General features: G+C 31.6%; 3 protein-coding genes across 7 annotated transcripts; 2 read left to right on the top strand and 1 right to left on the bottom strand.

Annotated features, from left to right (window-relative positions):
• Positions 1-4,934: 4,934 nt before the first annotated feature.
• On the top strand, positions 4,935-9,471 carry LOC107950609 (pentatricopeptide repeat-containing protein At1g63330). Of its 2 annotated transcripts, XM_016885491.2 has the most exons (6): positions 4,956-5,217; positions 5,362-7,707; positions 7,951-8,019; positions 8,116-8,228; positions 8,523-9,021; positions 9,140-9,471. In XM_016885491.2, the coding sequence occupies exon 2, from the start codon at positions 5,456-5,458 to the stop codon at positions 7,670-7,672; it is 2,217 nt and encodes a 738-aa protein (XP_016740980.1). In that variant the 5' UTR covers positions 4,956-5,217; positions 5,362-5,455; the 3' UTR covers positions 7,673-7,707; positions 7,951-8,019; positions 8,116-8,228; positions 8,523-9,021; positions 9,140-9,471. The 2 variants fall into 2 exon arrangements, with proteins under 2 accessions (XP_016740987.1, XP_016740980.1); XM_016885498.2 differs by lacking the exon at positions 9,140-9,471 and having other exon boundaries at positions 4,935-7,707; positions 8,523-8,793; positions 8,912-9,021.
• A 19,591-nt stretch (positions 9,472-29,062) lies between these two features.
• Positions 29,063-29,983, top strand: LOC107950598 (uncharacterized). The gene is made up of 3 exons (XM_016885480.2): positions 29,063-29,217; positions 29,307-29,573; positions 29,651-29,983. Exons 1-3 carry the CDS (start codon positions 29,161-29,163, stop codon positions 29,852-29,854), a joined length of 528 nt encoding a protein of 175 aa, XP_016740969.1. The 5' UTR covers positions 29,063-29,160; the 3' UTR covers positions 29,855-29,983.
• Positions 29,984-32,931: 2,948 nt separating this feature from the next.
• LOC107950589 (ADP,ATP carrier protein 1, mitochondrial-like) lies at positions 32,932-36,662 on the bottom strand. Of its 4 annotated transcripts, none has more exons than XM_041075796.1 (5): positions 36,490-36,613; positions 34,946-35,074; positions 34,220-34,688; positions 33,744-34,115; positions 32,932-33,480 (listed from the first exon to the last, which is right to left on the bottom strand). In XM_041075796.1, the coding sequence occupies exons 3-5, from the start codon at positions 34,685-34,687 to the stop codon at positions 33,184-33,186; spliced, it is 1,137 nt and encodes a 378-aa protein (XP_040931730.1). In that variant the 5' UTR covers position 34,688; positions 34,946-35,074; positions 36,490-36,613; the 3' UTR covers positions 32,932-33,183. The 4 variants fall into 4 exon arrangements, with proteins under 4 accessions (XP_040931730.1, XP_040931729.1, XP_016740959.1 ...); XM_041075795.1 differs by lacking the exon at positions 36,490-36,613 and adding an exon at positions 35,181-35,968; XM_016885470.2 differs by lacking the exon at positions 34,946-35,074 and having other exon boundaries at positions 36,490-36,662.
• Between the last annotated feature and the right edge of the window lie 28,442 nt (positions 36,663-65,104).

Below are 65,104 nucleotides of genomic sequence, written 5' to 3'. Positions count from 1 at the left end.
TCCAAAAATTCCATCCATGTCCAATTTTTGTCCATAACTTAGAAATTGGTCAAATTTCTATTTAAGACCTCCTAATTAATATTTCAAATCAATTTCATACTAGAAACTTTTAGAATGCAAGTTTTGCAACTTATTCAATTTAGTCCCTAACTTCGAATTAAGCACTTTATGCATAGAATTTCTTCACGAAATTTTCACACAATCATGAAATCATATCATAGACCTCAAAATAATCATAAAATAATTATATATATCTCAGATTTTGTGGTCTCAAAACCTCTGTTCCAACTAGACCCAATTTTGGGCTATTACATCGACCTTTACCCTAGTCGGTCAGATGTCTCCTAAGGGTATCTCGAGCATGATCCACGTGAGGATGATCAAGCGGCGACGTGAAGTGAACCCTCCTCAGTACAGACTAGTCCAGTCTGGCATTCAGTATGACCCAGGATTTCACCGATGATGTTCTTCCTTATCACGAGGACCCACCACAACCTCCACCATCGAGTCACTGAGATGCTCCCTCTGCTGCTAGCTCCCTAGGAGTATTCTCCGAGGAGTTCGCTAGTTTTCGTCAGTACTGTACTCAGAGGTTCGACAATATTGATGCGACTTTACAGCAGATCTGTCAGTATTTTCATATCGCTCCTCCAGCACCACCAGCTCGTGACACTGATCAGTCTGATGATGAAGACAATTGAGTCCGATTATTTTTATGTTTATGTTTATCTTTACTTTTATCTTTTATTTTATTTTTATTTTTATTTCTATTTTGCTTTTTATGACATTTTGTTTTCCTATTTTAAACTTTATATTAGTTATTATGGTTGTTTCTTAACGAGTAACCCTTTAATCTCCTTCAGTATTGTATTTATTTTCTTATCAGTTGTTCAGAATTTTGCACTACCCCTACATTTATCTACAATTTCGCTTTTCACTATTCTGGGAAATTCATCCACAATTCAGGCAGTTTCAATTCTCCCCCTATCTTATGATATTTTGTTGCTATTATGATTTATATTTCTTTGTACATTGAGGACAATATACATCTTAAGTGTGGGGAGGTTATTTATATGATTATCAGAAAATCTCTTAATTATATCTTGTTCTCAAATAATATTCTCATACTACTATTAGAATGAATTTTGATTGATTTATGATTTTGATTGATATGTTTTGGATTAAAACATAAGTAATTGTGCATTGATTATTTAAACTTTAGGACAATAGATAATCAAGCATGATAAGTTGAATTTTTTAGAATTAAAATTGTTAGGTTGTTTCCCTGAAATGAGGTATTATCTTGAAGTTTAAATTTACAAGATTGACATAAAAAACCCATAATTTTTGTGAGATTTTGAGCCTTTTAAAGCATATATCTTTCTTGCTCACTTTTATTAATGGTTATGAGTGAGTCAATACTGATTTTTTATTCTAGAACTTGCATCAATTATACATGTCGAGACCACACATTTGATTTGATATACTAAGATGATGAAGGCACTTAGGTTTTAACCCACTTACTCCATAAAAAGCCTACCCACATAATTAAGCTTTAGTGAACCCCTTTGAGCCTTGAACATCATTTCTTGATTTCCCTTTAATGGTAACCCATAACTTAACCCTTTTTGATTCGTTAAGAATTTCTCCCTTTTTGTTGACTCCCTTTTTATCGAGATTTGATTTGATTAGTTACCTAACTATGTTCGTTCATTTCAGTTGCTGAATTATTTCTTATTATGTATTTTATGTTCTTGTTCTTAAAAAAAACATATATTTATATATTCATGTAATTACATATTGTTATTCTTTCAAAATGAGCTTGGATAAGTTAAAGTTACTATTTTGAGAAAAAGCTCACTTTATTAGTTTTAGATAGTTTTAATTTTGGCACTTGTTTGTAATTCAGTAATTAGCTTTATTTTTCTAAGTTTGGTAATTTATTAAATTGATCTCGATTCTAACCCTCGTTGTCAGCCTTTATCCACACCTTTAATCCAAGCCCCATTACAACCTTGCTAAAGATCTTTTGATTTGTGTATCATCTCATTTATAGTGGTGGAGATTTGATTTTCATGCAAGCCTCTACTAATAACTTTTCATGTTTGACTATTGAGTACTTAATTGTTGAACCTTAAACACTTTGAGTGGTTTGAGTGAATTTTTAATGAGGATGTCAACTCTTGTCGAGTTGGAATTAAAGGTAATTATTTAGATAAAGGAAAATACCTATGATTTTATGATTAAAATACTCAACTTGGATTGTTTGAAACTTTGATATTCTTTTAGTTGAATTCTCAATGTATGATTATTTGTGGATTATTTCGAAACATTATTTGATAAGAATTATAAGTTGAGAAGAATTAATTTTAATTGTGAGTTGAGGATTTTGCTTGAGGACAAACAAATGCTTAAGTGTGGGGATATTTAATAAACCTCAAAAGTAACATATTTTAATCCCATGCTTGGCATATTTTTGGATTATTTATCATAAGATTTAGTGGATTTGATGCTCTTAATCCTTTAATTTCATGTTTTATATCCAGATGAGCATATGAAAGCGAAAAGTGTAAGAAAAAGGCCAAAAACGGACAAAATGGGTTTATTTTAGTGCTTCACATGGCCTAGACACTTCCACATGGGTAATCCATACACCCGTATGAGACACACGGGTAGGCCACACGCCCGTGTTTCATGGCCGTGTTGACCTAAAACCATGTCAAAATTACATAAAGCCCGAGCACTATCACACGGGCGTGCCACACGGCCGTGTCCCTGTCGAAACCTATTCTACTCGGAAAAGGCTAATTTTGGAGCTATTTTGGGTATTCCAAAGTCTATTTAAACACAGGAGAAGAGGATCAAAAGGGGGACACAGAGTAAAAAGTAGGAATTACTCGAAGAAGGCCAACAGATTCAGCTCAGAAGTAAGATCTCCTTCAAGACTGAAGATCTCCCTTCAATTTCTCTCGAAATTTTTGGGTTTCTTTATGTTTTGTTATTTTCCTATTTTTGAGATGTTTTCCTACTACATTATGAACTAAACTCCCTAATTACTTAGGGAGGATGAAAACCTAAGATGGATCTTATTATTTAATTATCTGAATTACACGATAAATACTTGTTCTTGTTCTTAATTATGTGTTCTTAATCATTGTTTTAATATTTTTAGGATATTATTCCAAATTTGATATGCTTATTCAGTGGAGCAAAAGTCACTGTTTAAGAGTAGATCTAGCATAATTAAGCGTAGTTACATGCAATCCTAGAAATAGGACGACATAAATATGCCAGATCAGAGTCAAATCTAATAGGGGAATCCATAAATAGAGTTAATGCGGCGATAGGGGTTTTAATTAGAAAGAGATTTCAATTAATCAACCTAGAGTCAATTGTTCTTAGTCTCGAAAGAGATATTAACATAATTTAGGGATTTCTACAGATCAAGACAAGTGAATAAATCATTTGATTTAGAGACAGAATAATAAGTGAAGTCCAGGTGGATTCTTTCTTGGGTATTGTCCTCTTTATAAGTTTTCTTCAAGTATTTTTCCCAATTCGCTCTCTGTCGCGTTCATTAGTTAATTAGTTTAGTTAATTTTAAATTAAAACAAATCTTTTATATTTTAGGCTAAATAATAGAAAGATAGTTAATACTAGTACTTTTAGTCCTTGTGGATACGATATTATGGACTCACCATAGCTATACTACCATTCGATAGGTGAGCTTGCCTTTGTCGTGATCGTAGTCTAGTTTAGTGATTCATAAAATGATCATCACGCATTCAGTAGCGTGGCCCGACACATCTCCCGATATAACACGAACAATACGGCAGATCCTCAACTTAGTTTCCCACACTCATTGAAGTCTACTAGATGTAGTAGCCACCTTACATGCACCAAATTTCAAGATTTTTCAGGCATTAAATGCCCCCGATTAACATCATGATGTATGTTCAAGCGTATTGTTGTATCACCTTCTCCATTCGGTCTTCAGGGTCTTTACGGAGCTCATTGAAATTATCTTTAAACCAGTTCATTAATATCCGACCACCTTCGAACTTGTCCGGGACCTTCCCCAATAGTGATTGATAGAGGATCACTTTTCTCAGAACGATTGTAGATCCCATTATGAATGGCTTATCTATTGTCAAACTGAGCTATAGTGTTACGTCTTCGAGTGTGATTGTACACTCGCCGCATAAAAGGTGGAAAATGTGTGTTTCGGGCCTCTATCTTTCCACCAATGTGCTAATTAGATGCAAATTGAGTTTGTAGCCCCCGAACAGATGAGACGCATGTAAGAACCTAGTTGCTTGCAAGTATCCACGAATTTCAAGGATCACATGCTTTCACCATATTATGGATGAAACCCTTTAAAATACGATTATCCGCCTATTTAAACAATAAAAAATTATATTTATAATAAAAAATTAAATTTAACATTATTGAAATTAACAAAATTTAAATTTTGGTCTTACCATTGCTAAATTGGCGGCAGAAATACGCTTGTCATTGAAGTGGATTACGGAGGCAGTCATTTGTAAGAAGTCGATTTAAACGAATAAAAACGAGATAATTAAAAAATAATATTTTTAAATAAAAATATTAAAAAATATTAAAAACGAGAGATTTGATAGAGTTTGAGAGAATTTGGGAAAATTGAGAAAGTTGAGAGAATGAGGTGAATGAAAAAAAAAATTTGAAGGATATTTATAGGGTAAAAAAAAGTTACCGTTAGGTGTATTTAATTTTTTTTTTTTACCATTGACAGTAACATTCAGAAAACCATTCAGAAAACCATTAGAATCGAACTTAGCTGGAAAGCACGTCCAATTTGTAGCTAAATTGACTTAAATGCCTAATTAACTTAAAATCCGACATTAAAGCCCTAATTAAAAAAAATCGGCCAATAGGCCTTATTTTGCCATATTTAGCGGATATCTGCATTTCTTGATATATTCCCCACCTTCTTTCCTAATAGTTTCACAGACAGGTATTAGACGCCCAACAATGCAGCACTAAGGTTATAACAGGCGCGCAAACAAAAGAAAACCCAAACAGAAGCTGTTTCAGCTCAAGTGTACTCTTTGAACTCGCTCAAAAGCGGTGCCTCCCTACTCGTAAGGGTTATTTAAGAAAAAAAAACACCCTTTGTGAAACCCCTTCTTCAATTCTTATTCTATATTGGCTTAAAATAACCCGTCCTGTATTGAGGTGAGGTATTTTCAGCCCCCCCCGGCCCCCCTCATATTCTTATTTCGATTCTTTAAAAGCAAGTCAATTTTTAATTTGAATTCTCTCAAGCATGATATTTTCCCCGCCGATAGCATATTAATGGGTGTTTAAAGTTTTTGCTAGTTTTCTCCTCTAAAGCATGGTGCTGAAGACGTTTGAATAGTGGTCCATCATATGGGAAAAAGCAGTTTGTTGGTGACTTTCTGTCGGAGTATTAATGGGTATTTGGTCTTACTCAAAATTATGTTTCCTTCAATCTGGTTTGCTTCGACAAATTGTTGTTCACCATAAGAAACGTCTTTTAAGGGTGTATTATGCTTCCTCATCTGCATTGTTAATGGAAGACTATGACTTTGATTGCATTGCCAAGGTTGAAAGTGATAATAATGAAGTTGGGGAATTCCAAGTTCCTGAGAAGAGGTTCAAATTTTGTAGAAACCCCAGTCTTTTTCCCATAGTTGTTAGGGTATTTAAATCATTGAATTGGTGTGCTGCAAGGAAAATTAGCTTTCATAATGCTGTAAAGATGTATGGATTTGATCATTCAATATATGCTTTTCGGATCATTATTCATATATTTGCTATGACAGGGATGCAGATGGAAGCACATGCGTTGCTTAGAGATATTGTTTGTTACTATAAAGGAGTTAAGAATGATGTGTTTGAATTATTACCATATCTGTTAGATTCACCTGAGCATGTCCATAGATCAACTAGTGTCTTTAATGTGCTCATTAAGGTGTTTGCATCCAATTTGATGGTTGAGAATGCTGTAGATGTTTTCGTGGAGGCTAAAACAATTGGGATTGAACTAAGTATTATGTCATGCAACTTCTTGCTAAAGTGTTTACTAGAAGCAAATAGAGGGGAATTTATGAGAAGTCTGTTTGAAGAAATGAAGAACTCTGGGCCATCACCTAATGTTTACACCTATACAATTATGATGAACTTTTATTGCAAAGGATATTATGGGAGGGGAGCAGACATCGAACAGGCAACTAAACTTATGGAGGAGATGGAAAGAGATGGAATAAATCCATCTGTTGTAACATACAGAACATATATTTGCGGGATATGTAGAGTTGGTCATGTTGAATCTGCTCTAGATTTCATTCGGGATTTGAGATCTGGAAACCAGCCTATCAATAGCTTCTGTTATAATGCTGTTATTTACGGGTTTTGCCAAAAAGGTGAACCATATGAAGCTTCAAAGGTTTTGGAAGAAATGAGGAGTTGTGGAATTTTACCGGATGTTCATAGCTATAGCATTTTGATTGATGGGTTTTGTAAAAGAGGTGATTTTGTGAAAGTTTTTAATTTTATTGATGAGATGAAACACAATGACATGAAGCCTTCAATTGTTACTTATACCTCACTGTTTGATGGGCTGTGTAAGAGCGGACTGGCAGATGTTTCACTGAACTTGTTCCGTAATTTTTGTACTTCTGGATATGAGTTTGACCTAGTTGCTTACAGTGTCTTGCTCAAGGGCCTTTGTCTTCAAGGTGATCTGGATTCTGCCATGGAACTTTTTAATGAGATGATCAACAATGGCTTAATTCCTACTGCAAACAGTTTCAACAGGTTGATTCACGGATTCTGTAAGATGGGGCCCTTAGATAAAGCCTTGGAACTTTTTAATATTATGCTGCAAAGTGGTGTCTTACCTACTGTCTTCACTTTCAATGTAATTATTGACGGGTATTGCAGTGCAGGCCATTTGGAGGAAGCTTTGAAACTTATAAATGAAATGCATGAGCTTGGCTTTTTTCCTAACTCCTATACGTATAACGGAATTATTAAGAGGCTATGTAAGCAAAGCAGTGTAGAAAAAGCTTGGGAACTTCTTCCCCAAATGCTTAAGAAGGATATTCTTCATGATGCTCCTTATGACATCATATTAGATGGATTTGCTAAACAGTTGAACCCTAAGAAGGCCATGATGCTGTACACTAGAATGTTAAAGCTTGGGGTCACACCAACTATTTTTACATATACAATTCTTATCAACTTATTCTGCCAGAGTGGAAATATGTATGAAGCATGGAACTTGTTTATGGACTTGCTAGGAAGGGGTTTGATTCCTGATACAATTTTTTATACTACTATTATAGATGGATTTTGTAGAGTTGGAGATATGAGGAAGGCTTGTGCTTTATTTAGAGAAATGCCTCAAAAAGGTTGTTCACCCAATGTTGTTACCTACACCTGTCTAATCAACGGATTTTGCAATGTACATTGTATGGATGTGGTCAACTTGTTAATTTCTGAAATGAAAAAACAAGATATCAACCCTGATGTGGTGACTTATACTGCTTTAATTGCTGGGTTCCGAAGACTTGGCAATGCTGATAGAGCCCTTGAGTTGTTCACTGAAATGATAAGGAATGATATTTTGCCCGATTATGCTGCTTATAGGCATGCCTTCACATGATTAGAAAACTGAGGAAATGATTAAAGAACGGAATGGTAAGTCACTGGCTTCTTTTCAGTATTGATATTATCTGAAAATTTTAATTATATATTATTTTAATGTTCTATGTTAGTTTGATAGAATATCTTTCATAAGAAGTGTGTAATGACTTGTTATGATACAAATCAAAATAGAACTTGAAGTAATATTTCAGTTACTTTTTTTTAATAATGTGTTCTGTTATATATTTACTTAGAGTCACTTTTGATTTTATTTTATTTTTTATAATATTTATGCAGGTTAATTGCTTTTTCATGGTCGTGGCACATGAAAGATTTCTTTGGCTCACTTAAGTTTCTATGATTCTGGTATAAGCTTTTCTATGTGAATAGATTTATATTGCTAGTCGATGTTCTAGGCTAATTTAACAAGTTTTGCATGAAATTTCTGTTTTTGCTACACAGTCCGCAGCTTCCTTGGCTAAATGCTCGTTGAGAGTGGCATTTGAAGATTATGAAAAGACCAGTATGAAAATGATCTCATACCGTGAGAGGCATGACTAAATCAATTTGCTTTGGTAAATTTATTGCTAATTATCTCATATATGACTGAGAGTTTGAGGCTTTCCCAATCAGAAGAAATTAAATGTTCTAGTTTGTGTTTTTGGAATACTTTTTTTCCTGTTGAAAAGGTTAGGAGAAGAGATTTTCTTTTGGTTGATTTATTTACTTTGTGCTTATTATCATTATTATCTTTTTCTCTATACTTCTTGGTAAAAGTATTTGGGAAGATGTTGGAAGTCAAAACTCAGTAATTAGACCCGAAAGATTTATTTGTATGGTTATATACATGTGCCTTATTGCTTTTGCAGAAAAGGTATTCCATACAGAACCTAATCTGATGACTCAAGAAGGCTTCCACACCATCCCATGGGATATGCGTCAATGCTTTTCAAGCCCTTGTCTGAGCCTTCATCTCAAAAACAGCATCCCAATGCCCAAGGCTAGGTTCTATAGTCAAACCAGTCAGAACTTTCTACAGACGATCAGGGGTGAATTGGACCTTCTGTAGTTAACCGGTCTTATGATTGGCTTGAGGGACACTTTGTCTTTGGGCAGGAGATTGAGAATTGGCAATCAGCAGTAAGAGAGACACTAATGGAAGACAATGTTGTCTCTGTATTGGGTTTGTTTTGGATCATTCTGCATTTTCTTGCACTATTGAATAATAAACCCTGTTCCAAATCCCTATGCTTTGCAGTTGATATCTGTGATATGTGAGATTTGGTTTGCAATATCTTGGATATTGGATCAGTACCCCAAATGGCTTCCTGTTAACCCAGAAACCTATCTTGCTAGGCTTGCATTAAGGTGGAATGTTTCTTCCTGCCGATCTCATGAATTCCCGCTAATATTTTAAGCTGTTGTGTCAACTCAGTACCTGTGATTTTTCTTGTTTTGTGATTTAAGTTCCTTGGATTTATTACAGATACGATCGTGAAGGAGAACTGTCACAATTAGCTGCTGTTGACATTTTTTTGATTACTGTCGACCCATTAAAGGAGCCTCCACTTGTGACAGCCAACACTGTACTATCCATTCTTGCTGTTGACTACCCAGTTGACAAGGTCTCTTGCTATGTTTCTGATGATGGTGCTGCCATGTCAAGCACTGTCTGAGACATCAGAGTTTGCCAGGAAATGGGTACCTTTCTGCAAGAAGTATAACATTGAGCCTCGGGCTCCAGAATGGTATTTTGCACAGAAGATTGACTACCTGAAGGATAAAGTTCAACCATCATTTCTTAAAGATCATAGAGCTTTGAAGGTAAGCGTCAGTTTGGTTGTGCTATATTACTACATATTAAAATTTTCATCATGTTGGCTTCTTTGTTCCTGTTACAGAGACAAGATGAATTTGAAGTTGCAAAGACACAGAAAGTTCCTTGAAGAAGAATGGATTATGCAGGATGGCACGCCATGGCCTGGTAATAAACACCAGAGACTGTCCAGGAATGATCCGGGTGGACATATTTGCATCCATAGATACACCAAACTTGCATCAATCTGTTATGCACCTTGGCGTAGGATCTAGTCACAGGTCTAGACGAGAAAGAATTCTTGCTTCGACCTATGGTTACTCAAAAAGGCAGATTCGTCCTTGACTGAACCCCCTCTCAAAATAACGTTTCTTTTGATAGAATAATTGCTTACCTTTTTATTTCATATTGGCAGCCTTTTATAGACTGTTAATAACAAATGAAAGAGTCCTAATTGACATAAAATAGAATTCCTAACTTAGAGTTTATGAAGGAAACAAAAACTTAATATAGTAAAACTAAAACTCTTAGTAAAACTTGATATAATAAATAAATAAATAAAACTAAAAACTCCTATTGCAATTAAAGTGTCCATATTATTACTCCCTTTCTCGGAATTGAGCTTGTCCTCAAGCTCAAATTCAAAATAAACTTCAGAACTTATCCAAAATCATCTATCTCATCATCATCTTGCTTGCCTTCAACATCTAGTACTTTTATCCAAAATAACTTTTTACATTTGTGTCCCATGGAATAAGACTCGTCACAATTATAACATAGCCCTTTAGTTCTTCTTTCTGCCATTTCTATCCGTGTCAATCTCTTAATAAATGGTGCAAAAGAACCTATTTTGCCGTTGTTCCCTGTTGGTTCTATTGTTTGTCCCCCTCCCTTTGCAATGTTCTGAGTTGTTGGAATGATTGAATTGCTGTCAGTGTTTTGGGAAGTTGACCAGTTTAGATTGGTTTGAGATAACATCTTGGAAGAGATTTTTTGTTTACGTTCCAAAGCTCGAGCCATATTCATTGCAACTCCAATGTTTCTCGCTTGTTGCATCTTAATATCAATTCTAAGTTCATCTACCAATCCAGCAGTAAAAAGGTTTACTTGTTGTTGAGGTTTAAGATCAGTAGTCCTAGCAAGTAGTGATTGAAATTGGCGTTGATATTCTTCTACCGTCCCAGTTTGTCTCAAGTTTGCAAGTTCCCCCAAGGGGTTATTACTCATAGGTGGCCCAAACCTGATATGACAACACTCTCTGAAGCGTTCCCAATCCAGATTTGCCTCCTATTCTTTGATTTGATCAAACTATAATTGTGCCTCTCCTAAAATATGGAATGAAGTTAGGCCGACTTTGTCTTCTTCGTTGGTCCGTTGATTGCCAAAAAAATTTTCACATCTTTTTAACCATCCTAAAGAATCTCCAACCCTATCATAAGTGGGAAATTCCATCTTAGAGTATCGTGGCACCATGGCCCCACCGTGTTGCGAATCTGAATTTCTTTTCTTACCTCCATTGCTGCCTTGTTCTTCATTATTTTTTTCTGAATCCCCTTTCGTTGTCTTTTGGACCGAAAGAGATAACATCGCCACCTGCTCCTCTAATGCTTGTTGCCTTGTAGCCATTTGTTCCATGAATGCCTCCAGCTTGGCTGTCAAAGGTTTTTCGTCACCCATGACAGCTGGCTCCGATACCAAGTTGTTATGCGTCTTGGCGTAGGATCTAGTCACAGGTCTAGACGAGAAAGAATTCTTGCTTCGACCTATGGTTACTCAAAAAGGCAGATTCGTCCTTGACTGAACCCCTTCTCAAAATAACGTTTCTTTTGATAGAATAATTGCTTACCTCTTTATTTCATATTGGTAGCCTTTTATAGACTGTTAATAACAAATGAAAGAGTCCTAATTGACATAAAATAGAATTCCTAATTTAGAGCTTATGAAGGAAACAAAAACCTAATATAGTAAAACTAAAATTCTTAGTAAAACCTGATATAATAAATAAATAAATAAAACTAAAAAATCCTATTGCAATTAAAGTGTCCATATTACAATCCTGATCAGCATGGCAATGATTTGATAGCATTGATCAATATGCCAACAAAAATACTGTTTTCTTTGATGTAAGTGCCATATCTTTGACGTAAGTAAAATGTTTCACTTTCGTAGATGATGTTGCTGCGTTTATGTAGAATGATTGGTGCGTGTCAATGTATTATAGAACATACTGGCAATAGAAATCTCTTTGAGACATATTACATATAGATAAGGTTGAGGGGTCAATTCTGCTTGCTACCATTTTCTGTTGTGTAGTGGGCGCGGATGATGCCTCCACCGCTAGAGTTAACGGGCTACATGTACACAAGTGTGGAATCAAACTGCTATGTTCACAAAAGACTGCAAATAGGAAATGTGGGAATGAGTTATAATATTGCTCTGTCTTTAATTGTACCTGAATTCACATCATGTGCAGAATATGGTCGTATGCTGTCTTGTTTTTATCAAGAGTGTGATGTAACAATTTGGACAAGCCCTATATGTGTATATATGGTTTCCGAGTGCAGAAGTAAAATTGAGTTGATCAAAATCTATTTCTACATAGGGCCGTATTTAAGCCAACCTGAGCCTGAAGAATAACAAGCTCGGGATTCATACCCGGCTTAATAGATATTGATTGAATATTGTCTTTTAAGTTTGCTCGAAATATAATTAAAATATTCAAAATTCGTTGTTAGAGCTTGATTCCAATACAGCAGATTTAGTACCAGTGCCAAAAGTCAAAACAAGCTTTAATGTTCAACTTGTTTGGTTGTTCCAGCCAAACGAATATGTTTGAATTATTTACTTCTATTCTCTCTCTCTCTCGCTTGTGCATGCAACTAATTTGGTGAAATTATTGTTGGAAATATAATTTACTGTAAAACAATTATGTTAGTACTTATTGTCGATATTCTTACACTTGAATATGGAAAATGGAATTCGATTGGTACTTCTCTTCTCGGGAAATCACAGTAGGAATAATTCCCAAAAAAGTTTGAAGGGGTTATAGTCGGTCTTACTTAAAACCCAAACTTTTAGACAAAATTTTCTCTAAAGTGTTTAGGGAACAAAAACTAGTTTATAAAGAAAAAAGAGAAAATGGATGAGAGGAATGTTTTCAGAGAGAGTTTTTTTTTTGTTTAGTGTGTAAAAAAAGAGGAAACTAGTCCTCTACTTCTACTAGTAACAGAAAGGCAATATGGTAAAAAGGCATGGGCAATTTTGTAAAAAAACTCATAACCACATCTCCACAAAATCTTCAACAACTCCCACTAAATCCTCAACAATTTTGCATTATCAACAATCCCCCACTAATGTAAAGTAGTTTGAATTTTTTTTTTTTGTAAACACAAGGAATTTATTTAAAAAGTGAGAAGAGCAATAGTGAAATTAGTTGCTTAAGCACTAGCATCTTGTGGATTTGAATTAGTACATAGTGAAATAAGTGATTCTTCTTTTTAACAAGTGAACGAATCTTGAACTTGTTAAGATAAGAGTTAACTCATGACACACAACTAATCTAAGATCCAATTTAAAGTTCTCTCATAAATTAACAACTTTTAGCCAACGTACCTCGGATGCCAGTAAGTGCTCTAAAAAATTAGCCCAAAATGTTTTCCATAGAAGGTGGCTAGTCCTTCACACTTATGTAGGTGATTTCATCAGGTATATCTGAATATAGACCACCTGTATCAGGACTATGAAATCATTAAGAGCTTCCATTAAGCTTATCCTCTCAAATTTAAGTCGGTGAATTCATCAAGTTCGTCTCAATAGGACCACCCAAAAGCTGGGATATGAACTCATTAAGAGTAATAAACTCAACCTCTCAAATCGGTGAATTCATCAAGTCCGTCTCAATAAGACCACCCAAAAATTTGGGCTATGAATTCATTAAGAGTAAAAACTCATCATTATACATGTACATCGTTTACCATAGGGATAGGTAAAATGTACACTATGAGCCTTTCTATGGCTTCGTTTGACCACATTAAACTTAGAAACTAAGTTGGGTAACCACCATGAATTCCTTAACCACTGGGTTTAAGACTCATCCCCCTCGACGAATCAAGAACTATTTTCCTACTTAACCTTTGGTTAGCAGATCAACTAGGTTCCTTTCAGACCTCACGTACTCCAAGGCGAATACTTCATTTTCTATTAAATGTCTTAAAGATTCATGTCTTATTTGGATGTCTCTTCTTAACATTGAAAGCTTGACTCTTGGCAACACAAATTGCGACTTGTGAGTCACATAATAAAGATATGGGAGGTAGTGGTTTTTCCCATGAAGGAATATCTACAAGTAGATTCCTAAGCCACTCGGCCTCTTGCCCAACTAAGTCAAGGGCTATAAACTTTGACTCCATCGTGGAGCAAACAATACAAGTCTATTTAGTAGACTTCCACGAAATGGTTGCTCCACCTAAAGTAAAGACATACCCACTTGTAGAGCTTACCTCATCATTATCAGTTACCCAATTAGCATCACAATATCCTTCAAGGATTGCAGGGTAACCGAAAAATTTTAATTCCCAAGATAAAGTACATTTAAGGTATTTAAGCAAACGCTTTAAAGCATTTCGATGCTCATTACTTGGGTTATGGGTATACCTACTTAGTATTCTAACCGCATAAGCAATGTTTGGTTGAGTTTAGTTCATCAAGAACATAAGGCTTCCAATAATCTTTGCATGCTCTAATTAAGAAATATTGTTTCTTCTATATTTTAACAATTGTATGCTAGAATCATAAGGAGTTCTCATAGGGATTACATCAAAGCTATTAAACTTTTTTAACACTTTCTCTATATACCGAGATTGATTTAATGAAAAACTCTTTTCTAATTTTGTAACTTTAACTCCTAAGATTATATCTACCTCTCCTAAATCAGTCATTTCAAATCTTATAAATAAGAAATTCTTAGTTTTATTAATGACTTCTATATTAGAATTGAAAATTAACATGTCATCTACATATAAACTTATGATGATACAATCAGATCCAAACATTTTGGAATATACACATGCATCTGAACCATTAACCATAAAACTGAAACTGAGAATAGTTTTATGCAATTTCTCATATAATTATTTTAGGGTTTGTTTAAGACCATACAGAAAATTTTTAAGTCTACAAACTTTATCTTCCATACCAGATGTCACAAATCTTGGAGGTTAATCCATATAGATCTCCTCATCCAAATCATTATTCAAGAAAGCCGTCTTTACATGCAACTGATATACCAACAGATTATGAATGAAAGCTAAAGGAAACAAAACATGAATGGTAGAGATTTTAGTCACATGAAATTATGTATCAAAATTCTTTAACGACTAGTCTTGTCTTATTCTTTTGTATTGACCTATTAGATTTAAGTTTCTTTCAAAAGACTCATTTATTACTAATAGGTTTAAAACCTTTAGGAAAATCTACTAATTCCCAAGTGTGATTAGACTTAGATTCAAGCTCATTATTAATAGCATCTCTCTAAAAACTAGCATCTATTGAATTTAGGGCTTCATCGCAAGTTTTTGGATCCTCATATATCAAAAAGGCATGAAAAATAGAATCATTTATTAAGTCTAAATCATTAACTTCAGTTATGTAAGAAGTAAGAAAATCAGGTCTGAAACTAGTGGTATTTCTTTGTCTTTTACTGCTTTTAGGTTCCACATCATCATTAAAAATATTTCTATTATGTGTACTAGAAGAAGAAACATGATCATCTAATTGTGCCTCAGGATTTGCAATAAATTTCTTTAGAGGAAAAAATTTTCAAAGAAAACATCTCTAGATTCACATATGGAAAAATCATGCAAAGACATAAATCTATACGCAGCACTGTTCAGAGCATAACCAACAAAAACAACATCAATAGTTTTAGACCCAATAAAGTTCTGTTTAAAAATAGGTTTGCCTACTTTTGCCAAACACCCCCACACTTTCAAGTATTTTAGATTAGGGGCATAACCTTTCCACAATTCGTATGGGATACAATCTAATTTTTTTATGAGGCACTCTATTAAGGATGTGATTCATAGAAAGCACAACCTCCCCACATGTGATCAAGTAAACCAGAACTAAGTAGTAAAACATTCATCATTTCTTTTAAAGTTAAATTTTTCCTTTCAGCTATACCATTTTGTTGTGGAAAATAGGGGCCGAAAAATTCATGTATAATTCTGTTTTTCTCACAAACTTATTTATGGAAGTTAATGCCATATTCGCCCTATCAAGTTAGTTTTCTACTTTTTCTTTATAAAGGAGAAACGTTTGCTCAACTTCATCTTTTGTTCTTAAAAGATAGACCTTTGTATACCTAAAGTAGTCATCTACAGAGTTAATATAGTAGCATTTCCCATTTTTACTTTCTATGTTTCTAAAGTCTGCTAGATCAGTATAAACTAACTCTAAAAGTTTAGCTTTTCTATCAGTGATAGGATTTTAGGAAGGTCTAATACTCTTGGCTTCAACACAGATTTCACATTTATTAAGGCTACTATTATCTAGATTAGGCAATAGATTCATTTTTACAAGTTTCTTCAAAGAGTGTATATTCACATGTCTTAATCTAGCATGCCATGTAACACCCCTAACCCATATCCATCACCAGAACAGGGTTTCGGGCATTACTAGGATTTACATATCATTTAACAAAAATTTCAATTAAATACTTATCGTTTCTTCATAAGTATATATCATTTATTTCATTATATCAATATTTCATACACCATCATTTCCATACAGTTTATGTATATTTATTCCGATAATAGTTCATATCAAACTTAACATAAATTATATTCCATGTACCTATACTTATTTCGTTTATCTATCTTCATAATTATTTCATGCAATTATTTTATACATATATTTCCATATGACCAATTCTTGTTAACATTTCACACAACCATTTTGTACAACCAATTCATATAACCATTCATCATCTGATACATATTAACTGAATATCAATTGTTCAACAGATGTCATAGCGTCTCTCATCCACAGTTTTATTTATCTTCGACATGATGCCATAGTGTCTTTCAACTATGGTCTTACTCATTTTCTGTCATGTTGCCATGGTATCTTTCAACCATGGTCTTATTCATTTCTTGTCACGTTTCCATGGTATATTTCAACCATGGTCTTATTCATTTCCTTTCATGTTGCCATGGTATCTTTCAACCATGGTCTTATTCATTTCTCGTCAGATTGCCATAGTTTCTTTCAATATAGTCTTACACATTTGAATCGCAATGCCATAGCGTCTTTCAGCTATGGTCTTACTCGTCTGAATGGTGATGCCAGAGCGTCTTTCAGCTATGGTCTTACTCATTTCTGGTATGATGCCATAGTCCAACTATGGTCTTACACGTGTATTGCAATGGCTCAGCCATGGTCTTACACTTGTGGTGTCATATCCCAGATATGGTCTTATCATCAGGATGCCATAGCCTAGCTATGGTCTTACACATATATTGCCATGGCCCAGCAATGGTCTTATCCGTCAATTCATTGCTGATCACTGAATGGTCATACTCAATTCAACATTCTGCTCAATTTGAACTTTTGATCTGACTTCCACAATTTAACAATATTCATAATTCAATAGCAAACATATGAAATAATATATTATACCAGTCCTAATTTAGCAAATAATCATGAAAGTTCAACCATATGGACTTACCTGGCTAAATTGCAGAAATACCAAAATTCAGGGGCATTTTAGAAATTTTCTATTTTTCTCTATTTTCCACCCGATATTTATCTAAATTGATAATTTCATTTAATTTATTAATTTAAATAATAAAACAATTCCTTTCATACAATTTGATCATTTTTGAAATTTTTACAAAATTTCCCTTAAAGTTTTACTTTTATTCAATTTAATCTCTGAGCCTACAACATGCAAATTAGCAATTTTTAATGTAAACCCATGTTAGCTAAATATTCACTTATATTTTCCTCCTCCTCCTTTCCGTTCCACATCCTTGATATGTACATAATTCCACTATATGCTTATATACTCATATCAAGTTGTCCACTTGAGTCATTGTCACTATATTATTTATATCTTGAGCTAAAGAATTCTAAATCAAGATTCGCTTGTTGTTTTAAAAAGTAGACTCAAATATATTTCTACCATAAAAATTCCAGAATTTATAATTTAGCCAATAAGTACAGCAAAATCTTCAAATTTATCCATGTTCTGTTGTTTGACAGATTCAACCTTTCTTTACTAAAAATTAATTATCTCTTAATACGGGATTCGGATCATGTTCCTATTTGTTTCTCTTAGAAATATACTATTAAGTATTTTAAAATATAAATTTAAGCCCCTAATTATTTTGTATACAATGTTTAATGATTTTTCCAATGTTAGAACATAGGAACCCGAAATCATTCTGACGTTGTCTCGCTAAATTTATTATATCTCACAAATTACGATTCCATTGCTTACACCGTTTCTTCTATGAAAAACTAGACTCAATAAAATTTAATTTCATATTTTTTTCATCCTCTAATTCTATTTCTAAAATTTTTGGCAATTTTTCAAAGTTAGACCACTGCTGCTGTCCAAAACTGTTTTAGTACAAAATGTTGATTACCAAGTTTATAACACCCTTATTTCCTTTCTCTACAATATTTTCCATCACTTTCTCTTATTTTCTTTCACTAACATATCAAGAACATAAAAATTTATATAAGAAAACTCTACATTCACATCATTTCCATGCTTTTTCAATAATATTACACTTAAAAATATATTGAAATCTTGATATTCTTATTTTGTTCTATTGATTTCAATCTCTAACTTGATTTTCTCTCTTCTCCAGCTTCTATTTCTTGAATCTAACTTGATATTCTAGCTCCCCATAGTCTCCTTGTCATCTTTCTCTCTTGATGGCTATGGAAATTCTTTAGATTTCTAACTGAAAATGGTGGATTTTTGGTGAAAGGACCAAATTGTAAAGAAAAGAAAGTTTCTTTCTTTCTTTCCTCTTCATACGTTGGGTGCATGGGAAAAGATGATGGCTCTTCATCTTTCTTTCCTTATATATACTAAATAAAATAATAATTAAATAATTAAATATCAATTAAAAATCAAATTAAAATCAAATTAAAATATTAATAAACTAATATTTATTTATTTATTTATTTAATCTAAAATATCTTCAACATCATCATTACCCTCTAGATTTCCCTCTCCTTCTAATTGACCATTTTTCTCTTTATGATCTTTTAAAATTCCATCCTTGAGTCATCATTTAAATTTGATAAAATTATAATTTAGTTCCTCATAATTCTTCACCTATTCAATCTGGTCCTAATTCATCTATTTTCCTTAGTTTCTAGATCATTCCACCCTTAAAATATTTACACTATTAGTCCTTTAACTTTTTCATATTTACACTTTAACCCTTCAAATTTTAAGTATTTACTCTTATGCAACAAAACTTTTCTCACTTTTACGATTTAGTCCTTTCTTGAATTAATATATCATAATATACTCCCAAATGTTGACGTAATTCAAAATTTCCCTTTTTCTCACTTTATTTCCACATTTTACTATATCAAGGATAATATCTTACTGTAAAAATTTTTGGGGTATTACATGCCATATATCAAACGATTCAATAATATAAGCAGAAGTTATGATTTTATTTTTATTATTAAACATAGTCCCAATCACAAATAAGCCCCCATATAAATAACCTTTCCCTACATAATCCCCATTTCAGGAAAGTGTAACTTTATTGGATTCAAAGACTAGTTTAATGTTTGCTTTATTCAATAGACTACCACTAATCAAATTTCTACAAAGGGCAAGTGTAACACCCCTAACCCACATCCATTGCCGGAACAGGGTTATAGGATGTTATCGAAGTTTACAAAATAATTACACATAATTCCACTATTTATTTATGATCAAAGTTGTCCACTCGAGTCATAGTCACTAAATTATTTATATATTGAGCTACAAAACTCCAAATTAAGACCCGCTAATTTTTCCTGAAGCTAGACTCACATATATTATTACCATAAAATTTTCAGAATTTTTGGTCTAGCCAATAAGTACAGTTTGTTCTTTAAAGTCTCCCATGTTTCGTTGTCCAACAATTCTGATCCCTGTTGACTAAAAATTAATTATCTCCTCATACGGGATTCGGATAATGTTCCCGTTTGTTTCTTTTGAAAATTATTTTAAGCATATAAATTATAACCCATAATTATTTTTTTAAAATTTTTAATGATTTTTCCAAATCAGAATAGGGGAACCCGAAATCATTCTGACCTTGTCTCACAAAAATTAAAATATCTCATAATATGAAATTATTTTTCTTACACAATTTCTTCTATGTAAAACTAGACTTATTAGGCTTTAAATTTTATATTTTATTCAACCTATAATTCGATTTCCACAATTTTTGGTGAATTTTCAAAGTTGGACTACTGTTGCTGTCCAAAACTGTTTTAGTGAAAAATGTTGATAACTAAGTTTATAACACCTTCACTTCCTTTCAATTAAACCCTATACATGCCATATAAACCTTAAAATGCACAATAAAATTTACCGAAGTAATCTAAATAGTGTGCCCTAATGTGTTGATCTGATCCACCGATATCATGTAAATCTACAGAAACTATTAACACACAAAGCAAGCTTTGGAAGCTTAGTAAGTTCATTGGCCCAAAACATAAATCTTACCAAAATACCATAGCAATTCAATAAACAAGTATTATACACATATCTCTTGTCATCCACAATTTCACACGATGGATTCATTTAGTTGAGCTCAATACCCAAATATCAGTTCATAACTCAACACTTAGCCTCATCTGTCACTTACCCACACATGTCAAATTAAGGGACGGCTTATAGATTTGAGTACGTCGTTTGCTCAGTGCCATGATTCACAACTCAGTATAGTTAATACCATACCTATGTTTCATAGCTCAATATAGACAATACCATACCTACGTTTCATAACTCGATATGGGAAATACCATACCTACGTATTATAGCCTGGTATGGATAATACCATACCTACGTGTCATAACTCAGTATGGACAATACCATACCTACGTGTCATAATTTTTCCATGGATTAATCATGGTCTTATCCATCAATTCATCACTTGTCACTGAACAAACGTACTCAATCCTGCGTATCCCTTAATTTTGAGCTTTTGATAAACCGTAATTTATACATATTTTCATCCCATGTTTGGCATATTTATGAATGATTTTTCCTTGGTTTTAGTGAATTTGATGCTCCTAATCCTTTAACTTCATGTTTTTACACTCAGGAGAGCTTAGGATAGCAAAAAGAGCGAGAAACGGGCCAAAAACAGACAAATTGGGCTTAAAATAGTGTTTCACACGACCTAAGCACTTCCACACGGGTAAACCACACGCCCGTGCGAGGCACACAAGTAGACCACACGCTTGTGTGTCATGGCCGTGTCAACTAGAAACCAACTCAAAATTACACACGACTTGAGCACTTGCATACGGACGTGGCACACGGCCGTGTCCCTGTCGAGCCTAAGTCTTGTTCTACTCGAAAAAGGCCACTTTTGAGGGTTTTGAAGCATTCTAAAGCCTATATAAATACCCTAAAAGAGGATTAGGGGGAACATGCAGAGTTGAGGGTAGAAAATACTCAAAAACAGCCATCAGAATCACCTCGGAGATAGGATTTACATCAAAACTGAAGATTTCCATCCAATTTCCTAGAAGTTCTTTGGGTTTCTTTATGTTTTGTTGTTTTCTAAACTTTGAGATGTCTTCTATTATTATTATGAACTAAACTCCCTAAATACCTAAAGGAGATGAAACATAAGACGAATCTTATTACTCTTTGATTTATATGATAAACATTTGTTCTTATTCTTAATTGTGAGTTTTAATCCTTGCTTTAATATTCCAGGATATTAATTCAAGTTTCTGATGTGCTTATTCAGTGGAGAAAAAGTTCCTATTTAAGAGTAAATCTTTCATAATTAAGCGAAATTGCATGCAATCCTAGAGATAGGACGACATAAATCTGTCGGATTAGAGTCAAATCTAATAAGAGAATCCATAGATCGAGTTAATGTGACTATAGGGGTTTTAATTAGAAAGAGATTTCAATTAATCAACCTAGAGTCAGTTGTTTTTAGTCTCGAAAGGGATATTAACATAAATCAAGGATTTCTACGGAATAAATCAAGTGAATAAATCTTCTAATTCAAAGGTAATAAGTGGAGTCTAGGTGGATTCTTTCTTGGGTATTGTCATCTCAATCGGTTTTTCAAAAGTATTTTCCAACCTTAATCTCTGTCGTAATCTTAGCTAATTAGATAATTAGTTTTAGGTAAACGTCCTTTAATTATTAGGCTAGATAATAAAAAGATAGTAATTACTAGTACTTTTAGTGCTCGTGGATACGATATTTTTGGTCTTACCATAACTATACTACTGTTCGATAAGTGCGCTTGCCTTAAGTCGAATTTTTAGTTAGTTTAACGACCATCAACTTTCAATTCGATTTTTACATTATTTCACTTTCATAATTCAATAGCAATATATGAAGTAATACATTATATCATTCTCACATTAACAATTAATTACAAAAGTTCAGTCATATGAACTTACCTGGTTAATTTGCAGAAGCTATAGAAATTTATGGACTATTTAGCAACTTTTCTTTTTCCTCGTTTATTCTTGAATTCTTAATCTATAATATTGAATTTTCCATTCATTATCATATAATTCAATACTAATTCACTTTGCAATTTTCACCCTTTGATTTTTAAAATTACACTTTTACCCCTAAATTTATAGTTTTTACAATTTAGTCCCTGCTCAATTAACCCATCAATTGAGCTAATTTATCTCAATTAAAAATTTATCTAATTACCTTAAGCTATAACACAGCCTTTGATTCTCAGAATTCAATACCAAACTCTAATTCACAACTTTTTCACAATTAGGTCTTAAAACCAATTTCTATTTAAAATCACTTAATAAAATCATCTTATAATGAAATTAAAGCTTTAAATCCATGTTAATTCATCATAAAATTCCAGAACTCAGCCATGGTAACTTTCAATTTCTCCGACAAAATCAAAACCTAATGAATTCAATAGGTGGAGCTAATTGTAAAAGTCTTAAAATCACAAAAAATACAAGAAAAAGGGCAAGAAATAAACTCACATAGAGAAAAATTATGAAAAAACAGCTTGAGATCTCTCTCCCATTGCGTTCTGGCTTTCCATTTTGAAGAAAATGTCTAGATTTCTCTTTTAATTAGATTTTTATCTATTAATCTTTTCTAAAATTCCAATTTTGTCCTTGTTTCTTAAATTTCCAGATTTTTCTCTGCCCATGCCTCCAAAAATATCTCCCTTGGGCTATTTTTCTCTTTAAGTCCTTCCTTGTTTGACAATTGAGCTATTTAATCCTTCTAGCAACTTTTACACCTTTTTCAATTTAGTCCTTTTTATTTAATTGACTACCCAAACATTAAAATTTTCTAACAAAATTTTAATACTAACTCAATAACACTCCATAAATATTTCTAAAAATATTATGGCTCGATTTATGAATTCGAGGTCTCGATACCTCGTTTTCGGCCCAATTTTTCTAATAAATTCTTTTCAATCACAAAATTCACTAATTCAATAATATATCTAAAATTCACACTTGACTCATCAATATCAAATAATAGATTTTTAACTCACTTGTCAGATTTTAGTGGTCTCGATCCACAATTGCTAACACCACTAAAAATCGGGCTATTACAGAACATTGTTCAATGCCAAAGTATTACCAAAAGTGAGTTTGAGTAAATTTTTTCCTTTACCGAGTACTTCCAAAGTGCTTGAATTGCAGACTTGCTCACCTTCGGTTACCTTTTCAAATTCGATGAACATTTCTCTGTTGGCGCAAAAATGTTTAGAGGCATTTGTGTCTACAATCCACTCCGTGCTATTTTCGACCATGTTTATTTCGGAAACCATAGCAGCTATAAAGTCATCTGGATTTTCGACTAAATGTGCTTGTGGTAGGTTGATCGAGGTAGACATGTTTAAGCAATAATTCGTTTCTAAATTATTGGAAATATAATCTATTGCAAAACAAATCTATTAGCACTTACTAGAAAAGAAATAAATGATTAAATATGAAGTCAAAAATTACTATACTGTGGTAAATCCACTGCCTTAGAAATGAATTCGCCCTGATCTGTAATAGCCCGTTTTTAGTCAAATTGGAATAGTGGTTTCAGGACCACAAATTTGAGACCAAAATAATTATATTATTATTATTTTAATGTTTATAGAATGATTTAATGATTGTGTGAAAGTTTCGTTTAAAAATTTTATCGTTTGATTAGTTAATTTGATAAAAAGGACTAAATCGCGTAAAGTGCAAAAGTGATGTTTTATTAGTTAAAAGTGCCTAAAAGCTATGGAATATTAAATTTGAAGTCCTTATATTGTAATTGGACTATTTGAAACATGAGTGGACATATATGAACATATTATTAAGTGTTTTAATGGTTATTAATCAATGTTAAAATAGTAAATTAGTCAATAAAGAATAAATAAATAAAACAAAACAAAATTAAGTCATCATATCATCTTCTTAAACTGATTATTAGGGCTATAAGAAGCCATTTTTATGTTCTTCATTCGGCTATGCTATTTTACTCATTAAGGTACGATTTTTGTCCCGTTTTTAATGATTTCTATGTTTTTTAGATCATTGCAACTAGGTCTAGCTAGCTTAGAGACTATTTTGAATTTTTTTTAAATATTTTAGATGTTTCCATTGATGAATATATGAGTATTTTGATGTTTAATGATAGATTTTGAATATTTGATGATAGTTATACAAGTTTTGTTAAATGATTTTTAGTGAAAATGCAAATTAGGTATTTAATTGAGAAATAAGAAAATTTTGTGGTTAAAATGTGAAATAAATGAAAAATATTGGCTACTAGAGACCTAATTGTAATCGGCTAGCATTGGTTGTGGTTAAATTGCATGAATTTGTGTTTTTATGAAATAAGGACTAAATTGTAAAAGATGTGAAACATTAGGGGAAAATATGTAAAATTTCCTTAATACGAATTTTGGATTAAATTGAATGGAGAGATAATTAAATTTTGATTACATATAGATCAAGAAAAGCGAAACTCGGATATAGATCAAGGTAAAGACAAAGTTCTCGACTAATCGATCAATTTAGCCGTTTTTACGTCCAAGGTAAGTTCATATGTAATAAGCATTGTTATATTTATGATTTAAATGCTTTGATATTGAATAAAATGTGAATACGAAACTACGGACATGTTCGACAATGATTTGAAGACGATTCGGCATTAGAAATCCCGGTTGAACCTTAGAAATAGATTTGGATACTAGTGGCATGTCATTAGGGGGTTATTATGATTATGTGATCCCGGTGTTGGTCCTGTACGTCCTACCGGTGGCTGAGTATACCGGCATGTGTTGCAGTTACTTGACAGCTTGTGTAAGTAGCACCGTGTAGCTACGTCTTGACCCACAGCTTGTGTGAGCAGGCCCGTTGATAGCTCTACTGTGAGCAGTACATGTGATATGAGATTGAGATAGCTTTGGCTATATATGTGGCACTTCGGGTGCCAGTTTTCCATGTATCCGACAGTATTCCAAATGGTTCAACAGATAAATGAAAGACGTGGTTGAATATGAGATTAATACGAGATGGTACATGTATGTACATGAACTGTTTAAGTTTAAATCGAAACAGTTGTGAAGTTCATACACAAGATTATGATTGAAAATTTGAAAGGTTTGTTACTTAAATGAATTACATGTTGATATGTTCAAATTGATAGTTTGTATATTTATGTTAAGATTGAGTTTATTTCATACGAGCTTACTAAGCTATAAAGCTTACTTTGTTTATTTTTCTATGCTTTATAGTGAATTTAAAGCTAGCTCGGATTTGAAGATTGTCGGAGATTTCGTCGCACTATCTAATTATCAATTTGGCACTTTTAAGCTTATGTTTTGAGTATATGGCATGTATAGGGATTTTGGTCATTTTGGCATATGTTTTGTCAATGTATTTAGCCAATTGAATTGGCTTGTAAATGTTTTAAGTTTGGTTTTGTTTTTCCATTTGAGTTGGCTTAATTTTGGTTGGTATGGTTATGTGTATAAAGGTGTGCATATAGTTTATAGTATGTAGTTATGTTTGGCCTTGTGATGCTTATTGATAATAGATGTTGTGATTGTCAAATAGTAGAAACTAGAGAAGTTATATACTTGTAGATTGAGCATGTTGATGTATAATTGAATGTGCATAATTGGTTAATTGTGTATGTATGAATTTGGTATAAATGGTGTGGCCTACTTTTGTGACTTATGTGTACAGAAGATGGTGATATAGAATATGCATGATTTAGGCTTGAATTGGTTGGTTTAAATGTCTATTTTTATACCATGAGTTGTGCAATTTGGTTTGGTATAGGTTTGTGAAAGTTTGATGGAAAAATGGCTTAATAAATAAGCCTATTTTTGTCCACACGAGCGTGTGTCCCCTGGTGTTGAAATTAAAACCAAGTCAATATGCTCCACACGGCCTCACACACGGATGTGTGACTTGTCTGTGTGGCATAAGTCAGTATACCCTACAGGTTTGGTACGGCCTAGCACACGATCTGGCACACGGGCGTGTATGGCTATTTTTAGGGTACACAAGTTATCCACACGGGTGTGTGTGTTGGCCGTGTGACCCAAGTTAGAGAGTTACACGGGGTCGAACACAGGCTGGAACACAGTCATTTGCTCCTATTTCGAATATCCACACCGCCTGTGACACGGGCGTGTCTTTGGCCATATGAGAGACACGGCCGAGCCACACGGGCGTGTGTCTCCTGTTTTTGATAAAATTTTCTAAGAGTTTCTAAAGTTATCGGTTTAGTCTCGAACCGCTCCTAATACTTATTTAGGGCCTCGTAGGCTCGTATTAGGGATAATATGATTGGTTGCGATTGTATTTGAATTGATTAAATTGTATATGAAATGTATGTTTAAATGTGTGATAAGTCTGGTAATGCTCCGTAACCCTATTCCAGCGTTGAATACAGGTGAGGGGTGTTACATGATCGATGTAATCGTGTAATGGACGTCATCCCCCAAAGGTTAACACATGATCTTCCATAATTTGGTGTAGCAAATTAAACTAGTTTTCGTATTTAAGGAGCTTGAATACAAGCATTTTCGTTATGTTTTAGTTAAGTTTTCTTAGTTTTATTTACATTCAATAAAATGTGTGAATTGAGTCTTTTATTAACCTCAGGGGCCAAATGAGGCCTAAGGGTGAGCTAACACACTTTGTGAGTGTGCAAGAGACCATTAGAAGGCGTGCTAAACGAATATTGGTCGCTATGTCGCAACACGGATGACTCGATGTCGCAACATAAGGAAGAAAATGGAAAAAAACTCAAGTCTGGCTTTGATGTCACGACACGGACTAAGGGTGTCGTGAAATACCTCTGAAAACGCCTCAAAGAGGAGTATACTGTTATCTCTGTCGCGAAATAAGTCCTGTGTGTCGCGACATCAACTCTGTGACGGAAATAAAACACGACTCAAGGGCATTTTGACCTGCATACTCAAATTTAAAGCTCGGGAAAATTAGCTAACCTAGGGTTAAGGATGACGACACCTGAAGGCTACAAATAGGCTTATTTTTCACTTGTTATGGACATCATTCCTTTAGCCTAGATTCTCTGTGTAAAATTTAGTTTAGTATTTCATTCTTAGGTTGTAGATTTATTTTAGTTGTTTTTGTTGATTTCAAGAGATCTGAATTGTGAAAGCATTCAAACTTTGTGGATTTGCGATTAATCTTAATATAATTAGGCTCTTTCATTTACTCTATCTTGTCGATTTAATTAGCATACTTTCTCTTTACATTGATTTTATATTGTCTATGAAAGCTATGGGGAACTAATCCCTTTATGGGGGATTAGCGAGTGGAGGAATGATCTGTTAACTGTTTTGTAGGATTACTTAATGGATTAGCTGTTTGAGAAAGGAAGAACGTGAAACAAACCCTAATCCTGACAACATCGGGAAGTCATCAAGGTGGAAATTAACCCAAAAATTGTATGGTCCATCCGTGAACACCTTCACCCCAAGCCAGTCTAGACTGTGAGGTCGGAAGATAAGTAGTTCTTACTGACTCGTTATGTTAGTGGAGGATCAGAAGATCCTGCTAGAGTAGCGACTAGTTGATTGACAAGAAACCTAAAATGACAGTTAATGGAGATTACTGAAGCGAGCTAATCACCCAAAATCAAGATTTGATTTATTCTACCTTTTTATCCCTTGAAGTCTATTTCTTTTATGTTATTTTGTTTTATTATTATAAAAATCCTTAAACCACCCTTTTTATGTTTTCGTACTCTAACTGATTTAAAGTACTAATTAGATCTTTGTAGTGTTTAAATTATAATTGACCTAGCACTTGCCTCCCTTGGGTACGATCCTCGGAGTGTCCACATATCCCATTGTAAAAACTATATTACAACTTGACCCGTATGCTTTCAAATACCTCCTCATATTTCTATATCTTATTACAGTATTCATACTCTGGACATTAGTACGCTGGAAGCGGTCAACATAGTCCGTCAATATTCGTACACCCGAATATGGAAGATAGAACTCGATTGGTATTATTCTTCTCGAGAAATCACAGTAGGAACAATTCCCAAGAAAGTTTAGAGAGGTCATAACCGGTCCTACTTAAAATCCAAACTCCTAGATAGAATTTTCTCTAAAATGATTAAGGAACAAAAATGACTAGTTTGTAAAAAAAACACACAGAAAGTGGAGGAGAGGAATGTTTTCATAGAGAATTGTTCTTTTCTCTGTTTAGTGTGTTAAAAATGAGGAAACTAATCCTCTATTTATACTAGTAACAGAAGGGTGATACGGTAAAAAGATAGGCAATTTTGTAAATAAACCCATAACCACACCTCCACAAAATCGTCAACAACCTCCACTAAATTCTCAACTATTTTGCATTACCAACAATTATTATTTAGATCACAAATGTTGCATTTAAACATCAACCTCATGCTATTTGTTTGATGAAGCAAGAAGGATCTTTAGTTCATTACATTCCAGGGCCCTGGCAACCACATGCAAGAACTGCTTTAAAGTTTACTAGTACTATTCTTGGTTTTTGGCTGGCTTTGTCTAGCAATAGCATCAAAGGAAAAGCAATTTGTCCCCGGCCCATACGTACAGTTATACGCACATACATAACATACATACATACAAGAGAGATATGGCCTGCAATGGCACGTGGTCACCTTGCATTCATTGCATGAAGACGTGTAATTTATCATTTATCGTTATCCATCATGAATTCCTGACAATATGGGTATGGTCCCCGTTGCTCTAACACGTGCAACACTAGAATCATGCCACATCCTACACTTTGCTAGGAAGCTCCCACGTGTAATAATATAGATTGCATCTATAGTTAAATATATATTTCTAACATTATCACTCTTGTTTTTAAGACATCTCGAACGACTGCTCTCCTGGTCACCAATTCATTATACATCATTTCCCGTGAAAACCAAACTGAATATCTGGATGGGTATCGTTGGTGAAGAACCGGTTCTGTCTAGACTAGATCGAGTAGACAACATGGTATGGTGTTATAATCTTGGTGTTTAATTGAGTTGGTTTTTCATTTGCATGCTGCATGGCTTTGATAATATATTAATATGAATGATCAGGTAAGGCAGTTGGAGGAAATGAGAGGGAGCCATGGTAATTGTAATTATAACAGGTCTCCAAGCCCAAGGAGCTCTAGCGCATCCACCCCATCAACTGGGACGTTGGGCAGCACATGTACGGAGGGTCATCCTTCATCTATCGATTTCTCCCCAACCGCCAAATCCCTGGAGAAGTACTGTCGTCCCATTGATCATGTCATGGTGGAGACTCAGCTCAAAGGAACACTCCTTCATAGGCTGGACCAAGTAGAGGACCGCCTACTCAAGGTATTATTAAATCATATGATATGATATATGATGCATGTTTAACTAGTGATCTGACGATGGTTTTTTATTTGAATCAGCTGTGTATGCAGTTGGAGGAAGAATTGGAAGAAGAGAAGAAGAGGGAAGCGGTCCATGTTGAGAAGAAGGGGCACAAGAAAGGAATCAAACAATTTGTGAAGCAATGTGTTAAAGGGAAACACTCTAAACAACACAAAGGAACGGAATGGAATGGAAAGGCAAAGAGCAGTCTCAGCCTCAGCCTTGGTTCAAAAATAAAATAAAAACTTGATATGTATAATTTGATCATGCATGCATGTACCTCTCTTTTGTTGTTGAACAGATTTTAAACAAGTAGATATTTTTAATATGTTCTCCATGCTCCTTAAATGGGGAGCTGTTGGTTTTTCAAATTAGTACTTCGAGTAGCCGCCTTAAGTTAAATTTCGTTAGCTCTAAACTTTGGGAATTGCGTATATTTGATATAGATATGTTGAATGGTGGGAGTGGTTTTTGAGCCAGGAATGGTGGAAAAGGTGTTTAGTAGTTAGTACCGTAAAGCTTAAAAAAGATCTTGCTTTTCTCATTCTCTGGATCTTGCTTCTAACAATGATACCAAATGCATAAAGGAAACAGGTTTAGCATAGGGGAAAGGGGCTTTTTGACTTCATTTGGTAGTCAGTCATCCCCACCCGAAGCCAAAGGTGGAATTAATGGCTACCCGTTTCGTCTGCATTTGTTTTGAGTTTGAGGGAATCATTCATATAATCATACGAAAGAAGAATAGGTTCAGATATGATAGCTTTTTAAATTGGCTTATAATTTTAAACTCCCCTTATACTTTTGATTTGATTTATGACCTTTTAATTTATTAGATAATTTTTTGATTAAAAATATACTAAGAATGAAAATACCTAAAACTCAAAATCATTATTTTCACTTCTTTTTTGTCTTTTGAGATGATTTATATAAGATGATTTGGTTTTCATTGATTTACTTTTTAGTGATTTTATAAGATTTAACGTCAATTTAGTCGAAACACTTTAAGAGATAATGTTACACCATTTAAAAAAAAAGATATTTTTTTTATTTTTAATTTATATTTTTATGTGAAGTAAAGTAAAAAAAATAGATAATTAAGAATTAAATTTTAAAAAATTAAAATTAAAATAATAAATATCAAAATATAAAGAGTAAAAATTTATTATAATGTGAATTTTAAAAGTTTATATTATATTGATAATAAAATAGGTCATTCAAAGGAGAGCCGGATTTCAGACTTCAAACACCATCTGGCTATAAACCTTACCACACAACTGAGAAGCATTAAGCATGGGACAAAAGTCAATGGTAATGTAAAGGAAGCTACATGAGAGTTGAAACCCTTAATTTCTTTCCCTTTTTTTCTTTTTATGAGAATGGTTCTTTTAATAAATTATTTAGGAAAATAGACGTTTTTTTTCAAAGAGATACACGGTTTTTTTCGAAGAGGTACAACAGGTATATCTTCTTTGTTTTTTTTTTTTTTCTGCTTTGCTTGCTCATTCATGAGCTCTTTAAGAGAAATCGAATCAAATTTGGAGTGAGGTGTTTACATGGCCTAGGAAGAGAAACGCACGTGGATCTATGGATGTTTCTGTGTTGGTCCAAATGTTGAAGGTTCACAATTCTCAATGGCTTGGTCGTTGCTTCAAACCTTAAAGGCTTAGTTACTACACTACTATTAAAAATATTTTTAAAAAAAGATTATGTAAAAGACAAATGAGTTAATAGAACAGAATGAAGAAGAGTTATGAATTAGTAGCTGAATAAGGAAACTTTTTAACATACTCGAAGTTCTGCAGGCAGTAATTAATGAAATAGATGGGTCCTCTAGGAAAAGAGTTGCAGCTACAGGAGTGCCTGAGTTAGTAGCAAAACTAAACCTAAGAAAAAGAATCTGGATGGAAGGAAGAAGCAAGGGAAAGGGGTGCAATAGGCATCTAAAGGGACTTTTAACTCCTCTATAACGTGATTTTGCTTGTGTGGAACAGAAACGGGTTTGAATGATTTAAAACAATGCAAGGTGATTGGAAGAGTTAACAAGCTAAAACTTGATATTGTTGTCTTTTGGAAATGAGAGCAAGACAACAAAATTTTGACGGTAAAGACATTTTGTTGGATGGAAGGTCTTAGATAATTACAGTTTCGTAGCAGATTAGGTCTGGCTATGGGCTATCAGTACATAAGTGGACGACAGCCATGTATTAGTTTAGTTAATAGTTTCCGTCAAGAACCAATTAGGTTTAAAAAAACCCAACTAGATACAACTTAAACGTACATAAACCCTACTACCAATATTGTAATAGGATAATTATGTCTACTCATTGCCAGAGGTGTTAAATTTTTAAACTACCAACCAGCCGAACGTGACTCACTATTCAAAAAATAAAATAATATCATATCAAAATTGATGTATTTTGTAATTAATTTTAAATAAATATTTTTATTAGTAATAATTACTAAAGCGAGTCACCTAGGAAAACTGAACGAAGCATGACCTGAACTAAGTTCGAATTTTTTTTAAAAATTGAGCTTTAAGTTCAACCCACAAACTCCTCCACTACAAATAAGCTTGTCATGCAAACTTTGAAAATAAAGGGTTAATTTAGTAATATTTTTGAAAGTACTTACAAAAATTATTGTGAAAAGTGCTTAAGAATTATTTTATAAAATTTTAATTTAAAATTTAAGTATTTAATATTATTATAAAAAATATTTTTAAAAAATATAATATTTATTTTATTAAATTATATTTAAATATTATTTAAATTAATTAATATTATGTTTTAGTAAGATTAAATTTTTTTATTATAACTTGTTAATATTTTAACATATGAAATATAAATTTTAAATATTTTTAAATAATAAATATTAACTATTTATAAAATTTAATTAAAATATATAAATTATATTTTAAATATTTAAATATAATCATTAAATATTTGTAATTAAATATTAATATATTTATATTATTTAAAAAAATTAATTAATAATTTTAACAAATTTATAATTAAATACCAAGAAATAAAAAAATACTATATTATTAGAGAAATGAACAAATAATTTAAAACCAAAATTACTTTTAAAAGAAGACAAACTAAAAATTTTAATTTTTCCTTTTTAAAAATCCAAAAGTTTTCTGGCACTGCTAAACCCCAACGGACCTCGTATAGCTTTTTCGGACAAGACTATTGCACAAACAATTCTTAAAACACTCGCTAATTGCCGGCATTTAAACAATTATCATTGATGATATTAAGTATAATTCAATCCGGTTGGAAAGCCTAAAATAATCACTAATGAGGATGACATCCCACACTAAAACAGAACTAGAACTTCCAAAAATCAAAACCAATAAAAATCCGACAGGGGCTGGGGGCATTAGCCACCAGTATTTCTTAATCAAAATTTCCATATGAGAATATAAATAGTTAGGGTTTAAAACACCCTCTCTCATCTCTCTGACTAAACTAGAATTATTTAATGAAGTTTTTGGCCGAAATAAATTTCTGGGTAGTCGAGCTTTTCATCACCATCTAAACATAAACAAGTAAAAAATGAAAAAGAGATATTAAGCACCACCAGATCCGTACTTCTTTCCGAACACAATGAGCTGCAACTTGTCATATCCGGCAAGCACACCAGCACCAGCAATAGCACGAAGGATATTAGCTCCAGCACCCTTGAATAAAGACTTGGCTCCCTCATTTTTCAAGATCTGAGAAAATGCATCGAGTGAGCTCTTGTACTTCACTGCTTCACCAGAGGTCATCATCATTCTTCTACGCACAGTATCAATTGGGTACGATGCAAGACCAGCACCATTTGTGATGAGCCAACCAAGAGCAAAGCTAGCAAAGAAACTATCCTGTAATATTCAGAGGGAAACAGAGAGCAAGATGTCATTACAACATTACATTATTGAAGTAGAATTACAAGCTCAATTAGATATTGGTAAGAGTTATTAAAACCATTGTGCTAGTAAAATTTTAATGTAGAAAATACCATCTAATAAGCAAAGAGACCATATGACACAAAATTTAACATAGAATGCAGTGCAGTGGGAATTGTGATCAATGTCACAGTTATAAAGTGAAAAACCTCTTACACAAATTTAAACATCATACTAACCTGCAGATCTCCAGTGAGAAGCACTGGCTTCAGGGAGTCATACATTCCAAAGTATAGACCACGGTAAACGATGATTCCAACACATGAAATATTGAAACCACGGTAAAGACCAGCAATACCATCAGATTTTAAGGTCTTCCTGTAGACATCAACAAGGCCATTGAATTGCCTCTCTCCTCCTTTCTTTGCAGCCTTTGCATCATTGGCAAGACGGGTTCGAGCATAATCCAAGGAGTAGACAAAAAGAAGGGAAGAAGCACCAGCTGCACCTCCAGATGCTAAGTTTCCAGCAAACCATTTCCAGTAACCATCCCTGTCTTTCTTAAAGTTGAAAAGCCTCTTAAAGTAGTCCTTGAAAGCAAAGTTCAAAGCCTGTTGCAAAATGAACAAAACAATAAGCATAAAACATTCAAGCAATAAAAAATATTCAATAACAAAACCAAAGATTAAAAAAAAAAAAAGCTACAAGTGCTTACCTGAGTGGGGAAATAACGAATAACATTAGCAGTGTTACCCCTCCACAAAGAAACCACTCCTTCATCTTTCATTGTTCGCCTGAAACAATCAACGATACCCTTGTAGGGCTCAGAGAGCCTACCAGTTTTGATCATTTCATCCTGGTTCTGTATCAAAAGCTTAACACGCTCAATCGGAGCAGCAGCTGTTTTTGACACAGCAGCAGAAACTCCACCCATGAGGAAATCAATGGCAAAGCTGGTAAATCCTTTCTCTGCAGGGGCTTGAACACAAATGGCGGTAGCTGTTGATGGAACAATAGGATAGTGCATTCCAGCATTGGAATAATTCCCATATGCAAAATGTCCTTGGTATAGAGCAGGCCTCCTGAAAGACCCATCATACCCTTGAAAATCTCGGGAAATGCTAGAAGAAAGGAGCTGGCCAGCTACCTTCTGCATGACAGATGGATGTTGAATCTGATCCATTCTGATTTCCACGCAAGAATGCAAATGAGCACATTAACATACAAAAATTTGTACAATCAGTCATTCAATTCATGCATGGTAACGTAAAACAATTAAAGGGAAAGGTGCAACAAAGCAAACTAATGGAATATCCTGCAGGTATAACAAAACACACCCAAGTACTTAGAACAACTCGTCAATTCAACTTAATTATCCGATCAATTTTAAGCAGAAAACATTTAATAACCACTATTAGTAGAAAAAAATTAAACCACATACCGAGCCACAATGCCAATCAAAATATTCTAAAGAGATAATGTAACTTTCAGCTCCACATTCGCCCTTAAACATTTTTTTGATCCACTTTGACCCCCAAACTTGAAAACCGTTTATCCATTCAAGCTCATTCTGTTAATGAGCATAAAAAAAAGGGATAATGTAAGTTTTAACCCTTGAACTTAGCAAGTACTTCTACATTGGCCCCTAAACTTGACAACTAAGTTTACTTTGATACCTGTACTTTTTTTGGTCTACTTTGAACTTGAAAACTAAATCCATTTTGATCACTGAACCTGAAAAATCTAAAAGTTTGACGAAATTGCACTTTGAGGTTGTGCCACAACATCAAGTAAATAAAAAATAAAAAGAAATTAAGGTACAATCTCAAAATCTCATATAACCCAACTGGTGGTGGAACAGGTTTTCGTCCAAAATTCATTCAACCAGTTTTCAATCAGTTCAAACTGTCAAACCAACAATATTTAAATAATTAATTAAAAATTCATTAAAATCTAAAAGCCAAGTAAATCTGGTTTTATCTTTCTTTTTACTTTTTAAAGGATTTTTGATTATTTATTTAATTATTGTTAGTTCAAAGATCAAATCGGTCAAACTGATTGAATCAAGAACTAGTAGTCTAACCTGTTCAACCATGAGTTTTGATTATTACAACAATAAGTATAACACTCTAAGATTGTACCACATATCATCTAAAAAGATTTTATTTTTCAAACTTAAGAGTGCCGCATCATCAAACTTTAATATTTTTCAAGTTTAGGGATGAAAATGGACCAAAAAAAGTTCAGCAGCCAATGTGGACCTACTTGCCAAGTTCAAGGGCCAAAAGTTACATAATCCCTTTTTCTTTTCAAGGTCATTAACAGAACAGGTTTAAATAAATAACAATTTTCAAATTCAAGGGTCAAAATAGAACTACTTGCCAAGTTCAAGGGCCAAAAGTTACATTATCCCTATTCTAAATGGTACTCGAAATTACAAGCAGATAATGTAGTCTGGCACGTATAGATAGCTATATTACTATATTATTCAATATACTAACGAAGTTACGGAACACCAAAAATGAAGACATTTCACCTGATCAACCATATGTATATGCATGCAAGCAGATAAGGTAAATGGCAGAGCACCAAAAAATAACGCAAAGCAATCAACAATATATTACAATCTTTGACAACGCAGATACAGGACCAGTAAGCAAAATAAACAGATCTGAAGAATCTAACTGTAAACGAGGGTTAAATAACAAGTTTTATAGATTTCCACACCACCGATTTGCACTAAAAGAGAAAAAGGAGCAGTAAATACCGATAGATCTGAAAAGAAAAAGCAATGTACTTTTCAGATCAGATCAAACGTGAGCAAAATTATTTTAAACCAAAAGGGTCGGAGAATAAACAGATCTAAGTTATGTACGGTAAACTAAAACTTGAGTAAAGAGTATATATCAAGCAGAAGAGGTAAAACCAAAATGTAGAATAGCAGATCTGATATTTTAGAGATATTTATGAGTAAAACATTTTTACCTACGAGAAGAGCGCAAGAGAGATTGTCTACGGCCTCCCCGCCTTTCACTCTGCGTTGAAAAGAGAAGAAAGTGAAGAGAGATATTTTCAAGTGTTTTGTGGAGAGGAAAGGCGAGACGAAGCACGGCTTTGTAAAGAACCCTCGTGCCCTTTTTATTGGCGCTATCTTTGTGCGAGTGGGAGGCCAGGCCCATTTGCTGTATGTATTATTTTAATTATTTAAATAATTTAATTAATAATATGTAATTATACTAAATACTGATTTTTTTTAAAAAAAAATAAGTTATGAGTCCCTATATTTTAACTATCAGATTATATCAATAAGACCTTTTTATTACTAAAATCATTAAGTTAATTGATAAATATGATGTCAGATTTAATTTTCAAATATAATAGTTAAGTTAACAGTTGTAATAGTTAAAAGATTTAATTGATATAACGCTGATAGTTTAGAGATATAATTAAAATATTTAAAATTTGAAGATTAATTTAAAATAAAAACTATAATTTGAGGACTCATTGTGAAAATATATATATTAAAAGAAAGAAAATGAAGTAATGCAGCACTTTGTTGTTTGGAAAAGGAGTAATGGACCCCTTAAAATATGTGAAATTGTGTGGCCGGCTGCTGCAGCATCTTACTTTTCCATTCCACGATTATGTAACCATATATTTTTTGGAATTTGAAAATTATAGGTGACGTTTTATTCTTCTAAGCATTTAGTGTATCGGGATTTAAGTGGAATTAAATTAACAGATTCAAATCATATCTTCTTACTATTGGTTTTGCTTCTTTCCTTTTCTTTCTATTCCTTTTTTGTGCTTCAATTCTAAAAGGAAGGAAGAATTTGATTTCATCACTCATCATTATTACTAAATCAATGACTTGTTTGGCTGTTACTACTGTTTTCTTTCTTTCCATAAATATATATTTTTTAATTAGAAATTTATTCTTTGAGTTATATCATCTCTAAATAATAAAATAAAAATATTATTGATGACGACTTTTTTAAGTAAATTTTTGAAGTGACGTTCACCAGATAGTCGATTAATTTTCCAACAATTGAAAGTATTATCTCTTAATTATCGTCCAAATAACCCTAACTCTAAAGTTGGAAGCAGTTTGATTCGTAGACCTGCAAGACTTGAGAGAAAGATGTTAGTATAGAACATGTGAATAAGCATACAGAGATTTGAAGCACCAACATGAGACACTTAAATCAGTTTCCTGTAATTATAATATCACTTAGGGTTCGTTTATTTACATGTAAAATATTTTTTATAATGTTTTACTATGTTTGTTTGATGGAAAATAAATATCCAAAGGAAATCATTCTTCAAAAAAAAAGGGTAAAATCAAGGTCTTTTTAAGGAAAATGTCTTACCAATTTTTTTTCTGAAATACATTTTCCAAACTAATAAGGCTCTGTTCAATGTCGAAGAAACAAAACAGGAAGCTTTCAGAGCAATAGAGGGGAAGCTCTCTTCACTGTCAAAGAAAACAGCCCCTTATATTTTAATTTTATATTTTTTTACGATTTAGTCCTTGTAATCTAAATTTCAGTAGTCTACGATTTAATTCCTCAAAAACAAATTTTCTTATTCTACAATTCAGTCCTAAAGCATATTTTGTACAGTTTTGCAAAACAATCTCTTTTCTTAATTTTTGAGATTTTATAATTTAGTCCTTATAACTAAATTTGTCAAAATTTCCAAAAATTAGTCCTTGATTTTTGAACAGTTAAACTCTCAGATTCTATTTTTGAAAATTGAAAATTCCCAAATAATGTAAATTAGTCCAAAAACTAAAGTTTTAAAATATTTATAATGTAAACCCTATAGTTTAAAACTTTTCTATTTTATGCTCAACTTCACAAATTTTCATATTTCATAATGATATAATTTAGTTACTACATCAATGTTACATATTTCACTACTCAAACCCTTAGAATTCAAAATTTTACAAATTTTATAATTTCGTCCTTACTTCAATTTTTATCAAATTAAATCATTTTTCAACTTACTCATCCAAATAACATTCAAAACAAATATTTACCACTTTCGACTTAATTAAACATAAATTTATATTCTCTAATGTACGAAATTAACAATTAAGCTTAATTAAATAAATTAAGATTAATTAAAACTGAAACATGATTAATTAAATTATTGTTAAATATGACTCCTATTTTCAGTCAAATTTAAAAAATAATCTTTCAGTTAAACTCTGTTTATTTGTTTCAATCAAACACTGATTAGTTTAGATTATTTTATTATTATTTGATCTATGAATTTAGCCTATAAATAGGCTCTTTTACAACCTTAGAAAATATGCCCATTAAATATTAGAACTCATAACACATTTAGAGAATTTTGTGTTTACGTTTTGTGGGTTCTTTGTTTTCGGGTTTTCGGGGTTTAGTTTTTATCTCCATCTTTTTGTACTCTTCGTTCTTTTTCCATTATAGTAAAATTATCTTTGCCCGTGGTTTCTTATCCTTTTTGGAGGGGTTTTTTCATATTAAATTTGTATGTTCAATTTCTCAATTTATTCTGCTATTTTCTTGTTTGTTGTTTAATCGGGTCGAAATCCTAACAAGTGGTATCAGAGTTAGTTCAATTTTCATAGATTAGCCCATTCAAAGATGGCAACAACAAGGTTTGAAATTGAGAAGTTCGATGGTGAGACAAATTTCAATCTGTGGCAAGTTCGGATGATGGCAATCCTAGTTCAATCCGGTTTGAAAAAGGTTGTTACTGAGAAAAACCCTGAGAATCTAAATAAAACAGAATGGGAAGAGCTTGATGAAATGGCTTTGTCTGCAATCCAGTTGTTGTAACGCCCCTAACCTGTATCCGCTGGCAGAATAGGATCTCGGAGCATTACTACCACTTGCAAATCACTAAAAAAATTCACTTAAATACTTATCAATTTAATGCATCAATAAATATATTACCATTCAGTCAATGGCTTGGCACTTGCCTAAGCATCAACAACAACACTTGTTAGTGTACTTACACATATTTCATATAAATTCTTATTTTCTCAATATGTCATATTTGAATTTAATACTCGTCTTAACTTACATATTTTCCTTATGTTAACATATAAAAGATAATCTCATATGTACATGTCGTGATACATATCATTCTCGTACCGTTTCTTTAATAACATATATCATTCATTTCATTATATCAACATTTCATGCACCATCATTTCCTTGTATCTTAGGTATATTTATTTCGGTAATGGTTCGTATTAAACTTAACATAATTTAAATTCCATGTACCTATACTTATTTCATTTATCTATCTTATAAATTATTTCATACAACTATTTTGTACATTTATTTCCATATGACCAATTCCTGTAAACATTTCACATTACCATTTTGTATAACCAATTCATTTAACCATTTGTTATATTACCTGAATATTAGTTGTTCGACAGATATCTTGGCGTTTCTCTTCTACGATCTTATTTATCTTCGACATGATGCCATAGTGTCTTTCAACTATGGTCTTACTCATTTTCTGTCATGTTGCCATGGTATCATTCAACCATGGTCTTATTCATTTCCCCGTCATGTTGCCATGGTATCTTTCAACCATGGTCTTACACGTTTCATATCAGGTTGCCATGTTATCTTTCAACCATGGTCTTACACATTTTCTATCAGAGAGCACACTCCCGCGAACCTCATTCTTACAGTGGGATTACCAGTCCAGGCTAAATCCCCTGTAATATAAACTCATAGAGTATTGTCGGGATTACCAGTTCAGGCTAAATCCCCTGCAACGACAATTACTCTAATGAGCTTAGATCTGAATTACCAGTCCAGGCTAAATTCAGACCCTAATTTGGATTACCCGTCCGGGCTAGATCCTTTTTACCGTCAATTTCTTTTCAGAGATCCATCGAATTTTCCTTTCATTCAAACGAGATTTCTTCCTATTTTATCAAATATATCAATGTTTCATAAATTTCCATATAATGAACATTCAAATCATATTCATATCAAAAACATGCATTTCAAGCATTTAAGAATATAATTCAAGTTACACGAACTTACCTCATTGATTGTTCGTGTTTATGATTTCATTATTTTGATATATTTTCTTTTCCATGATCAAGTCTCGTATTTGTGTCGTCCGGATCTTTATAAATAAATTTGATCATCATTTTCATTCATTTCATATTCTAATGCATTTAATTAATGCTCCAGGCAAAAATTACCATTTTGTCTCTAAACTTTTAGTTAATGACGATTTCATCCTTAGGGTCAAGAAAATAAAATTCTTGCAATTTAATCCTTATTTCTAGCTATTATTATCACACATATCGATAACAGTCCATGAATTCTATAAAATATCAAAATAAATAATAATAAAATAATATTAAATATCTCATGAAATATTAATAAAATAATATTTATCTAATTAATTAATTTAAAATATCATCAACATAATCATTACATTCTAGAATTCTCTCTCTTACTAATTGACCATTTTGCCCTTCATGATCTTTTAGAATTTCATCCTTGAGTCATCATTTAATTTGGTAAAATTGTAATTTAGTCCCTTATAGTTCTTCACTTATTCAATTTGGTCCTAATTTATCCATTTTCCTTAGTTTCTAGATCATTCTACCCTTAAAATATTTACACTATTGGTCCTTCAACTTTTCATATTTACACTTTAACCCCTTAAGTCTTGAGTATTTACTCTTAGACAACAAAACTTTTTTGACTTTTACAATTTAGTCCTTTCTTGAATCAAGATATCATAATTTACTTCCCAATGTTGCCATAACTCAAAACTTCCCTTTTTACCACTCTATTTCCTTGTTTTATTATATCAAGGATAATATATTACTGTAAAGATTTCCGGGGTATTACATTTCTCTCCCCCTTAAAATAAATTTCGTCCTCGAAATTCCTTTAGTTTTATTGACCATGAACTTTATTATCACTTTATTCTTTTATTTTACTTATTCAAAAAAAATGCATAATCTAATTATCTTAAAAGCGTCCCTTCGATTTCATATACTTATGTATATATATTTTTAATTCATTAATGACCTATAACCCTCATATCGTTCTTCAAACCCTTATCATAAACATGGAACTTTTCACCTGAATATACTCTTCATTATTCCTTCAAATTTCACTTATCATCCTCCCTTACTTAATTCACCCTTTAGCATGATGTATATCTATCAGTTCTTAACAATTACCCAATTGTAACAGCTATGTTCAAATGTCTTATTTTTATTTATTTATTTATTTTCATTCACTAATTCATTGACTAGTATAGTCATTAATAATTTCACATCATTCAGTTCATTCAAGAAACTAATTCGAAAGAAATTTTTAGTTAACTATTTTGTAAATACCATATCTGAATAAATCGATTTTCCTATAAATAACTTCTTTCTTTAACAGTGAAACTATATATTTCAGGTAGTTTTCAGAAAAACATGATATCTCTATTTAGAACCCATCTTTACTTATTAACTCATTCTTAGTTCCGACTGTATTATCAATTGCTCAACTATTAAACTTTTCATTTTCTACTTTTGAACTTAATGAATATAAATCTCATGAATTTCATTGTATATAACTGTACTAGTAAAGGGGTATAGATCGTAAAGTCTCATAATTTAATTTTCATATATTTACTCATATGACATTTTTCATTCTCAAGTACTGTAAAACATTTATCTGTATTTTTTTACGAGTTCTGCTTTATCATAACTAACGTTTTTTTTTACTCAGAGATAATCATTTATCTTGTAACGAAAATTTCTTTACTTTTTACTTAGCAGAGGCCCAGTAGACTAGATAGAACACTTTTGATATACGGGACTTATACAAAGGTACATTATTATGCACTAATGAACAGAGAGCACTGAAGTGCTATACAGAAAGCACTGGCGTGCTAATAATCAGAGAGCATGCTAAGGTCCCTTAATATCCTAGTAGTTCTAATCTTGTCTACTTGGGCAAATTGTTTTATGCACGTATATCACTATTACACCTTTCGTATAATACTTTTACATGCTTTACAATTTAATCCTTGTACCAATAATTCATATACTTATATCTTCTGTATCTTCAATACATGTAATACATTTCAAAATTCACAATTCATTCATAATTCTCTAATAATCATTATCATGTACTTCATATATTACATTTATATATTTTGTAATTTAGTCATCAGTACAATATTTCATGTAGTAATATAATTTGCTTTTAATAATACATATAACATAATATTCATCATCGACATGTATTATAAAACATTTATTCATGTTTTTTTTATACCGATTCATCATAATCAACTTTCTACTCATATACTTGAGTATCGCTTTTAGTATTATCAGAATTAGCTTAGTTGAAAAACATATCTTTCTATAAGTAAAACAAATCTCATTAGAGTCGAGAGATATCACATTATCACATATTTTAATGACATGTGTTTTTAGACTTCACATATACTACGTTTGGTCCGAGAACCGACTAAACCATAGCTCTGATACCACTAAATGTAACGCCCCTAACCCGTATCCGCTGCCAGAATAGGGTCTCGGAGCATTACTACCACTTGCAAATCACTAAAAAAATTTACTTAAATACTTATCAATTTAATGCATCAATAAATATATTACCATTCAGTCAATGGCTTGGCACTTGCCTAAGCATCAACAACAACACTTGTTAGTGTACTTACACATATTTCATATAAATTCTTATTTTCTCAATATGTCATATTTGAATTTAATACTCGTCTTAACTCACATATTTTCCTTATGTTAACATATAAAATATAATTTCATATGTACATGTCGTGATACATATCATTCTCTTACCGTTTCTTTAATAACATATATCATTCATTTCATTATATCAACATTTCATGCACCATCATTTCCTTATATCTTAGGTATATTTATTTCGGTAATGGTTCGTATTAAACTTAACATAATTTAAATTCCATGTACCTATACTTATTTCATTTATCTATCTTATAAATTATTTCATACAACTATTTTGTACATTTATTTCCATATGACCAATTCCTGTAAACATTTCACATTACCATTTTGTATAACCAATTCATTTAACCATTTGTTATATTACCTGAATATTAGTTGTTCGACAGATATCTTGGCGTTTCTCTTCTACGATCTTATTTATCTTCGACATGATGCCATAGTGTCTTTCAACTATGGTCTTACTCATTTTCTGTCATGTTGCCATGGTATCATTCAACCATGGTCTTATTCATTTCCCCGTCACGCTGCCATGGTATCTTTCAACCATGGTCTTACACGTTTCATATCAGGTTGCCATGGTATCTTTCAACCATGGTCTTACACGTTTCATATCAGGTTGCCATGGTATCTTTCAACCATGGTCTTACACATTTTCTATCAGAGAGCACACTCCCGCGAACCTCATTCTTACAGTGGGATTACTAGTCCAGGCTAAATCCCCTGTAATATAAACTCATAGAGTATTGTCGGGATTACCAGTTCAGGCTAAATCCCCTGCAACGACAATTACTCTAATGAGCTTGAATCTAAATTACCAGTCCAGGCTAAATTCAGACCCTAATTCGGATTACCCGTCCGGGCTAAATCTATTTTACACATATTCTTCGGGAGGGCTATATCAGGATAAGATCACCTGTCCGGGCTAGATCCTTTTTACCGTCAATTTCTTTTCAGAGATCCATCGAATTTTCCTTTCATTCAAACGAGATTTCTTCCCATTTTATCAAATATATCAATGTTTCATAAATTTCCATATAATGAACATTCAAATCATATTCATATCAAAAACATGCATTTCAAGCATTTAAGAATATAATTCAAGTTACACGAACTTACCTCATTGATTGTTCGTGTTTATGATTTCATTATTCTGATATATTTTCTTTTCCATGATCAAGACTCGTATTTGTGTCATCCGGATCTTTATAAATAAATTTGATCATCATTTTCATTCATTTCATATTCTAATGCATTTAATTAATGCTCTAGGCAAAAATTACCATTTGCCCCTAAACTTTTAGTTAATGACGATTTCATCCTTAGGGTCAAGAAAATAAAATTCTTGCAATTTAATCCTTATTTCCAGCTATTATTATCATACATATCGATAACAGTCCATGAATTCTATAAAACATCAAAAATTTTCACAATTTCAACACTTTTCAATTTAATCCCTAAAACATGTTTTCCCCCGATCTTGAACTGAATTGATAATTTCATTAAATTTTGTAATTTAAATAATAAAATAATCTATTTCATGCAATTTAGTCATTTCTGACATTTTTACAAAATTGCCCATAAAGTTTTACTTTTATTCAATTTAGTCCCTAAGCCTAAAACATGCAAATTAGCCATGCTAGATGAATATTCATACATATTTTCTTCCTCCTCCTCTCCATTCCACATCCTTAATTTATATAACATGCAACAAGTAACATTATCAATAATTTCACTATTTACTTATATGTACATTCAAAACTGTCTATTTGCGTCATAGTCACTAAATTATTTATTTATATATTAAGCTACAGAACTCGAAATTAAGATCCGTTAATTTTTCCTGAAACTAGACTCACCTGTCTTCTTACCATAAAATTTTCAGAATTTTTGGTTTAGCCAATTAGTACAGTTTATTCATTAAATTCTTCCCTGTTTTGCTATTTGACAGTTCTGATCACTCTTCACTAAAGTTTAATTATCTTTTTAAACAGAATTATAATGATGTTATAATTTATTTCTTATAAAAATAGACTCATTAAGGAATTTAACCATATAAAGTATGTAACAAAATTATTTTTGTATAATTTTTAGTGATTTTTCCAAGTCAGAATAAGGGATCTTGAAATCATTCTGAACCTGTCTCACAAAAATATAAATATCTCAGAATACAAAATTACTTTACTTTCTCTATTTATTTTATATAAAAATAGACTCAATAAGCTTTAATTCCATATCACCCTTAGCTTCCAATTCAATTTCTATCATTTTTGGTGATTGTTCAAAGTTAGCCTATTACTACTGTCTAAAACTACTTCAGTGCAACATATTGATTACCAAGTTTATAACACTCCTATTTCCATTTTCTACCATATTTCCCATTATTTTCTCTCATTTCCCTTCACTAATATATCAAAAACATGGAACCATATAAAAGAAAACTCTACATTAACATCAATTCCATGCTTTTTCAACAATATTAGACTTAAAAATATATTGAAATCTTAATGTTCTTACCTTTTCTTATTAACTTCAATCTTTAACTTGATTTTTCTCTCTCCTCCAGCTTCTATTTCTTGAATCCAATTTGATATTCTTGCTCCCCATCATCTCCTTGCTATCTTTCTCTCTTGATGGCTATGAAAATTCTTTCAATTTAGGTGTGAATAATGAATTTTTGGTGAAAGGACTAAATTGTAAAGAAAGAAAACTTCTTTTCTTCTTACTCTTTCTCACGTTGGTTTGCATGGAAAGGAAAGATGATAAAAATTCTTCATCTTTCTTTCCTTATATACTAAATAAATAATAATAAAATAATATTAAATATCTCATAAAATATTAATAAAATAATATTTATCTAATTAATTAATTTAAAATATCATCAACATAATCATTACATTCTAGAATTCTCTCTCTTACTAATTGACCATTTTTCCCTTCATGATCCTTTAGAATTCCATCCTTGAGTCATCATTTAATTTGGTAAAATTGCAATTTAGTCCCTTATAGTTCTTCACTTATTCAATTTGGTCCTAATTTATCCATTTTCCTTAGTTTCTAGATCATTCTACCCTTAAAATATTTACACTATTGGTTCTTCAACTTTTCATATTTACACTTTAACCCCTTAAGTCTTGAGTATTTACTCTTAGACAACAAAACTTTTCTGACTTTTACAATTTAGTCCTTTCTTGAATCAAGATATCATAATTTACTTCCCAATGTTGCCATAACTCAAAACTTCCCTTTTTATCACTTTATTTCCTTATTTTATTATATCAAGGATAATATATTACTGTAAAGATTTCCGGGGTATTACAGTTGTGCCTCGCGAATACGGTATTGTAGGAGGTATTGATGGAGAAGACCTCATCCGTTTTGTGGAAAAGGTTAGAAGCTCTTTATGCGACTAAGTCTCTGGCTAATCGTTTAGTGTTGAAACAACGTCTATTTACGTTTCGCATGAACGAAGGTGAGCTTCTTAGAGATCACATCAGTCAATTTATTACTCTTTTAAATGATTTAAAGAATGTTGAGGTTCATATTGACGATGAAGATCAGGCTATGCTATTATTGTGCTCTTTACCCCCTTCATACAAGTCTTTCAGGGAGACCCTGATTTATGGCAGAGACAAACTCTCGTTCGAAGATGTGAAGGGTCATTTGTTGAGTAGAGACAAACTCGACAATGAGCTTCATTTGGATAGCAAGACAGATAGGCAAGCTTCCGTTTTGGTAGCATCAAAGAAACGATATAAAAGGTGTCGCTATTGTAAAAAGTTAAGTCACGTCAAAGCAGATTGTTATAAACTACGAAATAAAAAAGCTGCTGAGAGTAACGAGGAAGATGTAGCTGGTGCTAATTTGGCCGATGAAAATGGTGATGATTTCTTGTTAGTGTCAACAAGCGATAACATCAAGCTCACGTCCGAGTGGATCTTAGATTCAGGATGTTCTTTCCACATGTGTCCCAATAGAGAATGGTTCTCCATATATAGTTCGATTGAAGGAGGAGTTGTGCGCATGGGAAACGATTCATCTAGTAAGATAATTGGTATTGGTACTGTTAAAATTAAAATGCACGATGGGACGATTAGGACACTCTCAGATGTCAGGTATGTACCTGATTTACGAAAGAATCTCATCTCTTTAAGTATTTTAGACTTGAAAGGATACAAAATCAACATCGAGTCGAGCGGCATTAAAGTATCTCGTGGAGCTCTCGTTTTGTTAAAAAGTAAAAGAACCGGCAGTCTTTATATTCTGGAAGGTTATACAGTGACCGGTGAAATCGGACGTCCCTCGTCCGTTACGGAGTTGAAGTCAACTTGTTTGGAGCGGAGGCAACTTGGTCATAGGAGGGAAAAAGGTATGACTATTTCTTTGAAGAGAGGTTCTCTTTTGGATGCAGGTTTTGAAAAGTTAGGGCACTGTGTTCGTGAAAATCAGACCCGGGTTAGTTTTGATTTGGCAGTGTACAAGTCGAAGGCTAGAAGTCTTCCAGTTTCTAAGCATAAATTCGACTCAGTTAATTCCCTGCATAGTTCAAGATAGGCTCGTGACGGGCTTTGGCAAAGATGGCGTTCTGGAAATATGAGTCAAGGTGGAGATTTGTTAAATATGACTCCTATTTTCAGTCAAATTTAAAAAATAATCTTTCAGTTAAACTCTGTTTACTTGTTTCAATAAAACACTGATTAGTTTAGATTATTTTATTATTATTTGATCTATGAATTTAGCCTATAAATAGGCTCTTTTACAACCTTAGAAAATATGCCCATTAAAGATTAGAACTCATAACACATTTAGAGAATTTTGTGTTTACGTTTTGTGGGTTCTTTGTTTTCGGGTTTTCGGGGTTTAGTTTTTATCTCTATCTTTTTGTACTCTTCGTTCTTTTTCCATTATAGTAAAATTATCTTTGCCCGTGGTTTTTTATCCTCTTTGGAGGGGTTTTTCCACGTTAAATTTGTGTGTTCAATTTCTCAATTTATTCCGCTATTTTCTTGTTTGTTGCTTAATCGGGTCGAAATCCTAACAAATATAATTAAGTTTTATGAAATAAACTCAATTAAACAATGTATATTTGTTTGATTGAAAATAATTTTTATGAAATATTTTCAGAAAATCTATCAAATAATAAAAAATATTTTATATAAATTCATCTAAATACCAAAAAATATGAACTTATCTAAAAAAATAAATTATTTTTCGAAAATTATTTTCAATAAAACAAATGGAATCTTAAACCATAAAGGATTGACTATTTAACAAATGGAATATATTTTTTGAGAGAGTCTTATCACTCAATAATCATAAATTATTAAAACCAACTTAAAGCAAAGACACAAAAAGCTGTAGGCAAATGACAAAAACTAGAAAAGCGTAAGACAAACTATCTAAGGCTGCATCCTTATGGATGGGTTGGGAAGTCAATATTTTAATGTGCATTTTGATGATGCTTTTGGATGGGTTGATTTGGTTTTGATACGTAATATCTTGTTTTAATTGGGGAAAGGAGAAAAGGGCGAATCTCAAGTTTAGGTTGACGCCCAAGTATAAAAGGCCCATTGTATTTTCAGGCTCAGAACTCCAAAGGAAAAATTTTAAGGATAAATCCCACAGATGGTCAGTAAATTATGTTCACATTTTTATTTTGGTCATTTAATTTTTAATTTAGGCACTAATATTTAAATTCGTACTTACCTCCATCACCCACCATTAAATTGGTAAAGAAAAGTCTTTTTCTAACTGGTATAACAGATTTAATCCTTAATATCTACATAGGGTCGAAGACAAAGAAAAATTTAGGGGGCCAAAATTAAATTGTAATTTTTACAAATGTAATTTTTAAAGGATAAAATCAAAATATTATCATTTTTAGGGGGAAAAGTACAATTTTATCTTTACTAAATTAAAATTTTAAAAATTTTAAAGGGTCAAAATAGAAAATTTTCCATTTTAGAGGGGCCGGGGCCCCTGTCAGCCCTGCTAGATTTGCCCATGTACTTACATATTCTATCTATTTGATCCTAATTCTAAATAATTTAATAAATTTAACCCTTCACATTTACAAATTCTACCAATTTAATCCTCAATTTTCTTAACCAAAGTTTTCAACTTTAAAAATAGAGGCATTCTACATCTATTAATTTGTAAAATAAAAAAGTGAAAGAAAAAATTTCTCTCAACTGCGAGTTGTTTTTCGAGTCAATTCCTAATATCAATGAGTTTATCTTGAAATTTTCTTTTCTTTTCTTTTTTCTAAATATAATATTTTACAAACCTTTGATAAATTTTTTAAAATTTTTTTATCATTATTTGTTTTTAATTTTCAAATCTATAATAATTTGATTTAGTATCAAATCATTTACTAAATTAATTAAAAATTAAAATTATGCTAGTCAGGGTGAAAAATATTTTTAAAAATGTTAAATTATTTATATAACTTTATTATATATTAAATTTTATATTATTTTTTGTGGTGTTTAGTTAAATTTTAACACTAACTTCTTAAAAATACACACAAAAAGGGTTATATACCGAATAGGATAATTTTAACCATGAATAAAATAATTAATAGATGTGGAATGCTTATGTTTTAAAATTTTAAAACTCTTGTTAGGAAGTTTAAGGATTTTTTTTTTGAATAATCTCGTTACAGGCTCAACTCATAAATGTGAGGATACTACACTTCAGAACACTTGAACCTAAATCCTCCTAAATTGACAACAATGCCGTTGCTAATCGAGCTATAACTCAATCAGCAAGGAGTTTGAGAATTAAATTGATAAAATTTATAAATGTGAAGGGTTAAATTTATTGAATCATTTAGAATAAAATCCAATTGATAGAATATGCAAGTATTGGGAACTAAATGTGTCATCATACCAGTAAAAAAAACTTTTTACTATAAATTTAATGGTGGATGACCAAAACAAAAACGAATTCAAATATTAATACCTAAATTAAGAATTTTTAAAATAGAGTGACCAAACAGAAATACGACCGTATGACAATTTTTATGATTTATCCAAATTTTAAACGCAAGGCCGTTCCCAAATAATTATCAGCAAGAATGTAGCTACTACAAAAACAATGAGGCCAAGCCCATTTATCTATCGGTGTGCAAAGTCAAGTCACCACCTATCCATTTTAGGTTTGTCTTTGCCAAAAAATGAGAGGAGTTTTATAACCCTTTCTCTTCTATAAAAACTCGTCATTTTAAGTGTGTAAATGTGTGCTTTGTGTCATGCTCTCTATTTTTTTTATAAGCAAATAGCTTCATAGTCTAAATAAATACAAAAATTCTTAGGGGGAAACTAGAAATTTTACTTACGATAAACCAGCATAAAATTAGAAAATTTTGGAGGATTTAAAGTTAAAAAAAGATTAAATTATATTATTAATCTTTTTGGAGAGAGGCCAAAAATGAATTTTTCCACTCAATTAAGAACTAAAGAACTTAAATAGAATAATTTAATGTTTGAGAGGGGCTTAAGGGAAATTTTCCCATTTTACCAAAGGGCCCAAGGCCATTCTCTGCTCGCTGGCTATGCCCCTAGTTTTCTAGCAACCTCAGCTTGTATGGTGGGTACAAAACGGTTTGGTGGTTGGTTGCAATTAATTAGTACATATAAATTGCTAAAAAAAAATCGTGAATGAGGGATTTGAAAAGTTATTCCTAAGTCTTGCAAGCATGTTTGCACATTGATTACCCTCTCAAATTCTGTGATTTATTTGATAGTGGTAGAAGTCATCAAGGAGAATCTTGCAATCATGTATGAGAAGAGTATCAAGCAACATGTATTAGTCATATTCCTATTAATAACTAAATAATGATAACAGTAGTATCAAGTTGAACTATAACGTTCTGAATATTTTTCACCTTGGCAAGCTTGAGGCCATCTCTTAGTGCTCAAACTCAACTTGGACACTTGGACACTTGTAGCATGTGGTATATCCTTGAAAGCACCCGCTACCCAATCCCTCTGGCCTTTGATGATCTTGAATGGTCATACCTGCACCAGCTCTCCCAAGGTTTGCCAGTGCTCAACCAGATATATTAAGTTTGTGCCATCCCAAGGGAAGTAGTTATCACTTCGTCAACTGACAAAGTGGATTAGAGATAGCGTGGAATTTTGTTATTAACATGGCCTTAGGAACAACGTAGTTGTGGACCACCTTTTCGTTAAAGACTTCGTTGTTGCATGCAAGCCAGAATTTTCAGAATATAAAAATGAACATGATTTCTTAATGACACCGGTGTATCATCTCTCTTTGTCGCTACAATGTTCCTTGTCCATGCCAAAGGTTAATGCATCGATATACGTGGTGCAATTATTGCCATCGTTAAAGATGAAATCATTCCTATTCTTCCATAAACTCCAGCATGTGACAACGAAAAAAAAATCCATTCACATCCCTCTGCTCCATGTAGCTTTCGCAAAATAATAGTCACGTATTGCATGAATATTTGTTCCAATATTGTTGCCACAGAGCATAGAACCAGCCTCATCCAACATCCCTCTTCTACAACGTTCTCCATGTGTTGGTGAACGTTTATTAAGCAATATGGAATTGCTTTACATGTTAAGGTTCATGAATCCTTTCAAATTTTATCCTTTGGAGCTGCTTATGAGTGTTAGCAATAGAAAAATGAGTCATTTGGTAACCATTTCCAAGACACTTTATCATCTACGGCTCTAACTGAAGATGGTAGCAACCCAGCAATTCGAAGCAACAAAATTTTGCGGAAGTTGACTTGCAAAACTAGTTAAATTCCAATATATCCATGACACTAACCTCCTCATTTACAGGATCCATGATGTTGGAGCGGGCCAATACTCGGGATCATCTCCCATTCCCTATGGACCGATATATCCCTTCAAGTACCTCTTTCCAAACACTAGAGAGAAACGAACACTTTGCCCGAGCTATATTATCTAAAGTTAATTAATTGACTATTTATAGTAGAATTTAATTAATGAATATTATTAGCACGTATTGAAATATTTATATTATTATTTCGGACAATATATATTTAATATGATCTTTTTCAAATTATAAATAAATATGATAAAATAAGGTACCTGCATGTAGGACAAAATTTGTTGACATGGGCGTGGACACTTTCAAATGACACATATGATAATTAAATAAAAATTAATTATATTTTATTAAATTATAAAACCTCAAATTTTCAATTAAAAACTTTATTCAAAATCTAAAATTAAAAAATAAAAAATCTATTCACTTTGTAAAATTATGTTATTTGTTAAAAAGATTTTTAAATACACCATTTTTAAAATTTTAAAAAATTGTTTGAAATTATAATTTTTGAATAATTACAAAATTTTTATTTATAAATTAAAAAGTTATCTAAAGTGAAATAGTTTATATTTAATATTTTAACTTCAACATTACAATAATTTATAATACTTACCAACAAGTACGTAGTTACATGCAATAGTAAAACACATTACACTCTCAATGGGATGACTCAAATTTAAATTTTAGATATGTCATTGTTAGGAGCAACCATGAACCCCGAACATGGACGTAAAACACACATGAAAAATATAAAAAATATTTAATTTCTATATTTTTCTAAAAAGTCAATATCAGTTCTATTTAAGAAATTAAAACCTTTACATTTATAAATATAATGATATAATTTTTGTTTATATTTTATTGGACTCTAGATTTTAAGCTCAATTCGTGGTGTTTTTATTCAAACTATAAATTCATATTTTTAAAATTTAATGTAAATTATGACTATTATATTTGTATTAGAGAATAGCTTTTACTTCTCTCATATTTTTTTTTCCAAGTATTTTCTTTCGTATTCAAATAAAATCTGCTTTTATTTATACCTTTTTATAATAAGCTTTTTAACTGGACTGGACATCATGATTTTTATTTTCTTTCAAAAATATTGTTTCATGTATATACATAGACATAATTTATGTTGTACACTATTAGCATCACTTTGTTTGGCTACAAATTATTTGATGCTTTTATTTTTATTTTATTTATCATTTACTTTTTCAGCATGTGATGGTTTCATTCAAGGGAAAGGATTAAGGCCAAGCAAAATGAGATAAGGATTCCAAACAAGGCACGAATGGAAAGGCAAAACAAGGTACATAAATAACAAAAACAACAAAGTAAAGGTTAACAAGAAGCCAAAAAAAAAAGAAGCTAAAGAAGGCATGGAGTCAATCCTTTTTAGTAGGTAAAGCCTTTTTAGTAGGTAAAGTTCAATGCATATATATTAATCACCATACAAGTCAGCAGCCATAGATAGTGTGTTAGATTGAGTGGGAAAGTAGAAGGATAGAAGAATAAATGAAAAACTGAAAAAAAAAATAAATTTTGAGGACGTTTGATAGGAAAGAAAACAAGAGAAAAAATAAAGAGAAATAATCATTTTTCTTTCTAATACTTTTAAGACAAATCATTTCAAATTGGAATATTAGAGAAGGGAATATGAGAGAGGGATTAATGGTCATTCAAAATTATGCATTAATTTTTTAAAGTATTAGTTTCTTTTCTTTCATTTTTTTTAATTTTACGAAGCAATAAATGGAAAAAAAATTAATTTTCTATCTTCCACTACAACCGTACCTATGAAAAGAAAAGATATATTTTTTTTATATTTCTACTCTTTTAATTTTTTTCTATTCTATTAAGTAAAACCTTAAAATCATGTCTGAGTTAATCTTAATCATCTCACAATATATTGAAAATGACATAATTTTTCTCCGAAAAAATTGTTACAACAATGAAAGTCCACAAACAAAAGAAGAAAGCTGATTAACACAACATTAAGCTCCAAAGAAAAAAAAACAACCTTCTCCTTTATCAAATCAACAGTAGATCATTACTAGATGTTTGGAGCCCATGCCCGTTCCATTGAGGAGGACGAGAGAGAGAGAGAGAGAGGGGGGGGGGGAGCAAGTGCATAGACGACACTAGAAGAAAAGGTAAATTTGAGAATTTTAATAATACAATTTATTAATGCATTTGTTTTTAGCAAAATGGGTGAATTTGATTACATTTTTAAATTTGCAATTATTTTGGATGATTTAACAATATTAAAATTTCAACATATTTTTTTCTATATCTCTATTAAAAACATTATCTAATATATTTATTTAATTTCATTTTAAAAATTACTGATGGCACTAAACAAAATATAAAGAATAAGATTAATCCCACAAGGATTAAATATAGAAAATTATGATTTTATTTAATCAAAAGGCGTCCATGACGTACGTCAATCTATAAAGAAAATCTATTTTGACTAAATATAAAAATAGAAACAATAAATAAATAAAAACAAAAATTGTAGTAAAATTAATAAAACGAATAGAAATGTTTTATGGTGATCTGTGTCCTCACCGCTAGAGGTGTGCATGGGCCGGGCTACTTGGCCCGGCCCGAAAGCTCGACCGAAAAATAGGAGGGTTCGGGTAAAAATATAGGCCTGAAATATGGGTTTGGGCAAAAAACCGAGGCCTGTTTAGAAAATGGGCCGGGCTCGGGTAAAATTTTTTTGGCCCGGGCCCGTCCCAGCCCGAATTATATAATAAATATATATTTTTTTATTTTTAATCATATTTATATTTTAATTTTAATTTTAATATAATCAATTTTTATTATATTTTTTAATTTGTGTATTGTTTTAAGAATTGTTTTAATATATTTTTTATTTGTTTCTTGTTTTAATATTTGTTTTTAATGTATTTGATTATTTAATATATTTTAAAATTTTTTATTTAATGAAATAAGTTAAAAAAAATTTAATATGGGTCGGGCCGGGCCGGGCTCGGGCTTAACAATTTTATTTCGGGCCAGGCTTGGGTAAATTTTTAGGCCCATATTTCGGGCCGAGCCGGGCCCAGCCCTAGAAAACGGGCCAAAATTTTTTAGTGGGCCCGGCCTGAACCCGACCCGGCCCGACCCATGTACACCTGTACTCACCGCCTCCTTCTTTCTGACTAATCTATATATAATAAAAATTATTATAAAATAGAACCAAAGTAAAAATAGTAATAATAATAAGTCCAAAAGAAGGGTTGGGATAAGTTAAGTTGGGGTTGAACCTAGTAATAATATTAATATATTTTAATTTCGTTCAACTTTAACCCGATTTAAAATATAAGTTTAAAATTTTGTTTAAATTTATTTATATTTATAAATGATTAATTTAAGATTATTTTGTGACTATCCGTATTATTTTTAAAATTTTAATAAATACATATTTATATTATTTTTAATTTAGTAATTAATAACTTTATATATTTTTTATATATTAAAATTATATATATAGTTGCCTTAACCATTTTTAATATTTATGACATAGTAGTAGTAGTATTATATATCAGTATAGATTTAACTTTTATGTGTTATAAATTACACAATATATAAAAATTACATAACATAAAATATTGCTTATAATAACCCAATTTTAGTCAGTGTCAAAAAATACAGTTTCGGAATCTAAATCTGTAAATTGAGTCAGTGAAATTATGAATAGAAGAATTTACATATTTAGTATGAAAAAAATATTAGCGAATGGTTAAGTAATTAAATCGAGAAAGTCATTAATTATAATTTAAGGACGAAATTGTAAAAATACAATTTCTATTAAATTTTAAATTAAAAAAATGCATGAGGATTTAATTAGCAATTATGCAAAGGACATAATGGTTATTTAACCATTTGTGTATCATGGATAGTGGAATATGTTGTCCATCCACACATTTTTAATTAAAGAAGGTAAATTATTAGATTTTAATTAAGTTGAAATTACATCACTAATCAAGGTATAAATAGCAAATGTGAGTGGAGAGATAAATCAGTCATATTTTCTCCCTTCTTGTGTCGTTCCTAACTATTGAAATAAAGAAATTGCTAAACCCTAGCCGAAATTGATTCAATATAAGTACGGTAACTATGTTCTTTCCATTATTTTTTTATGAATTCTTAATTATCCAAGATTAACATGTCTTGCCCATGTGTTGGAATTTTCAATTGTTGAAATTATTTCAAGTTGTCACTATGCAATTAAGGTTGAAAATGATGAATTGATGAATAATAAGTTTAGATAATGTTAAGATCGTGTTGGAAAGTATTGGAAATAGTTGGATTAAGTTAGGAATTAAGTTTAATTTTATAGTTAATTTATGACATTAGAGACTAAATTGAATAAATTGAAAGCTATTAGAAAATTATGTTATAAACCGAAAGTTTGGGGTTCCTTTCGAAAGAATGTGAAATTCAGATATAGAGACTAAAATGAATAAAATGCAAATTATTTTCAATTGTTGTGTTTACATGTGTTTGTCTGAAACTAATACTTACCATGTAGGCCCTTGAACTAGGAGTAGAAGTACTTTTTGTACGATAGATTAAAGAGCAAACTATTCATTTTTATTAAAAAAATCAATCTATTTCTATTGTTTAAAATTGGCTTCGCTGATAGAACAACCAGACAGTTACACGTGGCATGCTACATGTACTCATTTTGATGTATTGGCGGGGTGAAGTTAGTGGGTTGGTAGGGGCCTCGACTCTCCCCCCAAATAGAAAATTTCCCTTTTAGGCCTGCTTATAATTTATAAAATTTTAAATTAATAATGGTAAATTTGTACTTTGACCTCAAAAAATGATAAAATTTTGATTTAATCATTTAATAATTATAAAAATATAAGCTATTAAAATAGTAAAATTGTATTTTTACTGTTGTAAAAATATACAACTTAATTTCGACTCAAAAAAAATTTCTGGCTTCGATCCTTTGTACAAAGACCAATTTTAAGAGTAAAAATAAATGAAATTTTTAATAGAAAGATTAATTTACTTTTGGATCTAATATATAGAGACTATTTTATCCATTTGAAGATAAATTACAATCTGATTCTTGATATAAGGACCTCTATAATATTTTTACCCACAACAATATACTATAGAAATGAAGACTCATGCATGGTAATCCTGCATTATGAGAATCTAATGGCTAATTAATTCAATAAAATTAATTCGTGTATCATAAGAAAGAAACTGTGAATTAACTGTGTTTTCTATAAATATTCTCCTTCTTTTTTGTTTCAAAATAATAGTATATATTTATATTAAATACAATAATTGATGAAAATGCACTGAAAGTACATCCCATGAATTCCAGTCCAGTCTTTTCTGCTCCTGAGTTTCATCTATTAACTAACAAAAAACTGTTTGCCCCCCTTTAAAAGAAAAAAAAAAACAACCTAACAGAAAACTGTGCATCTCTTGGCACCACTTGGGAATTTGGATCCTGGGAAGAGGTTAAAATTTGAAGCAAGCGAAACCATGGCTGCATTTTACATCACATAATTAAAATCAGCGTCCCCAGTTCTCACACAATTATGCAAATGCCGACGACTTCCATTTCCAAGTACGGCCCACACTGCACCGTCAAGATAAAATCAGGCCAGTGTTTTTCCTAGTACCCTGTTACTTGATTTGATTAATGATCTTTACGCAAAAGGATAAAATAAAAAATAAAAATAACTCCGGTTGGCTTGGGATTTAATTATGTGTCACATGAGTGATGTTTTCAAGTGATAGCTCCTTGATTTGCGGGATTCTCCTGTTTTTCCGATGCCCATCTGCTTCCGCAGGATGTTAAATTCCAAGAAAACAGCCTTCCTTTCTTTAACTTGGCAGCATTTGCTTCATTTTAATTTAAGAAAAAGCTAATAATGTTTTACAAAGTTGCTATAATTGCTTTGAAAACTAATTAGTGTCTCTTTCAGCTTTGCCTTGGTCCACATCGAGAGGTCAGTTTTCTGCCACAATTTTTCCTTTCAGCTAACCCCTGAACTTGTCTGCAAAGTAAGTGAGTGGCCCCATTGCTTGCTAGTTTTTGGAGCTTTTCGCCATGCCTACCTTTTAGTTTAACTTTCTCCATCAGTATCATATTTACTCATCTATATCCATGGCTTGCTGCTGCATGTCTTCCTCATACAAGTCATTTCGTGATGGGAAATCTAAGTTGCTACTTGCTAGTTAAACGACGGTAAGTACACATATAATTATGAATTGTTCAGGTTTCTTGCCATGTAGGGCATTCATAAGATTGAGGCATCACATCTGTCCAAATTTCTAAGACCATTAATGGGTTTTTTCTAAATTTCTTATATTACCAAACTTCGACCTCCCTGCGCCTTCGATACATATGGATTTGAATTGATGATAGTTTGCTAATTGCTAGATATATATCTCAAGTGAAAGACAATAATTGTAGGGCCCAAAATGGACCTGCTGGCTTCTTGTTTATGATACCTTAATTAGCAAGTTAGAGTAACAATCATTTGTTGAATCAAATAGTAAAAAGTTTGATGTGACTTAAATATTTATGAGTTTGAATTTTATAGATGAAGTAAAAGGTACTAAGAGAACTTGCTCACTTTGTTTAGTTCTAAATTTAGCCATAGTCCAATTGTAACACCACCTATTTTCAGGGGAAAAAAAGCAAATTAGAGTGGAGGGGAGGGGCTTGGACCATTATGTGTGCATGAATATTGAATCATGGTGTGGTTAGGACCATTCTGTCAGTCCTTTTCGGGGAAGAAAACTAGCTTAATATTTTGTGTTCGGATTTGGGTTTAGGTCCATCTTATTTGCTTGCATTTGATCCTATTGGTTAGGATGAAAGAAATGGAGAGTGGGGAGAAAATGAAACATATAAATGATAGTCATATGCTAATCCCACTCTTCAAATTAAAGTGTAGAACAAAATTATAAGTCAGAACGCCTTTAGTATAGACATAGACGGCTTGCATTTAATTAATGTTAAAAAGATGTTAAGTAGATCATTAATAAATTATATCACTGACTATAAATTTATTTTTAACAATCATATAGGTAGTTGCAATTTGAATCAATAATTATACTCATTTTTATATTACAATATAATTTAAGTCAACTGTTAAGCATTACTAGCCCAAATTGGCACACTATTATATCCCTTTGCAAACCAATTAATAAGAGAACAGCCTTAGGAACTAAGCATAAGAGTCATATTGTAAAGAAACAAAAAAGCATAAGAGACAAAGGTATTAATCCCCTCATGAGGGCTCATCTCCATTACAAAGTTACTTTACATACTTAAATATTGGAGAGGGTCTTGAAGCATAAATTCTAATCCCTACTTAACTTACCTTTATTTTATAAAAACTTAGAGCATCTAAGTTTATCTCTAAGCCCAATCCATTATCAAATATGTATACACATATACCAAGAAAGAAAATAAGTACATATATTGTTCAATAAGAGAGTTTTATACAAAACAAATGTGGTAAAAAGATCAGTACAAGATAACTATATACTCAAGTAGAAGTCTGGTTGTTTTTAAATGTATTCAATTTTTTGCAATATTGGTATTGTTGAGGGACTTTTGACTTTTTTAGGAGAAATTTGTGATGTGTTATTCACCTAGAGTTAGTAAACTCCTCGATATGTCTAATATTATTTTCGATGGCGGGTTTTATCTCTCAACTTTGTAAATAGATTGGGCTCTTGGAGAAACGACTTGAAGAGATAACGAGTTCAACAGAGTGAGAGTAACTCGTAGGGTACTTGATAAAGTGAACCATTTGGCCTCTTTCACAAAAAAAGGCCAACTCAAGGAGTCTGTGTTTCATTTGTCAACAGTTGGCAGACCCTTCAATAGGTGGGTGTTGTCCTCAGTGGGAGTTTTCGTTGAGGGGAGGTTGACTTCGTCAAAAGAAGTTTGCAAAGTGTTATCCAACAGGAACCAATAAACCTCTCAACGAGTTGTTATTGTCCTCGGTGGGATTTTGTCTCCTAATTCTGCCGAGGGCACGAGAGCTTGATACCATGTTGGTGATGGGTTCACTGAGTGGAAGTGCCTCGCTAGGTGCTTGAATAGGAAGACCATGCATGTTGCTTATGGTTTGACTCCAACCATGCTCTACAACTAATAAGGCATTAGCGACTGAAAATACTACCACTTGAGCTAGAGTTGAGGGATTTCCAACTCCTCAAGAGAATTTTGAGAAGTGTTGTTCATCCAAAGTAAGTTGACCTTCAACACGTTTGATGTTGTCTCTGGTGGGGGGTTTTGTCCCCCATCTCTATCAAGAGCCTTAATACCTAAATAGGCGTCAAGGATGGGTTCACAAAGTAGGAGTGTGCCTTATCTACTAAGAAAATATCATATTTGTGCTTTTGTTAAGAGATTTTTAACTCCTTTGCAAAAAGTCTATAAAACGTCATCTGCTTAGAGTTAGTGGAGCCTTCAACATGTTTGATATTATTTTGATGGGGAGTTTTGTCTCTCAACTCCACACAAAGCCCTAAAGACTGTCTAAATATATAGTAAGTTCAATAGGGTGGAAGTGTCTCACCTACAAAGGAAATCTCTTTTGTTGAGAGATTTCCAAATCTGCTGAGAGAAGTCTATAACGTGTTGTTCATCCAAAGACAATAGAGCCCCATGTTTAATATTGTTTCTAATAGGAGCTTTATCTTGACTCTTTAGACACTCGAGTTTTTCATAGAATTTTCGTAAAGTTAAAAAACAAAAGGTCCGTTTGTTTACATATAAAATGTTTTATGGAAAATGTTTTCTGCATTGTCCTGTGTTTGTTTCACAGAAAATAGTTTGGTCAATCGAAAATGACTTACAGGTCAAGATAAAATAAGCCTTTTTTTCCTGTAAAATGACTTACCCTTTTGAAAAGCGTAAGTCATTTTCATAAAAAAATCATATAATTTTATTTTTATATAAAAATTAACTTAAATCAAGCTTAATATTATTATATTGATAATAATTTTTATTTTTATTTTTAAAAATATTTAAAATATTATATTTTTCAATATTATTAAACATAGATATTTAATTATTTATATTTAATCATATAATAAATTATTAATATAATAAATATAAATTATTATTTTAATAAACTATTTAATATTTCAATTTTATTTTAATAATAAATTTTAAAAATAATAAATTTAAATAATATGATTCACATATTATTGAAAATATTCAATATTAATATTTTAATAATAAATATTTATTACAATTATAAATATATTAATAATAAATGTTTTGTAGCATAAAGGTTAAAATATGTTATAAGTCTATATACACTTTAAAGATTTGTAATTTAGTTTTTGTACTTTTATTTTCAAGAATTTAGTCCCTTTACTTTTTCAATTTTGAAAATTAAGTCCAATTGTTGACATCGTTAATTTTATTGTCAATTTTGTTGATTTCACATTTTTAAATAAAAAATACTCACTCAGTAGTCATGTAATTAAAAAATGAAGTTGTAATGAATCTGAATTTAACATAATATTTTTAATATATGCAAAAACAATGTAAAATATAAAATTATAGATAAAAATAAATTTAATTAAACAATGAAAAAATAAGAAATTCTGAAATGTATGTTTGTTTAATTTAAAATAACTTTTATGAAGTATTTTTAAAAAATCTACCAAATAATAGAAAATATTTTATACAGATTCATTCAAACACTAAAAAATATTAGTTATTCTAAAAAAATAAATTATTTTCTAAAAATTATTTTTTAAAAATCATTTTCTGTAAAACAAATGAAACCAAAATCTCACAATAAATAATATCAAATATGTTTAGAAATTTATAGACTTCGAACAAATAATATTTCATATTATTTTTTAAAAAAAAGTTCAAAAACCACTCATTAAGTACATGTGATATATACCTATAAATCACTTGTACACTGGGATTTTGATTTGTTATCCTTGAAAGCTGAGCCTGATGATATTGATTTTGAAGTTGAGTGGGAATGAAAACCCATAAACCCTTCCAGATGATCCAAAGATATGCAGACAATCGCTTTCACCGATCCAAAGAGCAAGTAGCATCTGAATAAATTAATTTCCCTCATTTTCCTTGTATTTTATCGACTGTCCCCTTAAAAATAAAATAAAAATAAAAACTAATAATGACGTCAAATATGGACGTGAACAGTGAGTTCCAATTATGGTATTGTATTTGTGGGGGCTTCCCATTGCAGTGCAATCAATATTCTCCATTATCCAATCGAGGTCAGGTCCTCAACTGTCACCTTCACAAGCATTATTATATTTATATATATTGTCCGCTTTATAGCAGGTAGCTTTCTGCCCTTTCTCTACCAATCACATTAATTACTTTGCTAAACACATTATACTTTCTCAAATCTAATGATCTATAAATGAGAGAGCCAAAAAGATTTTTTCTTTTCAATAACCTAGTGAACTGTGCATTAATATCCCTTTATACTGTTAGTATATAGTACACTATAGCATATATGAAGATAACATTCAACTTATATCAATATCTTGATCAATACAGGATAATGAAAGTAGACTTATAAAAAGGTCATGAAAATGAAGCATGAGCAGGCAGGCTGGTACATATACTTTTGGGGAATCTTGGGATATTTGATTAATAAATTAACAAATAAAATAAAATTATGGCCGCAGACTGTTATTCTATGATGAGATGAGTCAAGAGTTATGGGCAAAGATTACAATATACTTTCAGGAAATTAAGTTGAAAGGGAATGTTAGATTGTTAATATATACTCGTATCGTATGTGCATATATGTAGCATCCATTGGTAGTAATTAACAAGAAGCTAAAGACTCTAAGACTAAGGGCTTTTTTGGATTCGACTGCACCTATGTTGTGTGTTTACAGCACTTTTACAATTCAATTTCATCGCAGTCAGTATTCGGATAACACCCCAGTTACTACATTGGTATAAAGTTTTCAACTCAGCATTTCTTCCAATTTTGCCCAGATATTTTCACTTCTTGTTTTCTTTTTACTGTGCAATTATACTGCCCTTATTTCAACAATTTTTTAGTAAATATATTTAGATAAATTTTATAATAAATTTTTAAATAATTTATTATAAAATAAATAAAGTAAATGATATGTATTGATAATTTTATTAAGTAAAGCTAAGATTTTTTAATACTACAACTATTGTAAACTATTCATAAAAAATACTATATCCTATTATGGTCCCCTTCATTTTCTAAAGTTTTAAGTTATTTACTTTTATTTTATTAATATAAATATAATCTAGTAAAATTTAATTATATTATATTAATATAAATATGGTTTTATTATATATGAATATATATTTTAGTTTAATGTCCATAATGGTCAATTTTTTATTTTTATCTCATCGTTACAGCTGCGTTTGAATTCAAACACACTCCATCATTATTTTTAATCTTATTATCATCGCTAATTTTAATCTCATCGAAAATAAACTCACCGTCCATCCAAAAATAGATGGTAGTGTGTATATATACATATATTTGTCACTACCTAATAGTATTAATGCAATTAAAGATATAAAGATATATTCATTAAAAACAAAAAAAAATATTTGTGAATATTCAATTAATATTTTAAGTGGATTTGGATAATATTTATATTTAAATTAAATGTTTTAATTATCATCTGAAATAAATTTCATTTAAGCATATTTGAACTTATATTTTCTTTGTTGTTGCATTGACAATAATGTCAACTGAACTAAAGCTCAATCAGTTATTTAATAATAATAATAACAATAATAATAATAAATTTAGCCCTTTATGCTTATATATTTTAAAATTTTGGCTCTTATATTCTTTTTTTAACTAAATTTGATCTTCAATTTTTTTAAAAAGAGTTGAATTTAACTATCAACATTTAAAAAAAGTCGAAAACTATTTTTTAAAAGGAAATACTGACTAAAACATTAAAATTTTAAATATAGCAGTGTGCATGACAATCCTATGTACTCCATGCTATTTTTTTTAGTTTTTGTGAACATTTTATATTTTATATTTTTGATTTTTTTTATTTTATAAATATTTTTATAACTTTTAAATTATTTATCAACATGTCATATAAGATAGTTAGTGTCGCATTAATATAAAGTACACATAGATTGGCATATAAGTTGTCGCAGCAACATTATTTAAAAATAATGTTGTAGTCCACATTTTCATTACAAAAAGTGATTTGATACATTTTTAAAAGTTGATGAGCCAACCGTGAGGTGTGGTGTGGTGGTTGTTGTCACACCTCAGGTCTAGCGGGTCTAAGATTAATGTGTATAGTAGTAAAATAATCTGTCTGGCGAAGTATAGTATGCCCAAGTGCTTATTTTGGTGTATACGTATGGACGTGTAGTAACCACCATATAGGTAGGTAAAGATTTTATTTCAGGATATTTTGCTATTCAAAAGAGAAGATTGTGTTAAGTGAAAATGGTAAGTATGGTATGAGTTATCGCCAAATGTATAATACACCTTATTTGTCTGAAGTACTGTGCTAGTTAGGTTGTAAAGTAACTTGGTTAAGAATCAATTGGATAGATTAGTATGATATTTGTAAATGTAAGGTACTTATTTATATTTCTCTCGGAAACTGTAAACCAATAAGAAAACAAATTCTGAAATGTGTAACACTTGTTAAGTTCCAATCAGTAGGATGGGTTATATTTATATGTGTGAGAAGGATTCTGAGAAATGTTCTTCTTCTTCTTCCTTGAAGAGTACTTTTTGATTCTTTTTCTTAAGTCTAATTGTATCTTTTTCTCGTTAAGCTGAAAGCTATGGTTCTTAGCTAATGAGTGGTTATTCCATCTCCGTGTAAGTATTACAGCTCTGCATGTCAGGTTCTGAATGAGAAAGTCAGTATGTGGAATTTGAATAGTAAGTTGTAAGTATAAGGTTTTGCATAGAGTTATCAGTGATTAAGATGATAGTAATTTGCATGTAA

Source organism: Gossypium hirsutum, chromosome A08 (assembly GCF_007990345.1).
Source record: "Gossypium hirsutum isolate 1008001.06 chromosome A08, Gossypium_hirsutum_v2.1, whole genome shotgun sequence".
In the NCBI taxonomy this organism is placed as follows: Eukaryota; Viridiplantae; Streptophyta; class Magnoliopsida; order Malvales; family Malvaceae; genus Gossypium; species Gossypium hirsutum.
The sequence above is the reverse complement of the archived record's forward strand: the minus strand, read 5'-3'. Positions and strand labels throughout refer to the sequence as shown.

Bases quoted from the DNA above. Each gene is read 5' to 3' on its own strand.
- LOC107950609 (XM_016885491.2), top strand. From the start codon at position 5,456: ATGGGTATTTGGTCTTACTCAAAATTATGTTTCCTTCAATCTGGTTTG.
- LOC107950598 (XM_016885480.2), top strand. From the start codon at position 29,161: ATGGGTATCGTTGGTGAAGAACCGGTTCTGTCTAGACTAGATCGAGTA. The intron at 29,218-29,306 runs GTATGGTGTTAT...ATGAATGATCAG, and splicing joins TAGATCGAGTAGACAACATG to GTAAGGCAGTTGGAGGAAAT. The intron at 29,574-29,650 runs GTATTATTAAAT...TATTTGAATCAG, and splicing joins TAGAGGACCGCCTACTCAAG to CTGTGTATGCAGTTGGAGGA.
- LOC107950589 (XM_016885470.2), bottom strand. From the start codon at position 34,687: ATGGATCAGATTCAACATCCATCTGTCATGCAGAAGGTAGCTGGCCAG. The intron at 34,116-34,219 runs GTAAGCACTTGT...ATTTTGCAACAG, and splicing joins TTCGTTATTTCCCCACTCAG to GCTTTGAACTTTGCTTTCAA. The intron at 33,481-33,743 runs GTTAGTATGATG...TGAATATTACAG, and splicing joins TTCTCACTGGAGATCTGCAG to GATAGTTTCTTTGCTAGCTT.